Here is a 62448-nt window from a genome sequence, read left to right on the forward strand (position 1 = left end):
AGGTCCACCTACAGGGTTTAACATGACAATCCTTATGAGCTCCTCTTGAGGACATTATCAACCTAGTATCTCTAGGACACAGTTTCCTTCTATAATCAACAACACACACTATAAGTGATACCATTTCCCAACTTATCGGGCTTATTGATTCATCGAACTAAATCTCACCCATTGATAAATTAAAGAAATAAATATCAAATATATGTGCTTGTTATTATATTAGGATTAAGAGCACACACTTCCATAATAACCGAGGTCTTTGTTTCTTTATAAAATCAGTATAAAAGAAACGACCTCAAATGGTCCTACTCAATACACTCTAAGTGTACTAGTGTAATTATACAGTCAAAATAAACTGATACCTAATTACACTACGACCTTCTAATGGTTTGTTCCTTTCCATTTTGGTCGTGAGCTACTGTTTATAATTTATAAGGTACTGATAACATGATCCTCTGTGTGTGACACCACCCACCATGTTATCTACAATATAAATTAATTGAACAACTACATTTATCATAAATGTAGACATTTGACCAATGTGATTCTTATTACTAAATAAATGTTTATACCAAAAGCTAGGCATTTAGTATACACCCTAACACACACAATGTGCTCCTTGCTCTTCTTTGTTCCGGGAATGGTCTCCTTGGGCTTCTCCTTGTCCTTTTTTGCCATTTGGCCCTTTTTCTTGGCCAATTTGGGGCACTTGCTCTTGTAGTGCCCATGTTCCCTACATTCAAAACATATAATATGATTTTTATTATTAATTGAAATGTTTATACCTTTTTGTGTAGGGATGACACTTTCTCCTTTGGATCCGGAGGTAAAAGCTTCCTCTTGATCCGAAGATGATACTCCTCCAATAGATTTGACTTGACTCATGGAGGTGGAAGCTTCTTTATTCTCTTCTTCTTTTGACCCGGATGTGGAGGATCCTTTTTGCTCTTGATCCGGTGTCAATGAAGATTGCTCCTCCTCAATCCTAGAGGTGGAGGCTTCACCTTCTTCTTCATCCTCTTGTGCATGAAACAAGGAATATGCTCCTTCCTTGCTCTTTTGATTGCACTCCTTTGAGGATGAAGCTTCTTGGACTTCCTCTTCTTCGGAAGTTGAGCATCTCTCAACTTCAGAGTCCATCTCTTGATCTTGCTCCAATGAGTCGCCCTCTTTGGATTCCTCTTGATTCGGTACAGTGGAGGGTTCTTCATGGATTGTTGTCAATTTGCTCCAAAGCTCCTTGGCATCGTTGAATTCTCCGATTTGAGCCAAAATGTGGCTAGGCAATAAGTTGACCAAAAGCTTGGTCACTTTATCATTTGCCTCGCTCCTTTGAATTTGCTCCAAGCTCCATTTGCTTTTCTTGAGAAGCTTGCCCTTGGAGTTTGTTGGAGCTTTGAACCCTTCCATTAGAGCAAACCATTGCTCTATCTCCATCATAAGAAAATTTTTGATTATTGATTTCCAAGAATCGAAGCTTGTGGATGTGTATGGTGGAGCCACCCTTGTGTCAAATCCAAGTCCATCTTGGAATTGCATCTTGAAGTTGAGCTTCTTGAAATCTTTGACTTTTGATGAATTTGCTTCAACTTCTTCACCCTCTAGATTTGCTTGTTTTGTTTGCCCCTTCCAGCGATGATTCCGGTGAAGAGCGACCTCGCTCTGATACCACTTGTTGGGACCGAAAAGTAGCTAGAGGGGGTGGTGAATAGCTCATCGCGTGCTAGGTGCTCGTCGTTGCTTGTTTCTTCAAAGATGCGCAGCGGAAATACAAGAAACAAACCACACAACGCTAACAAGGTTGGTTTACTTGGTATCCACCTCACAAGAGGTGACTAGTCCAAGGATCCACACCTACTCACGCACCCTCCACTAATAAAACCCTCCTTTTCGGTAACTACCGAAGGCGGAGAAGCCCTACAAGTTCACACTACAAGAAGAAGAGGAAAGGATACAAAATACAAGCACAAAGCTTACAATGAGTACAAGAAAACCCTAACCCTAGCTTTCTTCCTCTTGCAATAGATCCGCCTCTTGACTTGGAAGAACCTCCAAGAACTTCAAGAACTGGCGTGGAGAGCTCTGTGGAGTCGCTGGTGAAGATCTGAGCTTTGTCATGGAAGCGATAATGAAGGAAATGAATGCCTGCGGCTTAAATTGACGCTAACGGTCGAATCCCGATCGATTGGAATGCTCCCAATCGATCGGGGAGGCTTTGGATCGATCCACGGATCGATCCAGAGCGCGTCTGTGCTCTGGAAAAATGCCTGGATCGATCCACGGATCGATCCAGCTTTTATCGCGCGAAGCAGCAGCGTCCCAATCGATCCACTGATCGATTGGGACCTCTGGATCGATTCACTGATCGATCTAGAGGCTTTCTGTGCGCTGGGAAACTGCCTGAATCAATCCACTGATTAATCCACTGATCGATCCACTGATCGATCCAGCTCTTGGTTTTTACCCAAAACCAAGTCCCAAGCCTCCCAAACCAACATTCGGTCAACCCTAACCTGTTGGTACGTCATGCCTAGCATCTAGTCACTTCCTTGACCTGCTAGGACTCCCTCACCAAGTGTCCGGTCAATCCCTTTGACCCACTTGGACTTTTCTTTGTGCCAAGTATTCGATCAATCCCTTTGACCTACTTGGACTTTTCTTTGTGCCAAGTATCCTGTCAATCCCTTTGACCTACTTGAACTTTTCTTTGTCATGCCTGGATTCACTCACCAGGACTTCCAATCTGTCTAGCTTCACTCACTAGGACTTCTCTTCTGCCTGACTTCACTCACCAGGACTTTCACCTAGCTTCACTCACTAGGATTTCTCCGCTACCTGGCTTCACTCACCAGGACTTTCACCTAGCTTCACTCACTAGGATTTCTCCGCTACCTGGCTTCACTCACCAGGACTTTCACCTAGCTTCACTCACTAGGACTTCTCTTCTGCCTGACTTTACTCACCAGGACTTCTCTTCTGCCTGGCTTCACTCACCAGGACTTTCACCTAGCTTCACTCACTAAGATCTCTCCGCTACCTGGCTTCACTCACCAGGACTTTCACCTAGCTTCACTCACTAAGATTTCTCCGCTACCTGGCTTCACTCACCAGGACTTTCATTTCGCCTAACATCCCAGTTAGGAATTCCCTGTCAAGTATCCGGTCAATCCTTGACCCACTTGACTCTTCTTCAATCAACCTTGTATTGTCAAACATCGAAACCTAAACCAAGACTCAAGCTTGGTCAACCAGGTCAACCTTGACCTGAGAGATGTTGCACCAACAGATGATAGAAAATCCACATCAGGCTATGCATTCTTGCTGAATGGTGGTGCCATCTCCTGGAACAACAAGAAACAAGCTTGTGTAGCTTTATCGACTATGGAAGCTGAATATGTGGCATGTTCAGTTGCTGTGTAAGAAGCAGTCTGGTTGAGAAAGTTCCTGAAGCATCTGAAAATTGCTGAGGATAGTGGGAGTCCAATAACTGTCTACTGTGACAGTCAAGCTGCAATAGTTTTTTCCTTCCTATAATTTGAGGATAGATTATGAGAGACGCTCAAAATGAGCATATGAAATGAACATAATTATCTTTTACTATAATTAATAAAAATATATCTAATGGGCACAGACTTAGTACTCTATAATGTCAGAGCACCACATAGGAGGCACAGGAGTAGACCCAATCATGGTTCAAAATCGACGGTTTGACGGTTTGAAATCGACAGTTTAACGGTTTGAAACCGCCGGTTCGACGGTTCCTGGCAGACTCCCTTAACCTTAACTGCCCGAGACGGTTACGGTTCACGGTTCGCCACAATTCAAAATTATTATATTAAAAAATTTAAATTTTAATATTTATTTTAAAAAAGGGGTTGCACTCATTTAAGTTGTCTAGATATCCTTTTAGGGTAAAGGAAAATCAAAGTTCATGTAGTTCTTTAATATTTTTACCCTTTTACATTTGAAAGTGACATTATTACTCACTTTCATTTCCTGTTCCTATTGTATTCGTTCTTTCGATATCAAAATATTCAATTTTGTCATCTGAAAGTTGCATTCCTTGAATTCTTTTATCGGCTCTGGTCCAATCGTCGAGTAATGATTGAGTTTTCAGTGAGTCTAGAGATAAAATGATTGTTGTTCATCTAATATGTTGTTGCCAGCATTGAACGTTTGCTCCATAGCAATAGTTGACACTGAATAAGCTAAAAAATTTTTTGCTATCACGGAGAGGACGGGAAAGCTTTGAGACTTCTGTGACCACCACTTTAAGATATCAAATTTTCGTTATCTATTTCATTAAAATCAAAAGAAGTCGTAAAATAATTCTCAAGTTTCTATGTGGAACTTAAGAATCTCCGTGGACATTTCGTTCGTGCTTTTAATAAAAGTTGTACTTTTGTAAGTTTTAAATTACTACTACTAGTTTATTGTATTTCAGAAATATTAGTTTGTGTTCTATATTTTACATAATATTAATTATAAATATCATATAAATAAATTCTAATATTATATATAATATTAATGGGATCATAAGAATCTTTAATCGAAATTAAAAAGTTTTCATATATAAAGTTAATATTTTTTTAACTTATAATTTAAATCTAGGATCTAAAGTAAATATAATTAAATAAATTTTAAAATTAAATAATTTTTTTTATTTACTTTTCCTAGCTAATATGTAAGAAGATAAAGATTCATTATTAATATATTCATTTAAAACTAATAATATATTAGAAAAATTTTCTAAAACTAGTTGAGCAGTTGGATAATAAACACTAGAAAATTGTTTAGTTGCATCATTAAATATTTTTAAAATTTTACAAAATACTACTATAAATATTTCATTGTTGTGAAACTAAATATATATTAGTATTAGTATTTTCTAAAAAAATGAACATAATAATTCTTTATATTGAAATGAATCTTGTAATAATTGATATGTTGAATTCCAACATATTGGTACATTACGTGAAAATTTTTTAGGTTTCATTCTATTAGTTTTACGAAACCTACTCCATTATTTCATATAAATGGATGCAACCATAAATAAGAAATTATAATTCTAATTAGTTTAATATAATTTTATAAAATTTTTAATCCATCTTGAACACATAAATTTAAAACATGCCATATACAACGAATATGAACAAATAAATCACTAATAATATGTTGACAAACACATTTTAGATCATCTATACAAGTGCTATTTGAACTAGTATTATCTAATGATATTGAAAATATTTTATGAGTTAATTCATATTTTTCTAAAATTAAACATAATTGTGCGATGTTATGAGTGTTATGTGATTCATCAAAAATTCTATAAGCTAACAATCTTTTTTAGAGGTTCCAAGAGTTATCGATCCAATAGCAAGTCACACTCATATACAAACGTGTTTGTCAATGACTACTCTAAATATCGGAACATAAAAAATCTTTATTATCTAATTTTACTAAATTTCATCAATTAAATTTTTTTATCCTTGTTTTACTAATTTTTTTAATTGTACAAGTAAATCTAGTCCTAGGAATATGTTTAGTACATATATTAAGAGATTTTTTATAAAAATCTTCAAATGTGTATTTAGATCCAAAACTAAAAGAAAGATATTCTACGAAAACAAATTTAGATTCTCTTAATTTATTATCTGAGAATAAAAATAAATCGGAATCAGTACTACTGCTAGTTAAAGAAAATCTAGATAATTATGTTTGAGAACAGTCGAGTTCATATTTCATCGAGTGCTTCGTTTCTACTGATTTAATGTTGGGGTCTTCATGCGGATTCACTATTTCCTTTCTTTTCCAAGTTCGAGATGATATACCTTCACGGCTTCCTTTCATTGTAGTTGAAAATTGAAAATAAAAGTGCGTAGAAATAGAGACGAAAACGTATAGAGAATGTGAAATTGAGATTAAAAGTAGAGAAGATGTGTATGAAAATGATGAAATGAACTCTTTATTTATATAATTTAGATAGTAATAAATATTAAATCATAATAAAAAAGGGTCAAATAATCTTAATTATTGAAAAAATTATCTAAAAAAAATCCCCCAACCCCCCTAACGGCCAATGGGCAAAAAAAATTGGAGTAAATCAGTGGTCTTTTTTACCTTGAAACCTGAATCGGCCTGGTGGATTCCGATTCATCCTAGTGAACCGGATCAACGGACAACCAACCCGTTGACCCAGTTATGATCCCGCAAGTTCCAATTCGTGCCGACGAACTGGATCAACGAGCAATCAATCCATTGACCAGTTACGGACCCGGCCCGAGCCGAGTCTTGACGGGACCGACCTGGGGTGGGGTCTACACAGGAGCACTCTGAATGAATGAAAGCATCATGTACTCGGGCTTCCTTCCTTTCTTTCTTTCTTTCTTTCTTTCTTTCTGTTCACCTGATTAATTCCAGAGGTAATTCTTCGATCGCAAGTTCCTTCCCTTTGATTTGTTGTATTTGTTCTATTTTTTTTTCTCTCAGAATTGCTCAACTGTGGCTCGAATTTTGTAAATTTATTAAAGAGACCCACCTTTTAAAATTCCTAAAATTAAAATTTCTTTGTTTTTATTTACTGTTTCACTCATCTAAATTTTTTAGCTTTTCACAAAATTAAATCAGTCGGGTTTTAATGTTTTTAATGCGATAAAAAAAATAAATCAATATTTAAAATGCAAATTATATATTTTTCAAAATTAATCAAGTAAAATTTAAACATTTGAATTATAAAAAAAGTAAATTATTAAACTATTTTATGCACGACTACCTGTGTAAGAATAAAGATAACTAGTAGGAAGAATTGCGCAAATAGCAATATTAAATTATGTAATCAAATCATCACAATTTAATATTGTTTTAGACTGATAAAGCAAATGTTGACACATAAATGTTACACCATTTCCTTAATCTGCAAACCACATGTTGTGTTGATCAACCCGGTTGACCCTTTGCAGGGTCATTGACCAGGTGCAATCTATGACACAGAGAAGCACCCACAAACAAGAAAACTTCATCGCCAGAAAAAAAAACAAACGACCCACTCACACACTGTGTGACTTATCTTATATTTGAATATAATATTAATTTACTAATCCATATAATATTAATTTACTAATCCAACCTTTAATTAATAGCCATCACATTAATTGTTTTTTTAATCCCACGATCATGGGTTATAATTTTAGTTTTGTAAAATTTTAAATTTATTTAATTAAATACATAGGCTAGTGGCTCCGGCGGTCAGCCGGCGGCGGTGCTCGGGAGGAAGGCCCTTACAAAAATTTGCCGGTGTGAATCATTAAAAAAATAAGCTTCAACAAATGAGCGGATTTAAAGAAGCGTGAAGTATATATTACGCGAACAATAAAACCCTTTTTATTTAGAGGAAAAGAAAGGCAAACCAAGGTGCTGCTATATCACTAACATAGCACAGGTACGATTTGGAGGCTCACAGGTACGCCAACGTGAACATTGCGCCGGCGGCCAGGAGAACGAATTGTGGCAAGTCGGCATCGCCGCCGTCGATCCCTTCTGTGGCGTAACAGGAAAAGACAACGGCGGCTCCGACTTTGAGGAAGAGGAAAATGAGCAGCGCGGCGGTAGTGGCGGCGCCTGCCCCGGCGCGGCCGTCGGCGACGCAGACGCGAACGAACACGGCCGCCACGCCGGCAAGGAAGAGCATGTAGGCGTGGAAGTAATAGTCCAAGCCGCCGGCGCCGTCGAAGAGCACGCCGCAGGAGTCAAACGCGAGGATGAGAGGCACCAACAGCGAAGAGGCGGCACGCGCCCTGCGCGCGGGATCAACGGCCCAAAGATCTAGGAATAAAAGCGCCGCAGCGGTCAGGAAGAGCGCGAAGAGTTCGAAGTAGATTCTCGCCGCGTTCCGGCCGGAGGCGGAGGAGGAGGAGGAGAAGAAGAAATACAAGGCGACGCAAATAGTAAGGAGCAGGAAATTGGCCTTCATGGCTGCAAAGGAGGAACAACAGAGCCCGGAGAGGAAAGGATTGGATCCGAGCTGTGGCGGATCGTGGAGGGGTCAGGGGTATAAGAAGGGGCGGATGACCGCCATGTCCATTTCCGGGAGCTTCTCAGACGCGTAGGAGGAAAATGAGTAGGACTAATGATGTTGACTGTTCTGTCTTTTTGTTAGCTAAATTCTTTTTCTTCTATTTATTTATTTTGCTGCTGCAGATTTTTTCCCCATATTTATAATATTTTGTTCAATTCATTATGAAGAACAAGCGGGCCGGGACCTTCCGCATGTGTTCAATTTCCGCGGTGAGCCATTGATAATCCAAATAGCAGGTCGGAAAATACATGTGGGTCCCATCCCGATATAAATTTGACCCAATTGCAATTGATGAATCATCATGGATGATTAATAGATAACATATGAGAAAAAGGACTAATATAGTCAAATTAGAATAAATACGCTATCATTACCAATTACCAAAATCCACTCAAAGTTTTGAAATTTTCAAAAGGGCATCAGAATTGCTTCTTTTTTTTTTCCAAAACATACACTTAATTTCAAAAATATCCTTTCTATCTTTTAACTTTAAATTAGAGTAAAAAATTATTATTATTATATAAACAGAATCAGATTGGACTCAATTAAGAAAAATAAATAAATAATTTAATTATTTCACTCATAAATTTCATATAATCCTTAAAAACTTTTTTTTTTAAAAAAAAAAGTCATTAAACTCATAATGATCTTCTAAATTTATCTATCTTTTATAAAATTTTAATAACAAAATTTAAAAATACAAAAAAAATAATAAAATCTAACAAGTTGTCTATTCTTCCCTTTCTTTCCCGATTCGTTAGATGTTCTTGTCGGTGGGGTCCGATTAATCAGTCTCCCTCCTAGCATTGTAACCGGTAGAGTCTTTCCGGCTTTGGTGGTCCATTTCGTCAAATTAATCCGCAGAAGGAATTTCTCATTGGTCCAAAATTCTCCATGATGTAATGTCTAGGAGAAATTAGGATTTAGAATTTAGAATTTAGAATTTTAGGATTTATGCCATAAATCATTTGGATTTTACTCATCTAAAATTTTTCAGCTTTACACAAAATTAAATCACTTGGGCTTTAATGTTTGTAATGCGATAAAAAAAACAAATCGATAAAATAATATTTATTAAGAGCGAATATTTCGCACAGGAAAATATTCGACAATTTATCAAAAGGCGTAGAGTAGTTTGGTTTATACCAAAAGACGCAGATTAAGAAATTCAATTCCTAAATTACCCTTCTGGCTACCCGCCAACCACTTTTTTCAATCATCATTTTCCAAGCATCCAAGTCACAAATAAATTTGAAAATTATTTTATGGTTTGGATGCACGCCCTCTCATCGTCTCTCTCTTCATCCCTCTGCGTGGTTTTATAAACACGAAAGAAATATGAATCTCCTGCGCTTGTCATTCCTACTCGTGCTGGTTGGCGGGATTGCAAAAGACCAGGTAGGGTTTTGGGATATTGCCGTAAGAGTTTCAAGAGAAGTCCAAAGGACAACTGCAGTTAAGAACGTCAACTGAGAAAGGCAAACTTCTTGTAAGAGCGAAATTAGTAGAAGAATGCATTTAAAGATTTAGACATGTATGTATAGATTTATTACTGTAAAATAGGGTAGTGATGGTAAAAAAAAATTACAGTATTGTTGCAAATGGTGATGAAAAAAATCTTGGTTATGGGTTCGTTTGGTTGTGTGGGGAATATTTAATCGATTTGCAAGTTGCTCCAGTATGATGCTATATTTGAGCTAGACCTTGCTCATGCATGCTAGGTTAATTATGGTAGGTATTAGGACCTTGGTCATATCAGGCCCACTTTCTGACTTGATCAAAAGTTTTATTTGTTACCATATCTAATACATAATTACACTACGACTAATACAATGGTAGGTACATTCTAATATACTTAGAATGTACTAGTGTAATTTATTAGTCAAGATAAGCTAATACCTAATTACACTACGACTATTCCAATGGTTTGTTTCTTTCCATCTTAGTTGTGAGCAACTGTTTATAATTTATAAAAAACTTATAACATGATCTTCTGTGAGTGACACCACTCACCATGTTATCTACAATATAAATTAATTGAACAACTACACTTAGCAAAAAAAATATAGACATATGACCAATGTGATTCTTTTATTTCAAAATAGATGTTTACAAAAAGCTAGGCTTTTAGTATACACTCTAACCGGCCTAGAGTAGGTCAGGGTGACCGGATGCTTACGGGGAGGTCTCGAGCAGGTCAGAGTGACTAAATGCTCGCGGGGAGAGGGTCTAAGCTCGGAGCGGCTCAAGATTGACCGGATCTAACTTCTTACAGGAGGCCCGGAATAGGTCAGGATGACCGAATGCTTATGGGAAAGGCCCCGAAGCAGGTCAGGGTGATCAGATACTCGCGGGGAGGCCCGGAGCAGGTCAGGATGATTGGATGTTTGCGAGGAGGCCTGAAGTAGGTCAGGGTGACCGGATGCATGCGGGGAGGTCTGGAGCAGGTCGGAGTGACCAGATACTCGCGGGGAGGCGAGGGGAGGCGAGTATGTCAGGATGATCGGATGCTCGCAGGGGAGGCCCGGAGCAGGTCAGAATGATTGGATGCTCGTAGGGAGACCCCGAGCATGTCAGGGTGATCAGATGCTCGCGGGGAGACGAGTAGGTCAGGATAACCGGATGCTCGCAGGAAGGCCCGAAACAAGTCAAGATGATCGAATGCTCGTGGGAAGACCCTGAAGTAGGTCAAGGTGACCGGGTGGGGATGCTTGCGGGGAGACCCAAAGAAGGTCAGGGTGACCATATGCTCGCGGAGAGGGTCAGACCATGAGAGTAATTGTGGTCCTTCGTTTGAGGGGAGGATTATTGGGGTTTAATCAAAGTCCCACATTGAAAAGATCACGGAGTTAAAAGGATGCATGATATCTCCATTAGTATGAAGCCTTTTGGGGAGAGCCCAAGAGTCAAATCATGAGGGTCTAGGCTCAAAGTAGATAATATCATATCATTGTGGAAATATGTGGACATATTTTAGGTACAACACATTTCACAGACTAAATATATTCAAATAATAGAATTAAGAATAAGATTCAGGCAGCCCAGCCTACGCAAACGCGAGCATTTGCATTGATTTCAAGAATAAGATTGGCTGCTGGCGGGGCTGTCGGCAACGCAGACGCGAGCAGGCTACGCTGACGAGGAGGAGCAGGTAGGCGTGGAGGTAATGGTCCAATCTCCGGCGCCGTCGAAGAGCACGCCGCAGGAGTCAAAGGCGAGGATGAGAGGCACCAGCAGCGAAGAGGCGCCACGCGCCCTGCGCACAGGATCAACGGCCCAAAGCTCTAGGAACAAAAGCGGCGCCACAGCGGTCAGGAAGAGCGCGAAGAGTTCGAAGTAGATAGATTCTCGCCGTGTTCCGGCCTGAGGAGAGGAGGAGGAGGAGGAGGAGGAAGGCGAAGCATATGGTAAGAGCAAGAAATGGGCCTGCATGGCTGGAAAGACAGCAAGAATAGAAGGGACAAAAGTTGTTCAAACGAAACCAAGCGAGACATTTGGATGATGAGATTGTTGGTTATCCATCATCAGTCCATTTTATATGAGTAGAAATAGACACACAATTAAAAACCAACCTTTGGGGCATTTGATTGGTTAATTTAATTGGGCCTTTGGTAAAATTGTCATCGTGTACTCGTTTGCTTGCGAATTGATTAAGTACGTATAACGCTTAATATTAAAACGCTTCCGAAAATAGACGGGAAAAAAAAAAGACAGACACCAAAAGCCGTTATTTTTCATACACATCACACTTTTTATTAAGAGGAATATATCGGCCGTGCGATTTCAAGGCTCACCGATACGCAAACGCGAGCATTGTCGCAAGTTGGCATCGCCGTCGAACCCTTCGGTAGGGTAACAGGAAAAAGACAACGGCGGCTCCGAGTTTGAGGAAGAGGAAAACGAGCAGCGATGCCGACTTGCCTGATTAATTCTGAAGGTAGAGTCTTTCTGTTGTTGTATGATTAATTCTGAAGTTATTGTCAGTGTGTTTATTTTGCCCGATCAATTCTGAAGGTATAGTCTTTCGTGTTGATCGTTACAGTCAGTGTGTTGAAGGTATTATCTCTTTTCTTTAAGTTGTATTCTTTGATATTCTCAATTACTTCTCAAGAGTACTCGTGAAATGTTATAGATTAATCTTTTGAATGTTTCGGTGACTATTTGGACATGATAGAAAGTTGTCTTTAATTTTATTAGTAATAAGGGGCATGGCAATATTTAAACTTTCTCCAAACTGAAATTAACTGAATTATAAATTTCAATTGCATTTGATTTAGTTTGAACTAATGATTCCCTGATGCCTACCTTTTTACAGAAATATGTTTCTATTTTTTTACAAAACAACATTAAACTTTCTGCCTTCCCAAAATAAGAGAGATGAAGTATCAACATTTGTATAAAGTAGCAAAAATGAATTCTTATATTTGATTTTTTTTTAAAAAAAAATACCTATTCTAGATACTAAGATTCTCTGGGTGAAAGTCCAGAAAAGGGAGGCTGATAGAGTAATCAAAGATCAGCCCTTCCTGGAAATCTTGGAAAGGGTATAACACCTCCGATGTCGTCGATGCCGGTAGCAAAAAGAATCATTCACTCAAACCCTAAGCTAAACCCACTTTGTTTGACAGTACCAAAACGGCGGAGCTCAAGGTACCATTCATAAGGCTCAAGCGGCAACCCTGCATCTTCGATTCTAAGGGAATAGATGAAATAAGCCAAGATATGCTTTAAACAAAAAGGATAAAATATAGAACAAGTCAACAAGCTGACTACAAGTATGTTCAGAACATGAATAACACTAATTCCAAGCATATCAATCCATTCATAGCTAAAAATGTAAACACAGATCTTTTAACCTATATACGTTTGACGGACAAACATGTTTTAACTTGATTTCTTTCATAATTCTGTTAGGCGTTGGAAGGACATGACGGGGAGAAAGAAATTTAGATGTGCATCCTAGATTTTAAGCAACCTTTTGAATTTCCAAGAGTTCAGTTTATAAGACTAGCAGATAGTGGTAAAATCAAACCCCACGCGCCCAAAAAAAGGAAACTCATGAGCCTTATAGCTTCAATTTAATTATTTGTACCTTTTTACAAGAATGTCTAAACGTTCCTCTCTTTGGCTTCCTCCAATCAGCTCACCAACCTACAAACGAGAATTTTAAAGACTGTAGAACAAGATTGCAGCAGTTGAACTTTCAGAGCTTAAATCAATAACACAAATCAAAAAGAAAGTAGAACTTGAATCATATTGATGGATGCAACAAGACATCAGACGAAATTTCACCCCCGCTATATACAACCAGTCAAACGCCATACCTTGGGCACAAGCACGTCCATAGCTGCTACTTCTTTTGGTCATCATTGAGCCTCATATAAAATGCTTTAATACCTTTGGATAAGTTATATACAATTACAGGTTTCTTGAATATCACCTGTGTCAAACACCTGAATAATCCAAAAGATCATCACCCCCTCAAATCTGAAGCTGCCCTGATACTGTAAGAAAAGCTTGCCGTCCAAAAAAAGTCTCGTGCATTGTCAATCTTTCCATCCTATCTAGATCGTGAAGTTGGATCGGCAGCTTAGTTTGAACTAATGATTCCCTGATGCCTACTTATTTCCAGATGTTTTTGTCTTCACAAAACATCATTGAGCTTTCTGAATTCGCATAGCAGAAACCTGTGTTTTGACAACAAACTGATCCAACTTCTGATAAGAAAGTATGAGCTATGAAGTAGAAACAAAACTAATTCTTATATTTAATTAAAAAAATACCTATTCTAGCTAATAAGATATTTTCTTTAAATAGTTGATGACAGATGGTGATAGTTCAGTAAAGGGAAGCCAATAGAGTGAGCAGCCCTTCCTGGATATCTTGGGAAAGGGATAACGTCTAGGATGTTATCGATGCCGGTGGCAAAAAGAACCATGTGCTCAAACCCACTGTGTTTGACAGTGCCAAAATGGAGGAGCTCAAGGTACCATTCATAAAGCTCAAGTGGCAACCCTGCATCTTCAATTCTAAGAGAATAGATGAAATAAGTGGAGATATGCTTTACACAAAAAGAACAAAATACAAAACAAGTCAACATGCTGACTACAATTTTGTTCATTACTCGAATTCAGAGCATATTAACCCATTCGTAGCTAAAAAGTAAACACAGATCTTCTAACTTGTATACGGTCAATGGCACAAACATATTTTAACTTGGTTTCTTTAATAATTCTGTAAGGCGTTGTAAGGACAGGATGAGGAGAAAGAAATTTGGATGCACATATCATATATTTAAGCAACTGGGCAACTGATAACAACTTCTCAGTTAGAAAATGACAGCACATGAACCTTCCTTCAGAGTGATCAACCACTTCAAGCTTCATAAAGGAGTGCATAATCGACTATCACTTCTCCTGAGAGAAGCCTATTCTGGCCAAAGACATTCACAACCTCAGGCATGCTCCACAGTTAACATATCAAATGCAGAGGGTCACAATGCTCGGGCCAAACAAGGATGAGCACCATTCATCATTATATCCCCAACAAGGACTGAAATTGGCCGCTTGAAAGGAAAAAAAAACCACTCTGACCTTACTATCTAGCACCTATAAAAGGTCAGGTAAAAGATCTACCAAGGCAAATCCATCCTCCCTAGCAACTTGAACTTGTGTTCTTCTGCAATTAATCCCACTCAATTGGAGCCAAGCTGACTAGAAAATCTGATAACCTGAGGGCCACCTCAGGGAACAACTGATGTTGGCTTTTAGAAGGATGAAGGGTACAAGGCTACTCTAGTTTGGGTATTCTCTCCCTTCAAACAAGTGTCACACTAGTTCATCAGCCTGAGCCACTCTCTCATTGGGTCATTGAAGCCAAAAGATCTGAACCTTCTTCACTTTAATTATTTGTACCTTTTTATGAGAATGTCTAAACTTTCCTCTCTTTGGCTTCTTTCAATCATCTCACCAACCTACAAATTGATAGATATTGAAGTAGTGAACAATATAAAAATAAAGAAATTCAAAATCTGATGGATTATTTGATATTGAACATATTTGTGGCATAGCCACAACAATCTTATAAAGACATCATGGATAGTTCTAGAATTACATTAGTTATTGCTTAATTAATTTGATCATCATCTACTAGATTCATGAAACCTCACAATGCATGCATCGGTTTTAATTCTATGCATGCATGTGCATTAATTCTCAAAATTAACTTTTAACAAAGAATTTTAAAGACTGTAGAACAAAATTGCAACTGTTGAATTTTCAGAACTTGAATCAAGAACACAAATTGAGAAGAAAGTAGAACATGAATCACATAGATGGATGCAACAAGACATCATCAGAAAATTTTCAGTCTGGCTATATACAACATCAGTCAAATGCCATACCTTGGGCACAAGCACGTCCATAGCTGCTACTGTCTTTTGGTCATCGTTGAGCCTCATATAAAATGCTTTAATACCTTCTAGATAGTTATATTAAATTACAGGTTTCTTGAATATCACCTCTGTCAAATACCTAAATAATCCAAAAGATAATCACACACTCAGACACTGAAATTTCCAAGATAAATAGATATGCTTCGCAGAAACTTTACTCATACCTTTCATGCTCAGATGCTAGATCAACTCCCCACTCTACCTTGTTCTCAAACTTCCTGTTTGTCACATCGGATAGAAGTTGCACAGCCTTAGTGTATGAGATGCGCTCAAATGGCATAGATGAAACAAGCTTCAAACGTTTTCTATAGCTGTCTTATCATAGTTTTTGACCATAAATGGGAATATCATGGGATTTACGAAAATATAGGCCTCAAGAAATGTTCTGTTTTGTTTAGTAGCCATGAAGAAAGTAAAAAACTAACTATCAGATTCGCATAAAATACTACTGACTTGTACTAGGCTGCATCAATGTCAGTCTCATATTGATAGAATAACAGAATAAGCAATATAGTACCTCTAGATTAGCAAATGCTATCTCTGGCTCAACTATCCAAAACTTAGCCAAATGCCGTGATGTGTGGGAATGTTCTGCTCGAAAAGATAAAAATTGGCCCAAAGGTGTAGGCATTACCGAGGGCACAAACATATGTCTCAACCTGAAACTGCCCCGACACTGTAAAAAAAGCTTGGCGTCCAAAAAAGTCTCGTGCATAGTCAACTTTTCCATCCTTCTGAGGAAGCCCAGGGGCAGTTCTCCAGCTCCTTCCCAATCACTTGTGTTGATTATAGGAGTATGTATGTAACGAAATCCATTTTTCCTGGATAACGTATGGGTTGCATAAGCCAACTCATCTCGAATTCGTGCAATTGCAGATATCTGAAACAAGAGTAAAGAAGAAACTAAAACATTATCAAACGATATCAAAGGAAATAGTTCGGGAGAAAAAATTGGTGCCTTCGGCCGGATACGATGATACCGAAAACATGCAAAAATATGAGTTCGAATCTATGCGGCCAAGTAATGTCCATACTCGAATATAAACTTGAAAGCATATGACGAAGAAAAGACGACGAATTTTTTAGTAGCGTGTTCGTGCGGGTACGGAGGTGCACGAAGTCACAAAGGAACTCAGAGTAAGCCGCGTCTTGGGGATCGGATACTTGGCCGGATCCACAGGGCCGACCTCGAGCACCTTCTCCACCCTGAGCTCGACGCTCTGATTGGCGCCCTCAGGCGTCTTCATGAGCTCACTCTCGACCAGGACGGAGGTGCTGCCGGTGGGAACGAGCTGCGACAGTGGGAACACAGCCGCGTCGACGATCACCCGGAGGTTCGCTAGGCAGGAGCCGTCGTTGAGCTCGAGAAATGCAAAAGAACCCTTTCCCTGCTCTCGCTCCGTCTTGATCCACCCACCCACGACGACCTTCCGGCCGTCGAGCTCGTCGGCGGCGCGGTCACGATCGACTCGATGAAGGTGCGGGCGCGGGAGGGCTCCAAGGCCGGATCGGCAGAGAGAGACCGTCTCCATTGTCGATCGGAGGCGGAGCGACGGCTAGGGTTTCGGGAATGAATTCGCATTAGGAATAAGGACGAATGGGCGAGTTCGAGTGCGCCATTTTTAAGTAAATTAATTATCAAATTTTTAGCTTTCTGTCTAACTGATTGATTGATTTATTTATTTAATCGCAAGATCATCGGTTATAATTTTAATTTTGTATTTTTTAAAAAAAAAGTTGATTAAATACATAGGCTAGTGGCTCCGGCGGTCGGCCGGTGGTGGTGCTCCGGAGGAAGGCAGACCAAATTTTTTTTGCCGGTGTCCAGGATTAAAAAGCTTCAACAAATGAGTGGATTTAAAGAAGGGTCAAATATATAAAACCCTTTTTATCGAGAGGAAGGCGCACACGAAAAGCCGTTATATCACTTACACACCACACTATGAACGGAATATCAATTGTACGATCTCAAGGCTCACAGGTACGCCAACGTGAACAATGCGCCAGCAGCGAGGAGAACGAATTGTCGCAAGTCAGCATCACCGCCGTTGATCCCTTCGGTTGGGTAACAGGAAAAGACAACGGCGGCTCCGAGTTTGAGAAAGAGGAAAACGAGCAGCGCTGCAATGGTAGAGGGAGCGGCGCTAGCGCGGCCGTCGGCGACGCAGACACGAACGAACACGGCGGCCACGCCGGCGAGGAAGAGCAGGTAGGCGTGGAAGTAATAGTCCAAGCCGCCGGCGCCGTCAAAGAGCACGCCGCAGAAGTCAAACGCGAGGATGAGAGGCACCAGTAGCCAAGAGGCGGCCCTCGCCCTGCGCACGGGATCAACGGCCCAAAGCTCTAGGAACAAAAGCGCCACGGTGGTCAGGAAGATCGCGAAGAGTTCGAAATGGATTCTCACCGCGTTCCAATCGTCGTCGTCGGAGTAGAAGTAGAAGGCGACACAAATGGCAAGGAGCAAGAAATTGACCTGCATGATTGCAAAGATGAAGGAAGAAGAGAGTCGAAGGAAGAGAGGAACTTGGAATGAGAGATTATCCGGCGCCATAAGTCCATTTTATAGTAGAATTTCATATTTATTAAATCGTGCAACTTGGCTAAGAATCTCGAATGTTCTTAATTTGCGCTTGGTTAGCATAAAAGGCCCAAACAGGCAACAGACATTTCAGCCATTGCCTATTTGACAAAAGACTAGAAGTGAGTGTTCAAATAGACGCCCTCTGGGGAAGTCAATTCGCTCGATCCTAATCCGCCTTCCCACTCCGGCCACTCCATCCAGTTCGTTGATCTCGCACCACAGATCGGTCTCTCTCTTGGTTACGTTTCTTCTGCTCCCTACCAAGGGGGAAAAGTCAAATCGATCGCAAAAGATGCATCCTCCGCGTACATGGATTTTATTAAGTAAGATGCATCTACCACCCCCAGGGTAACCAACTATCGGGGTCACTATCAAAATTTTTTTATTAATAGTTTTAAACTCATGACGGTATATTTCCAATCAATTCATACCATTCAATAATCGATTAAAAATTTTATCAATCTAATCCATTAATTTCTAATCATTTAATTAATGATTTCTAATTAATTAGAATTTTTCTTAATCGTTTCAATTTATTTTCTAATCGATTAACATATCATGCTACGTGAAACATTATCTTACTCTTTCATACATGAGAATGCATTAAAAAAGAAAAAAACTTAAACTATAGGAGTATTTTAGATAGTATTTAAATAATAATTTATTTATAGAATTTTAAAAGACGCTTTAACTTTTTATGGGTGGATTTTATAGATTATCATACAATCAATAGACTTCCAAATTAATTGTTATAAACGATTGAATAAAATCAATTGATTATTATATAGTATTAATTGATTAATAAATCTAATTCTAGGTTGTTAAGATTGATTAAATAATTATTTATTCGGTTGAAGTTTTTAGTATTTTTTTAATATATCTATCTAATGTGCTACTAAATTGAACTATCATGTCATACCAAAGGAAGACACCTTAGCCTTAAGTAGGTTTATTACATTTTATATTGGTAGATATATACTATACTAAAAGTAATCAACCAAAAAGAATACTACTTTTATATCAAATATATGCTCAAGTTAACTTACAATTATATAATACAATTTTTTTTATTAAGACATATTATGTGGTTAATTAAAGTTATTGTGAACTATGGACTAATATATAACTTATATAAAATATCATATTATTTTTATAATGGATCAATCCAAAGGAAGACATATCGTGTGATCAATTAAAGTTTGAGTTATATCAGAGAGTACCGCCAACAAATTATATTTTAATCCACGGAATAAAATGCAATGTTATATTTGGTATCTCATAAAAAGATTTACATAATTTTATATTATACATATTCTAAACTTTAGTTAAATTGTGAGTTTAAATAAATTTATTTCTTTAATTTTTGTGCAATTGTAACTACTAGTATTAATAACATCTCAATATTAATTAGTTCAAATTTTTTTGAATGAAAAGAATACATGATTGTAGCTTTAGACTGCATAGACTTAGACTATGCATTAAGGAGTGATCGTCCTACACCTGACCAGAAAAAAGATAATTCCAGTTAGTCTCATTGACTATCTCTGGGGTGACCGGCCCGACCCGACGAAAGTTTCCCACCGGCCACCAGGATAAATCGAGAAGCGCGCGCGGTAGCCAACCCAGACACCCAGCATCCTTTGATTGCGCTCCTCATTTGGAGGCAAATTCCTGCAAATACGCCGTAGCTGGGGATCGAACCGTGGGTGTCCGGGAGACAACCTGGATGTCCTACCACGACACCATGCCCCGGGGACAAAACTGTATGGGTAAACTTTTTATAGTGACCGACACCATCACCGAAACGACCCCTTATCAGAAACCCCCGAAGGGATTTTTGGATGAACGGTACCACTTAATTGATAAGAGTCTGCGCAGGGGGTGCTCGAACCTGGCACCTCCGTCAAAGGGTACAACGTCATAACCAGAGCACCCCTGGTTCGATTGTCCCTACACCTGACCAGAGCACAATAGAGAAGAGGATTGAATTTTAGCTATAAGAAAAATCAAATTGCATATGTCTAAGTATCATGAGACTTTCCATATCGGTAGCAAAAAAAGCTTAATAACAGTGGAAAAAGATGTTAGGAGTTTTCTTAACCAACTAGTAGATTAATTCACCTCAAATGAAAATGTCATGACTATCATACTTCTTATAAAGTTGGTAATCATGTGATGTAGTGGTAAAAGAAATGTAAAGGCATACATAATGCAGATGTCCAATATGACGACTAGTTTGAAAGTACTAAAACTCAATTTGTCTGAGAATATGTTGTACATTTTGTCTAGATATCTTTATCTGCACAATTCACTTTTTTTAAATTATCGTATACTACTCAAAAGAAAAAGTGGATATTGAATGAGCGTATTGCTTAATGTATGCAAGAGAAAGGAAGACTAAAGATTGAGACATTTTAGAATGCTCACTTAATATTTGATTCTCAAAGTATGGGTAAGAAGAGTAATAAAGGAAAAGAAAACTAAATTAATTCACGTATTTGATTCTCAAAGTATGGGTAAGAAGAGTAATAAAGGAAAAGAAAACTAAGTTAATTCACGAGTATTGGGAGCTCCTTTTATGTATTTGACATGTTATCGTATTAAAGAATGTCACTTTTATTTACATATAATTGTAAAATAATTGATACACATGTTAAAATATATATATATTTTTTTAAAATAGCAATATATAAAATAATTTGATAAAACATATAACTAACATCTATATTAAAATTTAATTGCGCCTAAAATATAACTTATCATATAATTTATTGTATGTATAATAGATTTAATTGCACCTATGCATCTCACATTAGCATGCTCTCACTTTAAAGATTAGTTGATTCGAATAATTAAATATTTAAATTATAAAAATGATAAAAAAGAAACCTACAACAAAAACTTATTAGTGCTTAAAAAGCAAGGTGGATTCAGACGCTTGATTCATTGAAAGACCTTCAGATCTTTGATATATATGTGTTAAATATCTGTTTTTTTATGACAAAAACTCTTATTGTCTAAATAATAGAAACTAAAAATTTTCATAAAACATCAACAGGTTTCTATATGAAATAGCATACCGAAGCATAGATTGGCATAAAAATGTAGTTTCAAACCCTAAAAGAAGTAATTTTTGAATCTGACAAACTTACACGATTGCAATAATGTGGAGGTTTTCCCCAGGAAAATAAAAAAGGGCAAAATTTGCTCTGAACTAAGCAAAATCTCCGTATCCCTTGGAACTACATGAGCATTAAAAATAACAGAACATGTACTTGAGTCTTGCATATCACTTCACCAATCCACTACAAAACATCTCAAACTTTCTTATGTCAAATTGGTAACTTGCAAATCTGGGGACATCTCAATGGATCTATGTTGGTTTTCGCATGTTTCGGCCAGCACGAATTACTTCATCCACCAGAAGCAATTGGGAAGCAATAACAGGTCTGCAAACAGATTGGAACCAATAACTTAATGGATACTGAAATTAAGAAAGTGTTGTTGAAGTCAACTAATACTTACCCTGAGTTTATGAGCTGACGTTTGACCGAGTAGTTATCAAAGATACCCTCCATCTGTGGATCAACAGGTGTACCGGTATGAAGATTCAAACCGACAATGTTGCCTCTGTCATGCTCACCCTTGAAAACATCACAAGTCAGATTGTGGTTCAAACTTGAATTGTACTGGAATAAAACCAGTGTAGTGTATCACAAGAGGTCTTTACTGTAATAGAAATGATGGCATCTAAGGTATCGTGGCCAGAGTTCTCTGCAAGTGTCTTTGGAACCACGAGAAGGGCATCAGCAAAAGCTTCGACTCCAATTTGTGCACGCTGTGGACAACATTCTGTTAGATGAACATCATGATAGTTGTGTGCCTGACATTTCAGAATAGCTTACCCCTTGAACCGTTTTCTTTATATTGTTGATCAAATGCTGTCTTGCGGCAACCTCAAACGCCCCAGCACCCTGTCAAAATCAAGATAATGAAAATAGCAAAGTATTGGAATTCTTATTTTCTACTCATTTACAGTTGGTTCCGTATTCACCATTTTGAAAATCAATGCAACTGACATCAAAAAGTAATATGCCACACCATTTGTATGACTAGCAATAACATACACAGAAGGATCAAACCCATCATCACATTTCACAGATTAAATATGTTCAAATAATAGAATAAGGATGAGATTCAGGCAGAGGAGTGTAGGTTAAAGAATCTTGTAATAGTTTCAACTTTCCCTAGTTACTGATGATGTTTACATTAAAGTCTTAGGGGGTGCTTGTTTGGGAGGTTTGGAATGGGAATGGAATGAAACATGGTGCTTGGTTTGGGGAAATGATGGTGGGTCCCACGGATTGATTCCTCTAAACATAGGAATGGACCATTACCCATAGGAATGGGTGGTATGGGAATCATTCCCATTTCATTATTATTGATAATCATATCTATTCTCATTCCATTTCCCTTATCCAAACCAAGCACCCCCTTAGTTTTCAGTGCAACTAACTTATTATTAGTCTAGTTTATCTGGGTTCATTTCGTAAATCTCTTTTAAATATAAGACATTTGAATCTTACCAGAACAACAGCTTCATCTTCAATTGTATTCTTGACAGATCTGAGACCATCACGAACAGCATCCTTGATTTGAGCAATGGTATGATCATTTGGTCCTGCAATGAAGATGACAATATCCTTGCCTAATATTACAATTATATACTGTGGACTAATAAAATTGAAATCAAAGTAATTATGCAACCTTTGATCAAGATGGTACAAGAGCGAGGGTTTTTCACATTTTCAACAAAGGTATACTTTTCTTCACCAAGAACATGCTCATAAACAAGCCCAGCCCATCCAAGACAATCAACCGTCAAGTCATCAACAGAATTAACAGCTTCCCCACCACAAGCCAAAACCAGTCTTTGCATATTCCTCCTCTTGGCTCTTCTAAGTGCAATAATCTAAAGATGACCACAAAAAAAAATAAAATAAAATAAAAGTAATGCTCTGTAATGTTTACAAAGTCTGGATAATTAATAGCAATTGACGATGCAAAAACTAGATCATTGTTCTTCATAATGAATTAAGCAAAAAATTATAACTATGGAAAAAAAAAAATCTGCAGCAGCAAAATACACAAATAGAAGAAAAAAATTAGCTAACCAAAAGGTCAAACAGTCAACATCAGTGTACTCATGTTCCTCCTAGTAGAACTTCGAAAATAGAAATTTGTGAAATACATTATAACAAGGTAAATGTTGAATATTTGTCAAAATCCCGCAATTTGCTATATAATCAAAACATTTGGCTAATTGCAGAATATATTGCAACCTTAATCATCTATTCCCACCTCATAATTTTAATATATACTAGTGACTGTGCACACACGCTGCGTGAGCTAAGCCCCTTATATCAGGTGGGCCAATGCAGGTAAAGATTTGGGGAAAAAGAATTGGCCTGTAAAAAATAATTTTAATATTTAAGGATTGCCCTTATTTTTATTTTTTTAGTGAAGTAAGACTCTAATATTTTTATAATTGTATACACCTCTAAGGATTACAAAAAATTGAGGTGGGCCAACTGCGTGGCTCCACCCCTGCTTGCGTGTACAATATAATACATAAACACTTGCGAGTAACATACTCTCTTTTATAAAAAATTAATTTAATTCTTTATATCAGATATTAAACTAATAAGAATAAATACTATACTTAATATTAGCCAATAGACCGTCCATAAATTAGGTAAGGGTGCGTTAGACCCATGCAATAGTGCAATGCTAGGGTGACGCTCGAGAATCCCAGCAACAAGCTACTGTAACTTAGCCAAAAAGCTGAGAAAAGTATGCTTTTGAACAGACTCCTCCTTATAAAAAATTAATTTAATATCATACTTAATCTTAGCCAAAAAGTTGAGAAAAGTATGCTTTTGAACATCACCGACCCAAGGTATTTATAAAATCTTCTATGCTCGTAGTATTGTCAATTCTAAGATATGGGACTAAAGAAAACTCTACATTTCTAATTAATTAATGAGAAAAATTCTTAATAATACGCAATAGTTGAGTCTCGAACTTTAAATCACTGATTGATGCATTTGTGGAAATTACTAATAAATCTTAGAATTATTTTTGGTATAAATAGCAAAAAGGACATTAACGTATTTTCATTTTAGGCTTCACCAAATTTAGTTAGTAAAGGGAAGAGATTCTTAATAAAATAGTAAGATGCAGAAACCCGTAATGCAGTGATTAACCTGATTTCTGTCAGAGTGAAGGTGCAACCTAAACTAGATCATGCAAATAAGCTGTTATAAAATATAATCATCTTCATGAGATAACAAGCATAGCATGTGCAAATATTCAAGACTCAGGTTGCTCAAGAAAAGGAAAATAGAGTTTGCTGGTTCATACTGCATATTTACAATGAATTAAAATGGATGGTAGTAGTTGTTGATAACTTTGTATTGTATGAAGGGCATAAAACAACTCTGATGAATGCAACTAGGAAAGTTGAAAAGTTTCACCCAGATAAAACTTGAAGCGAAAAAAAATAATCATCAATAACTAGAGATGATATGATTTACCCCTGCCCTGGCAAGTAGGTCTAGAGATGGAGGATCAATGCCCTTCTGATTAATCACAAGAAAGTTTTTGTCATTGTCAGAACAGACCTGCATTGGAGAAGGAACTTCAGGAAACAGAAGACATAAGGTAACTGAGATAATTTGACATATTTAGAAAATATTCAATTTGCCTTGTTCTTCAATTCAATGATCTTGTTAACCCGCTCATCAACTTGACGCCGTTCAGCAGCAACCATTTTTTCTCTCTGCTCGGCATTGGAGTAGAAAAAGCCTGCATTTATTTCACTGGAAAGAGAACTCATCAACCACACATATGCAATGACAAGATGAGTTCTTGACTATCAACACTATAATTGTAAATAACAGAATGCCCAACTTGTTGTCGCACAGGTGCATAACATATATCAGAAAGGCATCATTACCACAATGTTTTGATGAACTTTGTACAACACACGAAAGCTGTTAACAAATGATTCAATGAAATTGACTGATAGAATGATCAGAACAAAGTATTAAAACACAACATACTAATCACAACTTGAGTTTCTACAAAGCAACTCACAAAACTATATTCTTTGATTAGACTGTCAAAATTTGTAGATTCTAAGTTCTTCTGAGCAAATAAAACTCAGTTCGCACCCAATAATTTAGAGATGAAGTAATTTTAAAGTTCAATTAGTACAGATTCCTAGTTCTTTTGAGCAATAAAAACTCAGTTTGTACACTCAAAAACTTGGATGTGATGTAATTTTCAGTTTCAAAGTAGCCACGAGAATAAGACAAATGATAACAAATAAAAAATCTACATGTAGCAAAAATGGATTTATCTCATGTACCAGTTCTTATGACTTTCTTTTTCATAAATACTGAATGAAAAACAAACACGTCAAGATTTACCTTTTATCATATTCCAAGGAGACATTGCAAGTCAAGATATAGCAATTTTCTGCCCTCCGCTTCATATCAGGATGTCGAGATCCATGATCAAGGACAAGGCCTTCAACCTTTAAAAGAAGAAAGAATGAGCCAGACAACTAAAGTGAAGCAATTAATTAAAAGCAATCCCTCAGTATAGAGTCGTCAATTCTTGTGTGTCCCTAAGTAGGTAAAACCTTCAACGACCAAGAAATAAATGCAACAGGAGTACCCATGTAAAGATGCTACTTGCCCCTTATAATCTAGCCAAAGAACCAGGGGATCTTGTATATCTTTCTTAACAAGTGTTGTAGCAATATTTGCAGTAATAATTATAAGGAAAGTATCACTCCCATATCCAATATCTCAATTCCAGTTATGGCCACACTTTTTATATTTGCTAATTTGCAAGTTTATTAAAACTCAAAGCCATTTTGTTGAACATATAATTCTTTACCACCAAAAACTGCAAATTCCAAAGAAAAAAAGTCATTTCATGAATTAATGCATCCAAATCCTTAAAAATACAAAGTAAAAGGGTGGACTATGCAATACCACGTTCAATGTCAACAAACAACACAATGTTCTTTAAGATAATGTGCCACAATACATATTGCCCAAGATGCTAGGCACTTACCTAAGTGATTCGAAGTGTGCAAATATAGAACATTCTTAATAAATCTACCATACTATTAATAATATCTAATCTCAGTTAATTAATGCATATTAAAAACTAACAGTTAATAACCTATATCAATATCACCATAAAGCCATGGTTGCCCCAACTATTTTGGGGTTTGCTATATGGCTGTTATACCTCAATTGAATCTATGCAAGGCTATACTACTAGCAATATTCTAAACATTTAAAATTTGTTAAACTCTATCCCTTATACCATTTACCTAACCTATTGCTCACCACTAAACATGTTCATACCATCTCAACCTATTTACTCCTTTTTCTCAACATTTGGAATTGCACCTATTTGCTTTAATAGTACTCACTTTCATTCTATCCCTTTTTAGTAATCTTGCATATCCTTCAGAGGACGCTCACCCTCATAAAATTTAACAATTAATAGTATGAATCTATTACTTGAAAACGTATAGATATATATTGTTAATATATATTAGAAACTTATTTAGAATAGTGGTATCAAACAATTAATATTTATTGATCAATCCATCCAATTCATATTTCCATATACAAAAACCGTCAATCACATAATGAACAACATGTAATATAATAATAACACAATGTGATTGATCCTGTCCGAATGCTGAACCAACGGACGCTGGGCACGTGGCGCTCCCCGGCTGCTGGTGTGGATCTTCGATTGGTTGCACGAAGCTCCGGCGAACCTGCACAGAAATCGGGCCGGGAAGGGGTTCCCGGCGGCGACCCTCCGACGCTCAAGTCAGGCAAGCAAGCAGTGGCAAGTGGCTCTCGAAATATCAGAATGCGTACCTCCGGCGAAGGATGGGGGCCTTTATATAGGGCAGCGGAGAAGCAAGTGCACACACATCGAGGTGTACATGTGTCCGTAGCCCATACCCCAGTAAGGGCTTGTCAGTGAGCTTACCTGACCCATACTGCTACAGTCCCAGCATGTCCTCGATGGGACAGCGGAACCCCCTGTCGCGTGATTTAGAGTATAACCATATCACGAAGCATGTCAGCTGTCAGAAGATGTCCCTTGTCTGTTTCCCCGAACTCCTGCCGAGCACCCGACCAGCCCACGTCTGCCTTCCGTCCGACCGGTCAAATATGATGGTCCACTTGGGAAGTTTTTGGTAATGTGTTTTGTGGCGACCGTTAGCAGTATGTTTCATGCCTTCGGCCGAGCGTGCCGTCCGCTCGGCCCTACGATCTTGCTCAATGAGCGCCGGAACCCCGACTTCCATAGGGGTGCCTTTTGCCATCGGCTAAACACCGGGCGGTCGCCCGGTCGGGTAGACCCCTTTCTCCGGTCGGCCTAGTTGGTCCAACCCTCTTCGATGAACCGCCCGACTCTTTGACTTCCACGTGGCGTTGACCTAGTCCCCTGTTCTTACCGCCGGATCACTTGCCTCCCCTTCAAGTCTAGTCGAAGGAGGCGATTAGTTCGACTGACTGGACTACGAGTCTGGCCGGGCGGCTCCGTCGTGCTAATATCCCCTCGTGGCCGATCGGCCTGCCGCAGAGATGGCCTTGATTCAATGGCATTCGCTGGATCCCCTCGTGTTCTGCGCCAATCTTCGACATTAAAGCGGAGCATGCGTTCGTTAAATGCTTTGAATGGTCGAATGCCACGTGGCGTAATGCCATCATTGTACGGCGACGGTGGCATGATGCTTTGATGTGATCGAAGCGATTCGAAATGGACGGCCCGATGCACGCCTTGATTCCCATGACCTGGATCCGACGGTGGAGGCCGCCCGGCCTCCACCCTATAAATTCTTCGTTTCTTCTCTTTCTCTTATCTGCCTTTGCGATTTCAACCCTTGCCCCCAGCGTTTTAGAGCTCCGACGGTTGCGTTCTCCTGCTTCCGGCGATCTCCGGTGTCTCCCTTCGATCTTCCTTCTTTTTCGTAAGGTTCTCCTCCTGCCTTTCTTGTTTCCGGTGCTTTCTTTACATTTCTTTCTCCCGTTTTTGCTCCCGGATACTGTTCCGGCGATCTCTTCTTGTTTCTGTCTGTCCTCTTTCCTGGCCTCCTTCGCTCGGCCAATGGCTAGTTCCTCGCACCCTGAAGACCAATCCCTCGGCCCATGGTACACCACCATGCAGTCCCGATTCGACCAGCGTGATTTTGATATCCTGACAGACAATTTCGAAATCCCCGAAGATTTTGAACTTCTTTTGGCCGGTCCTTTCGCTCGGCCGCACAGGCCGCCGTGCGGAGCCTTCTGTGTCTTCCGCGACCAATTTACCGCCGGTCTGCGGTTCCCTGTACATCCTTTCATCCTAGATGTTTGTAATTATTTCGATGTGCCGCTCGGCAGTCTAGTACCCAACACCTTTCGTCTCCTTTGCGGTGTTGTTGTTTTGTTCAAGATTCACAACATCCCCCTCCGACCAGAGGTTTGCTTTTATTTCTACTACCCTAAGCAAGCCGAGCCGGGCACCTTCATGTTCCAAGCTCGACCCGGCTTAGTCTTCTTCAACAAGCTATCTACTTCCAATAAACATTGGAAGGATTATTTTTTCTACATCCGTATGCCCGATCGGGCCAACATCCCGACCCAGTGGCAGGTCAGCCTACCCCCCACTCCCGAGTTGAAGAAGTTCAAGACCCGACCGGACTATCTCTACGCTGCAAATATACTAGCCGGTCTGCGACTTGACATCAACAAGCTTCTTCACGAAGGAGTGATGTACATCTTCGGCCTGAGTCCCATACGGACTCCTCTTCCGACCGGCTTCGGTAAGAACTTTGCTTGGGCATTTGCTTTAATTGCTAATTGATTTCTTTTCTTTCCCTTGCAGCGGATATCGTCATGGATTCGGTGATGGCCGGCGTTTTCAAGAGGAAGGCGGTAGCTCTGGACGCCGCGGCGGCCAGAGAAATGGAAGCGTTGGGTATCCAGCCGGTCGGATCCCACGAAGGAGAGAGCGGGACTCAAGCTGAGTCGGCCGCTCCAGCTTCTCAGCAAAACGTGGCCAGCGGAGCCACCCCCCTGGAGAACCAACTGCCCCCGAGGAAGGTTCCGCTCGGGAGGAGGAGCAATCTCTGCAAAAGAGGCACCGAGTGGAGACTCCACTGCGCTCGGCTACCTCCGCGGTCCAACCCTCCGACCGAGCCACCGCAGTCGCTCGAGGCAAGGCGCCAGAGGTCGAAGCCATTTCGTCCGACCGGACGCCTTCTGACTGGGACGAGCCAGCTGCTCCAGTTGAGGCTACTCCAATCAGCACCCTTCCGCCCGCTCGTCACTCAGTCCAGCGCTCGACCATTCATTCCCAGTTTTCTGCGCCGGCTTCTGATCCCCTTCCGACCGCCGGTCGAACGACCCCCGGTCATGGCCGCACGATTCGGGTCACTCTTCATCTCCCGACTGAAGAGCTGCTTCCAGAGGCCGACCGCCCAACCGCGCCCGAGCACACCATCACCTTGAAAGGGCCCCTAGCTGAGATGTGGGCCGATGCTCGGGCACGCACAGCGCTGATCCCCCTCCGAAACTTGGCCAATAGCCACATGCGGGAGGCCACGGGGGTAAGTTCACTCTATTGGAAGTTTTGTATGCATTATTTCCGATCGGCCGATAACAACTCTAATTTTCTTTTGCCAGAGATGGATGGAGGAGATTGCAGTCTCCAACCGCCTAGCCTTAGTGGATGAAGAGCTGCGACAACTGAATGCAGCAGTTGGTCCGTCCGGCCCTCAGGGCCCTTTATATTCCGAGCTGCAAAAGGAGCTGAAGAAAACTCAAAATCTGCTGGCGGCCGAGCAGAAGAAGACAGCCGATCAGGCCCACGCCTTGGCCGAGTCCGAGCGACAAGTCAAGTCGCTCGACACAAAAATAACCTTGGCCACCACTCGGAAAAATACAGCTATCTCCGATCTGGAGAAAAAGAACGTGGAGGCTCGGGGCCTGGAGCTGAAGATAAAGGAGTTGACAGAGCAGCTCGACAGGGAGAAGGCGGGCCGCTCGGCCGACGCGGAAAAGCTTCAGAATCTGAACGAGGCCCTCACTGGCTCCCAGGCGGCTTTCAAAGAATATCAAGATGCCGAGCCGAGTCGAGTCGCTGCCTTGAGACAGGGCTACATCCGCTCGCCCGAATTCTCGGAGAAAATTTGTGAGCGGATGTACACAGTCTTCGACTTGGCTATGACAGCTACCATGACATATTTGAAGTCCAAGGGCCTTCTTCCAGAGTCCACTAATATTCCGGCCGGCGATCAGGTGGCGCTTCTGGATAACATCCCCAAGACCCTCTACGATTATATCGAGTAACTTTTGTAATTCGGCCACTCGGCTAGATATGATCCCTTTTGTACTTAGGCCGCCCGGCCTAAAGTTTTAATTTTAATGCAATGCTTTCCTTGTATTTGCTGTCTTTTTCCCTAACCAAAATGTGTGCTTATCCGCTCGCCCATTATTACTTCTCGTGCTCCCCAAAAGGAATTTTAACAAAGTAATCGTCGTGATCTCCCCGCTCGGCGAAATATACCGTGTTCTTTGATGATAGAGCTCGTTTACCAAATGCCAAGTACTTTTGGATACTGGGCCAATCGGAGCGTAGAGACGATCGAACGGTATCGAAATCGCGTGCTTCGGGACATTGGTCGTACTTTTTATTGCTTTAATCCGCTCGGATCGTTTATAGACGCCGGCTCGTCTCTCGATATTTAACGTCGGAGCTCGACGGTCTTCCGCTCGGACGTTTATAGACGCCGGCTCGTCTCTCGATATTTAACGTCGGAGCTCGACGGTCTTCCGCTCGGACGTTTATAGACGCCGGCTCGTCTCTCGATATTTAACGTCGGAGCTCGACGGTCTTCCGCTCGGACGTTTATAGACGTCGGCTCGTCTCTCGATATTTAACGTCGGAGCTCGACGGCCTTAAAGGCTAATTTTAATGAAGCCGCTCGGCGAACACATTAGTCATCCTTTGATGTATATAAATTTACATTTAGCGCACCTTTCACCCAGCTAGGATAACGTACTCCCGGCCGAACGGCTTGGGGTCTTCTTCGTCGAGCGCTTGGCTCGGATAACATACTCCCGGCCGAACGGCTCGGGGTCTTCTTCGTCGAGCACTTGGCTCGGATAACATACTCCCGGTCGAACGGCTCAGGGTCTTCTTTGTCGAGCGCTGGGCTCAGATACTGTACTCCCGGCCGAACGGCTAGGGGCCTTCATTGTCGAGCCTTTGGCTCGGATACTATACCTCCGGCCGAACGGCTCGGGGCCTTCATTATCGAGCCTTTGGCTCGGATACTATACCTCCGGCCGAACGGCTCGGGGCCTTCGTTATCGAGCCTTTGGCTCCGATGATATACGCCCGGCCGAACAGCACGGGCCTTCTTTCGGAAAATTACGATGAATTCTATGCCCGAAAGAAACTATCTGAAAAACTAACCTGCCGATCAGCATAAGATCTGACTCAATTTCTCAACTCCCGAATACTCGTGGAGTGAGGTGGATACAATGTACTCGTCGAAATTTATCAAGGCCAGGAGGATGGCGAAACTTCCCGGTCGATCCTCCATGGCCGCTCGGCCCCCCAGAGGTGGAGGCGGCCTGCTGCGTTATCCTTTTACTTGAGCCTTCTGCTCCTGTTGCTCCACGAGCCTAGCTACTCTTGCCTCTATCAGAGCGTCGAGTTTCTCCATGGAGAGCATCACCATGTGTGGTCGTCCAGCCTCGTCCATTGCTTCCGTTCGGATGCAGGAGCGTTCCCACAGACGGCGCCAATTTGATCCTGTCCGAATGCTGAACCAACGGACGCTGGGCACGTGGCGCTCCCCGGCTGTTGGTGTGGATCTTCGATTGGTTGCACGAAGCTCCGGCGAACCTGCACAGAAGTCGGGCCGGGAAGGGGTTCCCGACGGCGACCCTCCGACGCTCAAGTCAGGCAAGCAAGCAGTGGCAAGTGGCTCTCGAAATATCAGAATGCGTACCTCCGGCGAAGGATGGGGGCCTTTATATAGGGCAGCGGAGAAGCAAGTGCACACACACCGAGATGTACACGTGTCCGTAGCCCATACCCCAGTAAGGGCTTGTCAGTGAGCTTACCTGACCCATACTGCTACAGTCCCAACATGTCCTCGATGGGACAGCGGAACCCCCTGTCGCGTGATTTGGAGTATAACCATATCACGAAGCATGCCAGCTGTCAGAAGATGTCCCTTGTCTGTTTCCCCGAACTCCTGCCAGGCACCCGACCGGCCCACGTCCGCCTTCCGTCCGACCGGTCAAATATGATGGTCCACTTGGGAAGTTTTTGGTAATGTGTTTTGTGGCGACCGTTAGCAGTATGTTTCATGCCTTCGGCCGAGCGTGCCGTCCGCTCGGCCCTACAATCTTGCTTAATGAGCGCCGGAACCCCGACTTCCATAGGGGTGCCTTTTGCCATCGGCTAAACACCGGGCGGCCGCCCGGTCGGGTAGACCCCTTTCTCCGGTCGGCCTGGTTGGTCCGACCCTCTTCGATGAACCGCCCGGCTCTTTGACTTCCACGTGGCGTTGACCTGGTCCCCTGTTCTTACCGCCGGATCAGTGATAATGTAGAATAAGTGATATTTATAAATAGCATGCATAAAATTAATATCTAAAGTATTTATTTATTATAACAGAAATGTTTAGGATAACATTTGCAATTTACATACTACAATATCAAAAAGCTTAGTTTAATTTTTCAAAATCACAATAATTAAAGATATCATCAAGATAAAATCTTGATCATCAAAGGAACCAAGTCATTTGTTCCTTTTCACTGAATATGTGTTCGCCATTTGTTTCTTTGGTCCTAGCCTGCAATAATGTCTGCTAAGCTCTCCTAGGTGTTCAACACGCCTTAGAATATCATATACGCAATGAATTCCATTTTCTAAAACATCATTTCTTTTAAAACAATGGTAACTTGTCTTGCAATCAATCATTATATTTATTTGGGCAATTAATTTCTAATGTTGACTGAGCTACCCAACAATTTTCATGTAACAAAGCTTTTCTCGGAGAGATAACTAGCTACAATGATCATAACCAGAACAATGTGTAACTCACTAAAGTGTGCAGGATAATTTGAAAACAAAAATTTTGCACCAGAAAGGAGTAAATTTTTTTCCTAAGAAGAGGAGCCTGATGGTTTGTACTGAAGTTAGTGTGATGTTAAGTGGATTTTTTTATATATTCCACAAGAATTTTTTTTCCTTTTCTTTACCAAGCAGTGTATCACCTAGAAGCAAGCACTTGAACAGGAAGCGTCTATCTGGCTAGGTGTTGACGCACTTGAGCCTCACCTCATTTGGGCGCCTATGCAAACAATCTACAGACTTTTAACAACACTAGAGTAACAATCACAAGAAAACATACCAAGCGCGTGTCAACATCGAATTTATGGCGCATATGCATTATCTCGACCATGAAAAGATCAATTGGCTCATCTGGTTTTCGTATGCAGAGTACCTGTTAATGTAAAAAAAATGAATGTTGGTAAATATGACAGTAACTAAGACCGAGATTACAAACATCAAGTGCATGCCATGAAATGTTAGCAAATAAGACTCCAAGAAATGGTACAATGATCAAATTTTCATGAATAAGTGTGTAGCATAGAGCAGAGGTTTTCAGCTTAAGAACCAAGAACGATTTTGATAAACAGATTCCAAATAAAGACAAGAATCAAACAGAAATTCATCCAGGTGATACCGATGCGTTTCAACAAAATGGAGCTGATAATTTTCCTCAATCAATAAAAAAAATCAATTGAGATTTGCAGTCAGTCTGGAGCTTTATCACAATTGAAGTGCTTTATTCACACTTAATCCATAGGCATTAAAGCAGATCAATAAAAAATTGTGCAAATAAAAATAAACTTACTGCATCAACAACAACGTCGGTCAGTTGGTCAGCTAGCGATTCATATAACTACGGCAAAAGAAAATTCAAACAGCATTAAGAGAAACTCATAGAAACAATGACCTTATAAACTATTTTATAAAAAAATATATATATAGTTTACCTTTGTCCTAAGTGTTGTCCTTGCTACCATTTTCAATATCTCCTTGTCAGGTGAGTCACCCATCACGGCAGGTGTCTTAAACTTCTCTAGAAACTCTAGAGTAGCCCGCTTGGCAATTTCAAAACCATCTACCAACACTCTTGGATGCATTCCTGAAAAGATGAAATTTTGATATTATTCAACATTTAAAATAATGAATAAGAGTTTCTATATAATGAGATATAATCTTCGTAAACACTAAAATAAGTAGCTAAAAGGGCATTGCCTATACAGGCAATTGCTCTAACAAACACCAAAACAACTAATTGCTTTAATTTTCACGAGTGTTAAATTTCCAAAATGTTAATAAAATAAATGGTTATCATAAATGTAAAAGTCACATCTTGCTTATTTAACTCCATGGTGAGTTCAACCATAAGAATATTAACAGCTACTGATCCTCTTTTGAATGCCTACTGATTATAATCACACATTACAACCATCTAACTCTTTCAAGTTCAAACTCACTCTTGTTTGGCAACCCTAAAACCACAAGCCATGGAATGAAGAATGTAACATATTGTCAAATCCTTGCATCTGAGTAACTTATACTCCACTATAATGATACAACTAATGTCAAGTTCTACGTGTGATCCCTTTAGACAATGTCACATAATGCATGTGGATAAGTACACAAGTAAAAAAGACTATTATAGTGAAAACTCTAAGACAACAAAAACCAACTATCCATTATTTCATTTGTGGAAAAGTTCTTGGCAAGAGTTATGATTAGTAGGATGTATAGATAGTTTATGGAAAAAATCAACCTTACTAATAATCTTTGAGGATGGAGCCACAGAATTAGAATCTACACTCTATAGTACTACAACTCAGTTTAAGGCAAATCAAGCATGCACTAAAACCTCAAACTAACATTAAGGCATTGATTGCATTGGCCAGGCTAAAAATCTCATGAAGGACAAACAAAAACCAAAAATGGTGAGATCATCAGGGAATGTAATTTAAAAAATCAATCAGGAAATACCTTCACCGATTTTCTGTTCTGACTGCTTCATCAACTCCCCAATGAAGAGAACAGTGGAGGTTGTGCCATCACCACTAGTGTCATCCTGCGCGACTGCAGTCCTTGCGATCATAATCGCTGTAGGGTTTTGGATTTGCTGCAGATCCAACAAAATGCTGAGAAAGACCAAACCATTTATTGGATTTAAAGACTTAAAATCCAGTCCCCTTACCATCTCTTTCAAGAGAGTGTTCCCATCTTTTGTAAGCTTGATGTCCCCAGCCCCTCCGACAAGCCTGCACGTGAAATTAAATACTTGGCGCAGGGAGAGGAGGAGGATGCGCATAATAAAGAATAAAACAGAGAGAAAATTACATTTTGATGGTGCCCTTGGGTCCGAGATTCGTTTTTAGCACATCCTGAAGGCCCTTGGCAGCGTTAATGTTCATGTGGAGTGCCGCCGACTTGTTCAGCACCTCAGCTTGAGGATTCAACACCCGGAGCGACATCTTCCCGAGCTTCCAGCGGGGACGACCTAGCAGATCGCAGCGACGGCGACGAGGTGGAGTAGGGTTTTAAACGTGTACGAAGAAAGTGGGACTGGGAATGGAGTCGATGAGAAGAAGGCCGAGTTATGTGTAATGTGATATAATTATATATCTTACAGTTGGGCCGAGCTTCTCGACTAGGCCCGTTATCGAAGAGCTGTTTGAAAGGGTGAAAGCCTGTTTGGAATTCAAATTTTTTTAAAATTCTTCTAAAGTTTTTTTTTTAAAAAAAAATCACGTGTGTTTCATCAATCAAGTGGAGTTTGTTTGACCGTGTTTATGGTGAAGGAACATTTGACCACGCTTGAGTATGAAATTTTATATACAATTGTCAAAATAAAATAGAATAAAAGAAATTCAATTTATTATTAACCAGTGTATAAATATACAGGAGCCTAAAATCATACAACAGGATGACTTTGAAGGTGACTGGAATGCGCTAATATTGACAAAACCTGAGAAGGGGAATGCTTATTTTCACCAACCAATAATTAGATCGATCAAGTAATGTATCTGTACAGATTCAGGTTTTCCGAGTCTCTCTCTAGATATTCTCTATTTATCAAATCTTCAATACGCTTCTTAATTAGTTTCAAGTCAGGCTGCAAAAATATGAAATGATGAACAAATTAAAATAACTAAAATTATCAAAAACAATAATTTTTGTTAGGTGTATGTTCTTTACCTTGAACACTTTAAGTTGTTCGACACATTCTGTAATCAACTGTTGATGATTCAATACTTTCCGGCTTTTCATAATGCGAATCAGGCAAGCATCAACAACATATTTTCTATCCTTATCCACCACTTCAAGTATTTTCTTTTTTTCATCCACAATTGGAAGGGGTATCTGAGAAGTCAAATAAAAATGAATAATGAAAAAAGTTAAAAACAATAGCCTAACTTCTATGTTGTAAAAAGCATATACCCTGATCCTTCTCATTTTGTTGGTGAATTTTGAATTGAACGCAAAGACGTCATCTGAAGAAATAGAATTTATATTTGGTTCTTTATTCAGAATTTTATACTTCAAGCAACAAAGGGATTGAAGCAATCTGACTACATCATCATCGGCTAAATTAAGTTGAGACATGATCTCTGAGTAGCTTAATCGATCTGAGTCATTAAAGAGCAGAAGAACTGCAGCCTATAAACAACTCAATGTTTTCAGTTAACATACATTTTTATTTTGCATAGATGAAAAAGGATTTAATAAATACCTGATATGTTGTCACAATAAGCTCTATAGTTTGCAATTCGAACTTGGCTGTAATATTGCATGTCCCCAAAGAATATATCCATGTGAGCTTTCTGCTGTTTGTTTTTGTCGGATAGAACTCCTTGAAAGCTTGTATACATTTAGTCTGAAAGCAAAAATTCTTTAGAAATCTAAAAAATACAAAGCATGACCCTTTTGACATATCAAGTTCTTAATTTTTGTAGTAATGCACAAATCATGAATCTAAGAGATTCAACTTTGTTGATTAGAGAAATTTTCAGTTCAACTAGATCTGAACCCCTTCTGGATACCCTTTTGCGGCCACGTAAAATAACTAAATAATTGAAGTTTTATCATCGTCAAGTGTGTAGGCCAATCATTATGTTACCATAAATTCTAATAAAATTTAAACAAAGGTAAAAGTAGAAAATGAATTTGCTAACCATTTCAAAAGGAAGGTGGAAATCAGATGATCTATAAGATGGCCAGAATCCAGTTGTCAAAACAGTAACTGATAAATCTATCCCTGGATTTGTATGTGGATTATATTGAAGATATTCCTTAAAATCAGCTTGTGTTTCTCTAGTGAGGATCATATCAGTTACCTGAAAAATAAACCAAACATGTTTAGTTATTAATTCAAATGCAACGACACTTGAGATGTAGGTATACGAACCATTCCCTCCAACTTTGAGGTAAAATGTGCACCATTTTGCTGCTTTAGTTTTGTTAAGATGCTTCTCTCATGGTCCTCATTAGCACTTTTGTCGAATAACAACCTCCTAGCAAGCTTTTTCCTACAAACATATGTCCACATAAATGACGATAAATAACAGCAAATACAGTGATGAAAATTAATAGACAGTTGAGGTTATTTCACCTATAGAACTCAACAAATAAATCTTTGTCATAGATATAACCAAGCAAATTCACAGCCTGCAAATATAGGAGACTGGTTCAGTTATGTCAAGTCCAAAATGCAGAGGTCAACAGCAAAGTGACAAAGTGAGAAGAACATAATTACACAAACAAGCATGTACCTTTTCAAGTATTTGTTCAATTGCTTCATCACTATATTTCTCACTTCCACCCTTCTTAAGAATATTATCACAATAGTTAACCAGTAACTCAGCAGTCGAGCTACCAGCAACAGTCTTATTGAGAAAAATCTCAAATGCCTCTTTGAGTCCCTAAAGGGCATACAAAGATTTAGCAAGGAAAAAAGACAAATAATATTCAAGTAACACGCCATATTGACATAGCCAAACCTTATGGAAAAGGGTATGATTTTGGAAACAATCATTCACGAGTGGCATGTTCTTGTCATGAAGTTCAATAACTTCCCTAACAAAAGTCTGAAAACAAGCAAGAGTAAGTAAGGTTCACAAGCAACAGCCAATCAAATAGAGAGCAACAATAGTCATACTAAGGTGCTCGAGCTTTACCTGTTCTTGCAAGCCAACAACAACCCTTTTCTCTGCCTGAAAATTTTCCAGTAAAAACAACATAAAGAAAATGTACATCCAAATAAACAAACAAAACAAAGATTAACCAGCACAAATAAGAATGAAGACCAGGAAAGATAATAGCACCTACTTGGGCAAACCAAACATATGAACACAAAATCAAACAATGTTGGCAACAGAAGTACAGGACCAAAAGTATGACTTGTGAAAGGAAAGCTAATGTAACACCTTGATGTGACCAAAGAGTGCTGACAAATAAACAAGGGTATTGTCTAAGAAGATAATTGATAGTTACCTCCTTATTACTTGCAACATCATCTGCTTTTTTAACTAAAGTGGTACCCTGAACAGTCACATGCTGCACAATAATGTTAGTTTAGAAAAATAGTGACAATCAAAACCCAAACTATGTGAGTTAATTTTGTAGTAGAAAATTAATATTGTTGCAACTGCTAATTTCAGAACCTTCTTATAAATTTGAGAGATACGACATAGACTGTCGTCTATCTTTGAAAAAAGCTTGTACATCCGTGAGAGATCATCCACCTGAAGTGTCAATTAAACATAAGGATTTTATAACATGATTAGATGTCATAGGAAAAAATCTCTAATTGATAGCACCAACAAGAAAATTGTACCTTGTGTTCTTGAATTAAGACACAGCAACCAGACTTTTCATTTTCCAAAAGTTGGCTTGAATAAACACATAGAACCTCATGACGCACTTGCTACAAGTAATGAAAATTCAACAAAACATTAAAAAATATGAAACGAACATAATGAAGATTAGTTACATTTCTATTTCCTCAGTATTATCCTTGAGGTGTACAAATGTATCCACGATTTCAAAATTCTCTCCTTTTGAGCTCTAAGGAAAGATCATTTGGGAAGAAATAAATCAGTTCCTGGTGGATCTTCTAAGAAAGCGTACTATACCTCTATCAATTTTGGTTCGCTAGTAACATGCAAATAATGAACGACCCTATCCTTCTCCCTCCTTAAGCACTCCTCAACCTAGTAAAAAAAAATAAGAATGACCAAACATTCAATCGGAGAAATGAATGCTTCATAAAGATATGTATGTGAAGCACCTTTAACATGTAATCTGGGAATGATTCGACGAGAATCCAATTTGAAGCTTTTCTAGAGTAATAGGCTGCTGTTTCTTTAAGCATTTCTTCTTCAAAATCATTTTTATAATAATTCATCTTGCCCATTCCAATTTCAACAAAAATTTCAATAACATTCTTCAACAGACCCCTATCAATTTGTTCACCACAGCGCTCTTGATCAATCTGTTTAGAAGGCAGAGAACGACAAACATTATCTAATACATGTTGAATATGAAAAATGGATTAAAGAAATAGGATCAAGTTACCAAAGAAATGGCAGCATCTTTAACTTTTCCTTTAGTCTTCTTATAAACCTATAACAGAAAAGGGAAAATTGGATCTTAACTATAGCTGTACCATAAACTAAAGATACATGGACAAAAATACTTGAGCAGAGATCTGAATTGCATACTATTGATTAGGGATAACAACGAACAAGGAGGATGGCAATGTACCTGGTCTCGAAAACTTGTAAATGCAACTTCATCAAGTGATGGAAGTGAGTTCCGCTTGATGAAAAAGCGACTAAGGTACGAAAAAAAACGTGAAAGCCATTTGGTCATAACTTTATGATTTGACCATCTTATGACCAGTTCCCTTAACAAAAACTCATCATGCTTGTCCTTCAAAGAGGGCAATACCTGAGCAAAAAAAAGGAAACACTATCAGATTACAAGAATACTTTTTTATTTCCAAGTTATACAAAAGGAAGTATGACCATGTGATTGAAGAAGTTTCATAATTTATATAAACAATAATTTATAGATCTGTAGTTTACACTCCTAATCTATTTTATTTCTAACAAATAGTAAAAGAGGTGCCTCAGCAAAAAATTTGACAGAGCAAATGTTATACCATCTTTGTTAATATTAACGGTCTTTTTTCCTCATATATCTTTTTGGTTACACGACATTCACAATTTATTCTTGCTGTTGAATTTAGCATTTAGTCTAATGTTGTCGCAAGCAGGTATGAGGTACAAGGGGATTTCTTCCATTGCTTATACAATTGATAATTTTGGATTATGTGAATACAAAGTGAACATTTTTTTCTCTTGTGTGAAGACATAATTGTTTTACTATTACCTAGAGTTAACATGAGTTCTAGGAACCACTATGTATACAGAGTTTTATTTTTTTGGGTTAGCTGTATCAAGTCACATTAACCTGTCATTATTAGATGGATAATTACACAAAAAACTGTTGCAGTAATCACTTTGCCACATCTTTCTATATTCGCACATGGTACTTAGTGCTTGTTTTAATCATGGTGAATGCAGATTCTTCCGAAATTAGACATTATTTAAAAGGAAGCAGTCAGGCGAAGGCATATAGTTCACAACTCTTGCTATCATAATTTTTTTCTGATAAATTCGAGCAGCTTATCAATTGGCTGGCCCTATAGCTACTTGACTAAAGATAATAAGAAAAACACAGTCGAGCCTTTCCAAGGACACTTGCAAAATTAATATGGAATCAGAACAAAGGAAACATACCACGGAAGTTATGTACTCCTTGATCACTTCCTTGTACTTTATGTACATTTTTTCCGTGTAATCGTACTGAGAACTTTGGATACACATATTGTGGATTGTTCTGTCTCGCACAAGAGATTGGATTAGCCAAAACAAAGCAGGAGAAACATCAAAAATCACGAAGAAATATTACGTGTAGATCTTCATGTATTCCTCGGATGTGAAAGGTGGTTCGGGAAGCCCTTCCAAGATCCTCTTCATCTTGGTGACGCCTTGCTCGATGACCTCCCACCCTTCGCCGAAAAGGATCGGCTTCGGCTTCTTATTACGCACCGCCCTTTTCCTCTTCATACCTTCTGGATCTAGCGCGGGAACTAAAGAAAAAAAAACCTAGCGAGGGATCGCGACAACCAAAAAACGAAGAGTGGGAACTCTCTCCGTCGACAGGGTTTTATATAGAGAAGTTTGCTGCGTTCCGTTAGGAATTTTAAAACAAGACATTTTCATTTATTTCTTATTTTGGAAAAAAAATTATAGAAACAGATATTTACGCAATACTTTTTTTTTTATGTTCCTTATAAATTTGTATACAAAATCCTTTCGTATTTTAATCATGAAAATAATTTTAGATAGGATATTTTTTTATCTATGCTTATAAGTTTAATTATATAATTTTAATTGTCTTGCTTAGGATTAAAGAAAATAAGTTTGATTAATACAACCGGGTCAAACTTATTAATCATGTCTTTGTTTGGTTATATAAGGAAAATTAGTTATGTTTTGTTTGATTGGTTATATAAGGAAAATCCTATTTATCATAAATTTAAAATACAATTTATATATACTCATAAATCAAATAATAAATTCAGTCATTTATATATCATTATAATATCTATATATTTGGCAACCATCACGAGAGTTTATTATCATTGGAACAGCTGATAAGCGAATAAAAAAAATTTAACGGTTGAGATAATTTGATTTTTTTTATTAATAATTATGATTTAATATCTATTACTCTTCAAATTCTATAAATAGATAGTTTATTTTATTATTTTCATATACATCTTCTCTACTCTTATTTTTAATTACGTAATCTCTACACACTTTCGACTCCAATTATCCGCACCTTCGACTTCCTCTTCTGAGTTCCGATTATAATGGAAGGAGGCCAAGGATAAGAAGGAGGCTGAGGGAAAGGAGGTTCATCATCTCGATCTCGGAGGGGCAAGGAAACAGAGAATCTGAACGGGGGTGGAATCGGCTAGGGACCTATCCCTTAACCATCTTACCCAATCCCCATCCCGTAACCATCTTACCCAATCCCTATCCTGATAAAAATTAGTATCAATTTTTCTCCCAATCCCGTACCCAACAAGTATAGGAACTAGAATGTTGAGGATCTCGAATGTTCAGGATCCCATCAGGTAGGGAAATGATATCCCGAATGTTCAAATATTTTTATTATACAGCAGCATTTTGAGTCGATATTATCATATTCCAGGATCCATATTTCTAGTCTAATTACCACTCAGACTCAATCTTTTAATAGATAATTTACAGAACCAAGAATAGAAGATAAAAGTGAAAATATTAGCTTCAATGTCTTGAACATGATTATTAAAAGATTACTAGAATTTTGATGAAATATTTACACAAACATTTTCTTGTCTTGAGTTCAATCATCATAGTTACAAGAAACTTGAACAGATATAGAAATAAACTACTAGCTGAACAAAGAAAAGTATGAACATTAGCATTGTAATTTTTCTCATAACACATGAAATACATTTTGTAGCTCTTGCAATTAATATTTCACCAAGGGGGCTTCAATCCCACATAATCACCACCAATGTTAATAAATGACTTCATCAAGACTCCATGTTTACAAGAATTTTTCATGCATAAACTAATATAAAACTTAGGATTTCAAGGTAAATGGAAAGATACACATTGATGGAGATAACAACAATCAGTTACTTATTATGAAAATGTCAGTGGATAACTAAGTGGATGTCTTAAAGATTATCATTCACAAAACACCAGTGTTGATGATATTCAAATCCTTCAATATCTAGTAAGCAAGAGTTGTTAGTGCAACGGGAGCCAACAAGATGGGGTGAATTGCCTACAAAATCAAATTAATCTTCTCAAACTTTGGACTTGATTAGACTTGCACAACTAAAATAAATAGAATAATAAAACTGAACAATTAAAAAAGAGACTTAAGAATTATTTAGTTACAAGCTAGGTGGTTGTTAATTCAAGATAAATAGAAGTACATTAAAATTCTCCTTCGTTGAAGGTGGCAAAGTCTCTTACACTCTTTGAAAGATCAGAAAAAGGCTAGGAAGTGAACACACGAGTTGTAGTTCAGTTGTTGATTATTTCCTAGCTCCAAAGGTCTTTTTATAGCTCTTGAAAAACTCTATCTGGGGCTGGAAGGCGTCTCTAAGATGATCCAAAACGCCTTCCATCAGATAAGTTTTATCTATCGAAGATAAATTTCTACTTGGTCAATGGTCACCGGAAGGCACCTTCCATAGGCTGAAAGACGCCTTCACACTGCTCATCGAAGGTGCCTTCCACATGGCAAAATCAGCTCAATAGCTAATCTCTTTGCGTGGGTGATTCTCCGGCTAACCGGAGTTGTGCTCACTCGAACCAACTCGGACCTTCAATGCAATGATAACATAATTATGTAAAGAAGTTTTAATTAAAATATTGCAATACAATGAATTAACTAAGTTGATAAAATTACAAAATTCATATATAGAAAAAAAAAATGTCTTTACTCTCCCTTAACTTGTACATATTTCTCCCTCTTTGATTACATCAAAAAATAAAAAAGATATGAAAAAATAACAAAAAAATTGAGAAATTTACCAGGGGTTTATTAAAAGAACAATTTTCAAAAATTATTTTTTAAAATATTCAAATTTTATTAATTAATCTTCTATTTTGATAAAAATAATTTAAAAATTACTTTTCAATTTTGAAAAATCTTAAAAATTTTTATCGAATTTAAACAAAATAAATTAGACTAGTAGAAAAACTTTAATAGAAATATATTATTTAGCCAAATAAAAATGATTTATTTTAGTAAAGCAACTAATTTACAAAAATAAATCTTTTTAAAAAAAATTGTAATTCAAAAAATTCTACTAATTTTCTTGGATATGTAAAACATATTGTGTAATAGCAAAAAAAAATAAAAGTTTCCAAATTTCTATTCTATTAAATTTTTAATATTAAAAATTATTTTTTCTCAAAATAATTCATAATAATTTAGGTAATATTAAAAAAATTTAAAAATTTTTATTAAGTTAGAGAATGTCATGTGTTTTTATGGAAAAATAAAAGTTTTCAAAAATAATTCTGCATAAGAATTTTAAATCATAAAATATGATTTTTATTTATAATTTCATAAAAACTCAACGAAAAAATTTCAAAAAAAATCGTTAATAGAAATACTGTTGTTCTATAAGTATAAAAATTTTGAATAAGAAATTCAAATAAAAAAATTTACTTGAAAAATATTTTTCTAATTAAAACAATTTCTATCATAATAATTCAAAAATTTTAGAATTTAATCAAAAAAAGATTTTGAAACCAATATAGGTTCCTACTTACTAGATTAATCAAGAATTTTTGGTGGAACATAATTTTTAGAGATTTTTCTAATTTGACCCATATAGTTCCCGATATACTAATTGAGTCATCTATAATTTCTAAAATTTATGTTTCGTAAATCTTTTGAAGTTGAGCATGCACAGTCATTTTTCAAAGATTCTATTTGTTCTTTTAATTTTTATTTTCTATTTTTAAGTTATCATACATATCTAAGGGACATGAATTTGCGAAGTTTAATTTTAATCTAGGATTATCTTTTTCTAATGCTAACATTGTTGGTTGCTACTCGGAAAACCTAGAGGTTCCACTGTACAAAAATTTTGTACAAAGGTCTGAACCTTTTCCTAGCTACCACGTGTTCTTTTAAATTAAATTTTGGATCGTCTGCGGAACTTAACACGTTTGATCCAAAACTTAATCTATTTGTTCTTTTAGGTTTTGACTTAGATCTCCTGCGGAACTTAACACGTTCGACCCAAATCACCTTAAGTTATTAATTCCATTAAATATTAATTTCCATAATTGGTTCCCAGTACTGACGTGGCGAGGCACATGGCCTTCTTGGTTATGGGAGCAACCACCACCGACTAGACAAAACCTTTTATGGAAAACTAATATTTAATTTCCTAAAGTAACTTTAGGTTAACCGAAAAGAACAATCAAATCACAAGGAAAAATAAAACAAAAGAACACATCATCGAAAAACATATTCGAAATACTAGAATCGTAAGCCTCTTATATTTGGTATTATTTCCATAAATAACTAGCATGATGCGGAAAGGAAAAATTACTAGTTATACCTTCTAGAAAGACCTCTTGATCTTCTACCGTATTCCTCTTCTAACCTTGGACGTTGTGTGGGCAACGTTCTTCCGAGATGAGAAACCACCAATCACCTTCTTCTTCCTTGCAAGATTCGGCCATCAAAACATCTTCTAGGATGAAGAGGTTCGGCCACCACCACCATGCTCCAAGGGATGCTAGAAACGAGGCTTGCTTTCTCTCCTTCTTCTCCTTCCTTGATTCGGCCACTAACAAAAGCTCCACCAAGAGATAAGTTTCGGCCAACAAGAGGAGAGGAGAGAAATAGGGCCGGCCACACCACCAAGGAAAAGAGGGAGAAAAATAGAATAGAGTCATTCGCCTTGAAGCCTCCTCTACCCCCTCTTTTATAATCCTTGATCCTGGCAAATAAGGAAAATTTAATAAAAATTTCCTTAATTCTTTTTCCATTGAAAAGGAAAAATTATTTAATTAAAATAATTTTCTTTCTCAATTTTATTTGGCCGGCCACATAAAAGCTACAAACAAGGAGAGTTTTAATTAATTAAAACTTCCTAATTTGTCTCCAGAAATTTATAAAATTTCTCCAATAATTTAATCCCTTCATGATTGGTTTATAAAAAGGAAATTTAATAAATTAAAATCTTTCTTTTAAACATGTGGATAAAAAGAAAGTTATCTCTAAAATTAAAATCTCTTTTAATCTACAAATAAGGAAAGATATTAAATCTTTTCTTAATCTTTTGTAGAAACTAATAAAAGAGAATTTTTAATTTTTAAACTTTCTTTTAAATAATAAACATGATTAATAGGAAAGTTTTTTACCAAAATTAAAATCAACCTTTTAATCTACAAATAAGGAAAGAGATTTAGCTCTTCTCTTAATCTTTTGTAGAATCTTATAAAAGGAAATTTTTAAATTTTTAAACTCTCTTTTAAATCATGTTATCCACATAAGAAAAATTTTAAAAATAAAAAACCTTTTATTTTAATTTGGGCCGGCCACACCAAGCTTGAACCCAAGCTAGGGTCGGCCACCTTGAAGCACCCATGAACCAAACTTTGGCCGACCCTAGCTTGGTCTCCAAGCTAGCATGGCCGGCCCCTATGGGATGGGTAAGAAGGTGGGTATAGGTGGGTATAGTACTCTATAATTAAGAGGCTACGATAGGGACCGAGAGGAGGAATTGGTTTTGGTCTCCCGATAAAATTAAGCATCCCGTGTTCGCCCCGAACACACAACTTAATTTTATCAATAATAATTCATTACACTAGAGAACTATTATTGAACTACCGCACCAATCCCAAATTACATTTTGGGCTCCTTCTTATTATGAGTGTGTTAGTCTCCCTGTATTTAAGATAACAAATGTCCACTAATTAAGTAAGTTACTGACAACTCGCTTAATTAATATCTAGCTCCAAGAGTAGTACCACTCAACTTCATCGTCATATCGGACTAAGTCCACCTGCAGGGTTTAACATGACAATCCTTATGAGCTCCTCTTGGGGACATTCTCAACCTAGATCACTAGGACACAGTTTTCTTCTATAATCAACAACACACACTATAAGTAATATCATTTCCCAACTTATCGGGTTTATTAATTTATCAAACTAAATCTCACCCATTGATAAATTAAAGAAATAAATATCAAATATATGTGCTTGTTATTATATTAGGATTAAGAGCACACACTTTCATAATAACTGAGGTCTTTGTTTCTTTTTAAAGTCAGTATAAAAGGAACGACCTCAAATGGTCCTACTCAATACACTCTAAGTGTACTAGTGTAATTATATAGTTAAGATAAACTAATACCTAATTACACTACGACCTTCCAATGGTTTGTTCCTTTCCATCTTGGTTGTGAGCTACTGTTTATAATTTATAAGGAACCGATAACATGATCTTCTGTATGTGACACCACACACCATGTTATCTACAATATAAATTAATTGAGCAACTACATTTATCATTGATCCGGCGGTAAGAATGGGGGACCCACAGATGGGGTCCCGCCCGAGCGGAACCAGAGATTACCCAGCCAAAGGTTTGGGTGTCCGACGCCAAAGCAGAACCGAAGTCGAGTGGCCGAGCGGAGGTGCCCGCTCGGCCGAGGACAGAATGGCCAAGCGGAGGTGTCCTCTCGGCCGAAATCGTGGCGAGGGAACAGTGGTTAGTCGAGCGGCCTATTCGCTCGGCTCGGGATATGGTATGTCAGCAAAAGCATGATGACTAGACTGTACGCAAGATGGCACTGTTAAAGGCCCCACCATCACGTCACGGAGAGGTTGATACAGTAGCAGTATGGTCTTATGGATGCCCTTCTGACAGGCCCACACCTAGGTATGGTCGAAAGCAGGTGATTGCTTCGATTGGTGTGCCCAGGCTCCTTCGAGAGGTCTATATAAGGCCTCCACTTCTTTAACCGGAGGTACACACACAAGTCTCGCATATTCAGAGCCACATACTTTCTTATTCCTTCGCCTGACTTGAGCGTCGGAGGGCCGTCGCCGGGGAACCCCCTCCGGATCGGTTTTGTTGCAGGTTCGCCGGAGCATTCGAGGATCCAGCAGGGAGCGCCACATCCCCAACGTCCGTTGACTCCTGGTTCGGATAGGATCAATTTGGCGCCGTCTGTGGGAACGCACCTGCATCCGAGCAGAGGCAATGGACGAGGCTGGAAGACTACATACCGTGGTACTCGCGCTCTATTGTGTTTACTTGCCTTATAGACTTATGGTTTCTTCGAGTTTGCTACTGCACCAACATTATTACAATAAATTGTAACAATCTTTGGACAAACCAGAAATCATATCTAAGTCCATCTTGAGGTTATTGAGTCATTCAGCTTTTATGGCTACCTCAGAGGCTTGCTATATACTAAGCTTCTATGGTGGAGTCCAGAAAAACACCTATGCTTATCACTCTTCCATAGTTATGACTTTACCTCCTAAAGTAAACACAAAACCCTGAGGTTGACTTTTTATTGTCCCTATCCGATTGGAAGTCAAAATCCGTGCAACCTACAGGAACCAAATTAACTGCCTTGTAAGCTAGCATATAATCTCCAGTGCCTCTAAGGTACTTTTAATATATGCTTTACTGCAGTCCAATGTCCTTGTCTAAGGTTACTTTGATATCTGCTAATTATGCCCTTGGCAAAATAGATTTCTGATCTCGTGCATAGCATACATTAGGTTGTCTAACTGCCGAAGCATAAAGAACTGCCTACATGTCTTCAATCTTCTTTGATGTCATCGGAGACATCTCTTTAGATAAAGACACTCCATGCTTAAAAGGTAAGAAACCTTTCTAGGAGTTTTGCATGCTAATAAACGAGCAAGGATTTTTCCGATGTATTAAGCTTGGGATAAGTGATATATATATATATTTTTTTCTTGCGATCCCTTATTACTTTGATTTAAAAAATATATACATTCTCTCAAGTCCTTTATATCGAATTATTTGGACAACCATACCCTTACTTCTGACAACATTTTGATATTGTTTCCAACTACCAAAAATGTTATCTACGTATAGTACAAGAAACACCACCACGTTTCCATCACACCTTTTGTATACACAAGACTTATCTGTTTACTCAATAAATCCATAGATCTGAATTACTTTGATAAACTGGATGTTCCAGGACCTTGAAGCTTTGCCTCAGTCCATAGACTGATTGAGCTTGCACACAAGACGCTCTTAGCCCTTTACAATGAACCCTTCTGGTTACTTTATATGGATATTTTCTTCAAGACTTCCATTAAGGAATGCTGTCTTGACATCCACTTGCCAAATAGATAAAAGAATCCGGATAGACTTAAGCATGGCTACCAGTGAAAAAGTTTCCTTTTTCATTTAGCCTTGCTTTTGAAAGTTTCTACCTTCCTGTCTATCCCTCTTTTCCTATTATAGACCTTTTTACACCCAAAGGCTTTTACACAATTTGGTGTTTCTATAAGTTTCCAGATTTTATTAGAATACATATATTCTAATTCTGTTATTCATTATTCTTTGCCAAGATGTTGCATCTTTATCTTGGAGTGCTTCGTCATATGTCCGGAGATCAGGTTCATGTCCTCCAGGGATCGAGTCCAAAAACTCTCCCAAAACATGAATCCTTTTAGGTTGCCTAACAACCCTCCCACTACGACAAGACATATTCTGCAATTGTGTATCATTTGTGATACATGTTGCAGTTTCCTTGTGGTATCTCATCTTGTACAGTTGGTACTAGATTAGACATGTCTTTTATTATTTCCTTAAGAACAAATTTTCTTATGGGCACATGGTTTATTATATAGTCCTTTTCTAAAAATCGGTCATTGATGCTAACAATGACCTTCTGATTTTTAAGACTATAAACCTACTTTCATTTCTCTAGGATAACCCACAAACAAGTGAATTCCTGTCCAACTTATCATTGTCTCTCTTCTGCATATGTGCTGGACTACCTGAATCCGAATATGCTTCGAAATAGGCTTACGCCTATTCAGCAATTCTATATGAGTAGAGAGTTCTGTCTTTGGAAGGTACTATATTCATTTTCGTTTCCAGAGTATATCCTTAAAATGATTTTGGTAATATTCTAAATAACTCATCAATCTACTTATTTCCATAAGAGTCCTATACCTTCCTTTTTCTACACCATTCTGTTGGGGTGTACCAGGTGCAGTTAGTTGGGATTGAATCCCTACTTCTGATAAGTGACTCCTAAATTCTCCCAAGAGGTACTTGCCACTACGATCTTACCACAGTGACTTTTACTTTAACATTTCTCCGCATCAGCCTTGTACTCTTTGAACTAATCAAAGTACTTAGTTTTGCGGTACATTAAGTAAATTTATTTGTATCTTGAATAGTTGTCTATAAAATAGATGAAATATTCAATACTACCTCTTGTCTGGATAGTCATAGGATCACACAAATTAGAATGAACCAATTCCTATATATCTTTAGCTCCAAACCCCTTAGACTTAAAAGCTTCTTGGTTATTTTCCTTCCAAGTAAGACTCGCAGGTTGGAAAGATTTCCACTACTAATGAACCCAAAAGTTCATCAGCTACCAATGAATCCTACTTAAGTTAATATAACCTAGCCTTAGATGTCAAAGATATAATTGGTTCATTTCCGAAGGTTGCTTTCTCTTAAAGTTAGAAGATGTGTTACTAATTTCCATTTGTTGCATCATAGGAATTATTGGATTTATAAATTGCCAACCAACGTACCAGAACAGATAACTTCCCTCTTTTTCTTAATAACAACTTTGTTATTAAAAGAGACAGAATATCAAATTCTTTGAATAGTTTAGAAACTGAAAACTAGTTCTTTCTAAACTTGGTGCGTAAAGACAATTACTCAAAAATCCATGTTTTATTCTTATCAAAAGATAAACATCTCCCACTGCAACAGCTACCATTTTTACAGTAGTGCCCATGTGGACGGTGTTTTTAATTTCCATTTAGTTGACAGGTTTCCTGGAACCCTGCAATGAATTGCGGACATGATTAATGACATCTGTATCTACACTCCAGGTTCTGGTAGATAACACCACTAAACATGTTTCAACTAATGAATTAAATACACCTATATTGTTCTTAATTCTAAGAAGACTGTCTACCTTAATGTCCAAGTTCTATTTCCAATTATTACAATTGGGACTACTAAGTCTTTTCTATAGTATGACTACTAGGGGATTGACAAACATTTTAAATCCTAAGAATCACAAAAATATTTGGTTAAGATCAACTCCTTAAAATCCCCATGAATTTTGTATGCCACGATAGTGTGAACGTATACAAAATCAAAGAGGAGATTTTATCCATTAATTTTATTATCTCGTCAACTTTACTTTATGACAAATAAAATTAATAATTGATCTGTCTTTGATCAAATATTTGGTCAAAACTTTTTGAATTTAAAATAACATTGATTCCTCAAACAATATTATTTAAATTCACCAACACCTCAAACACCGTGAATTTTGCATGCCACGATAGTGTGGACGTATACAAAATTAAACATTTGTAAGAGGAGGAGTTTACCCATTAATTACCTTGTCAATAAATCTTTATGACAAATAAAATTACCTCAAACACCGTGAATTTTGTATGCCACGATAATGTGGACGTATACAAAATCAAACATTCGTAAGAGGGGTTTCTAATTTTATTATCTTGTCAACCTATTTATTTGACAAATTAATAGTTGGTTTTCTTCGGTCACACAAATAATAGCAGTGACTCCGATGGGGAGGATACTATTAGACGTGCCTAAGTGTATACCATTACTTGACACTAAGTCCATTAATAAGATTATGCCCCTTCCGATGGGGAAGATCACACGCTCTTAATTAACTTCTTATAGTCATCCAAAATGGAAGTTTAATCTAGTGATCTGCAAACAAGCTCATCCGATATGGAGGAAGGCACTCAGAGCCAACGCGCAAACTTGTTACATCACTTATAAACCAGTAATGGAGACCGTGGAATTTATTTAAAATAAATCCCTCTCCCACTTAGTTATTTAAAGTGAGGAATTTTGACTATGCTAATCTACCTAACATGCATACTAACAAGCACACACAACACAGCATAAAAAGCAATAAATAGAAAAACTAATTTTCAACTATTATGGCTTTTATCTATTGCTGTCCTCCGTGTGTCGCCAACTCTAGCTGCTGCCATCTTTGGCCACCGCCACCGGGTCTAGTTGTCGTATCCATCTTGCTCCTTGTTCCGCTGTGCCTCTGGTCATCAAAAAGGTTCCACGCCTTGCAAGATTCGATCCGCGACATAAATAGAATTTTACATTTTTCGATCCTATATTCCTCGAAGGAATGTACATGTAAACTAGATCAAAAAATAAAATCTTAATAAAACTAAATACAGCTCCTGCTGTATTTTATAATACAATCATACACACACAATAAATGCCCTTGACATGTCCAAGGGTCCAATCACACACATAATAACTATAAGCCATAATAGTTGGATCCTGCATCCACAAAGTTAGCACATCCTACTATTATCCTGCCTAAATTATGTATGACATGTGCATAATTAAACTAATACCAAATACACAGAGGCAAAACCCTTGCTCTGATACCAATTGTTGGTTGCTACTCGGAAAACCTAGAGGTTCCACTGTACAAAAATTTTGTACAAAGGTCTGAACCTTTTCCTAGCTACCATGTGTTCTTTTAAATTAAATTTTGGATCGCCTGCGGAACTTAACACGTTTGATCCAAAACTTAATCTATTTGTTCTTTTATGTTTTGACTTGGATCTCCTGCGGAACTTAACACGTTCGACCCAAATCACCTTAAGTTATTAATTCCATTAAATATTAATTTCCATAATTGGTTCCCAGTACTGACGTGGCGAGGCACATGACCTTCTTGGTTATGGGAGCAACCACCACCGACTAGACAAAACCTTTTATGGAAAGCTAATATTTAATTTCCTAAAATAACTTTAGGTTAACCGAAAAGAACAATCAAATCACAAGGAAAAATAAAACAAAAGAACACATCATCGAAAAACATATTCGAAATACTAGAATCATAAGCCTCTTGTATTTGGTATTATTTCCATAAATAACTAGCATGATGCGGAAAGGAAAAATTACTAGTTATACCTTCTAGAAAGACCTCTTGATCTTCTACCGTATTCCTCTTCTAACCTCGGACGTTATGTGGGCAACGTTCTTCCGAGATGAGAAACCACCAATCACCTTCTTCTTCCTTGTAAGATTCGGCCATCAAAACATCTTCTAGGATGAAGAGGTTCGGCCACCACCACCATGCTCCAAGGGATGCTAGAAACGAGGCTTGCTTTCTCTCCTTATTCTCCTTCCTTGATTCGGTCACTAACAAAAGCTCCACCAAGAGATAAGTTTCGGCCAACAAGAGGAGAGGAGAGAAATAGGGCCGGCCACACCACCAAGGAAAAGAGGGAGAAAAATAGAATAAAGTCATTCGCCTTGAAGCCTCCTCTACCCCCTCTTTTATAATCCTTGATCCTGGCAAATAAGGAAAATTTAATAAAAATTTCCTTAATTCTTTTTCCATTGAAAAGGAAAAATTATTTAATTAAAATAATTTTCTTTCTCAATTTTATTTGGCCGGCCACATAAAAGCTATAAACAAGGAGAGTTTTAATTAATTAAAACTTCCTAATTTGTCTCCAGAAATTTATAAAATTTCTCTAATAATTTAATCCCTCCATGATTGGTTTATAAAAAGGAAATTTAATAAATTAAAATCTTTCTTTTAAACATGTGGATAAAAAGAAAGTTATCTCTAAAATTAAAATCTCTTTTAATCTACAAATAAGGAAAGATATTAAATCTTTTCTTAATCTGTTATAGAAACTAATAAAAGAAAATTTTTAATTTTTTAACTTTCTTTTAAATAATAGACATGATTAATAGGAAAGTTTTTTACCAAAATTAAAATCAACCTTTTAATCTACAAATAAGGAAAGAGATTTAGCTCTTCTCTTAATCTTTTGTAGAATCTTATAAAAGGAAAGATTTAAATTTTTAAACTCTCTTTTAAATCATGTTATCCACATAAGAAAAATTTTAAAAATAAAAAACCTTTTATTTTAATTTGGGCCGGCCACACCAAGCTTGAACCCAAGCTAGGGTCGGCCACCTTGAAGCACCCATGAACCAAACTTTGGCCGGCCCTAGCTTGGTCTCCAAGCTAGCATGGCCGGCCCCTATGGGATGGGTAAGAAGGTGGGTATAGGTGGGTATAGTACTCTATAATTAAGAGGCTACGATAGGGACCGAGAGGAGGAATTGGTTTTGGTCTCCCGATAAAATTAAGCATCCCGTGTTCGCCCCGAACACATAACTTAATTTTATCAATAATAATTCATTCCACTAGAGAACTATTATTGAACTACCGCACCAATCCCAAATTATATTTTGGGCTCCTTCTTATTATGAGTGTGTTAGTCTCCCTGTATTTAAGATAACAAATGTCCACTAATTAAGTAAGTTACTGACAACTCGCTTAATTAATATCTAGCTCCAAGAGTAGTACCACTCAACTTCATCGTCATGTCGGACTAAGTCCACCTGCAGGGTTTAACATGACAATCCTTATGAGCTCCTCTTGGGGACATTCTCAACCTAGATCACTAGGACACGGTTTCCTTCTATAATCAACAACACACACTATAAGTAATATCATTTCCCAACTTATCGGGTTTATTAATTTATCGAACTAAATCTCACCCATTGATAAATTAAAGAAATAAATATCAAATATATGTGCTTGTTATTATATTAGGATTAAGAGCACACACTTCCATAATAACTGAGGTCTTTGTTCCTTTATAAAGTCAGTATAAAAGGAACGACCTCAAATGGTCCTACTCAATACACTCTAAGTGTACTAGTGTAATTATATAGTTAAGATAAACTAATACCTAATTACACTACGACCTTCCAATGGTTTGTTCCTTTCCATCTTGGTTGTGAGCTACTGTTTATAATTTATAAGGAACCGATAACATGATCTTCTGTATGTGACACCACACACCATGTTATCTACAATATAAATTAATTGAGCAACTACATTTATCATAAATGTAGACATTTGACCAATGTGATTCTTATTTCTAAATAAATGTTTATACCAAAAGCTAGGCTTTTAGTATACACTCTAACAAACATATTCTTAGTAAGCATCTTAATGAATTGAAACGACTGTTCAAGAGTTAAATCACGTACTTCACTTACCTCGTGGTTTGATCCTCCCCCTTCATCGTTGCTTTCCTCTAAAGGTTCTCCCGAAGATTCTCTCCCTTCATCAATGTTCATTTTGAATGAGCTTTCTACATCGTCTTTAGGTCGGTATTTGGCTATTAGCACTATGTCGTTGATCTCCTCGGTCTTGAATTCCTCTGATGACGAAGCGATGTACATTAAATTGTTGGATTCTTCTTTCCTTAATGCTCCGTGGTGTTCCAAGAACTTTTCTCAAAGTTCTTTTGCACAATTATAGCAGTTGATTCTTTCATGTTCCTGCACAGGTAGAACATTAAGTAGATGAAATTCAGCCTTACCATTGGCCATAAATTCGTTTCTTTATTGTTTGCTTCATCAGTACTCCTCCCAAGACTAAAAGCATTCTCACTAGCAACAGTAGATGAAGGGATTGAAAAAATATCCTTGGTAATCTTAGAAAAGACTGGAAATGTCGTTGTATTCCCTTTCCACCATTCCAAAATATCAAAGCTTGAGCTCCATTTCACAAAAGGATCTGAGAAGTACTTGTCCACCTTATTAATTATTTCTGCTTGCTTTTGAGTTGTTCTTACTTGAGACATTTTCATATGGTAGTTTAGTTTAATAGGATCATTCTTATACATTTCCATCAAATCTTTATCTACATCGCCATCATCATGTTAGGACCAAAAGTAGCTAGAGGGGGGGGGGGGGGGGGAATAGCTCGTCGCGTTCGTTCGGTGCTCGGCGTTGCTTGTTCCTTCAAAGATGTGCAGCGGAAATACAAAGAACAATCACACAACGCTAACACGGTTGGTTTACTTGGTATCCACCTCACAAGAGGTGACTAATCCAAGGATCCACACCAACACACACACCCTCCACTAAATAAAACTCTCCTTTATGGTAACTACCAAGGGCAGAGAAGCCCTACAAGACTCAATACAAGAAGAGAGGGAAAGGATACAAGAAATACAAGCTTACAAGCTTACAATGAGTATAAACCCTAACCCTAGCTTCTCTTCTTGGCTTTGATCCGCCTCTTGACTTGGAAAACTTCCAAGATCCTTCAAGAACTGGCGATCTGAGCTTTGTGAGTGCTGTGGAGGAGCTGGCGAGAAATCTGGAGTGAATCGGAGAAGATCTGTCGCAGCCAGCACACGCCTGCAGCTATAAACGACGCCAACGGTCGGATCCCGATCGATTCGAATATTCCAATCGATCGGGAGGCTTTGGATCGATCCACGGATCGATCGAGCGCCTCTGTGCTCTGGAAACGCGCCTGGATCGATCCAGCGCTTATCGCGCAAAGCAGCCGCGTCCCAATCGATCCACTGATCGATTGGAACATCTGGATCGATCCACGGATCGATTCAGAGGCTCTCTGTTCGCTTAGGAGAAGCCTGGATCGATCCACTGATCGATCCAGCTCCTGGATCGATTCACTGATCGATCCAACACTTGATTTTTGCCCAAAACCAAGTTCCAAGCCTCTCAAACCAACATCCGGTCAACCTTGACCTGTTGGTACATCATGCCTAGTATCTGGTCACTCCTTTGACCTGCTAGGACTTCCCACCAAGTGTTTGGTCAATCCCTTTGACCCACTTAGACTTTTCTATTCATGCCAAGTATCTGGTCACTTCCTTGACCTACTTGGACTTCCATCAGATGTCTGGTCAATCCCTTTGACCTATCTGTATTTTCTCATGCCAAGTATCCAGTCAATCCTTTGACCTACTTGGACTTCCCAACACCAGATGTCCGATCATCCTTGATCCATCTGGATTTTCCCTTGCCTGGCTTCACTCACCAGGACTTTCACCTAGCTTCACTCACTAGGGTTTTCCATCTGCCTAGCTTCACTCACTAGGGCTTTCACCTGGCTTCACTCACCAGGACTTTCACCTAGCTTCACTCACTAGGGTTTTCCTTCTGCCTGGCTTCACTCACCAGGACTTTCACCTAGCTTCACTCACTAGGGTTTTCACCTGGTTTCACTCACCAGGACTTTCACCTAGCTTCACTCATTAGGGTTTTCCTTCTGCCTGGCTTCACTCACCAGGACTTCCCTGTCAAGTATCCGGTCAACCTTGACCTACTTGACTCTTCTTCAATCAATTTCTTATTGTCAAACATCTAAACTCAAACCAAGACTCAGCTTGGTCACCCAGGTCAACCTTGACCTGAGGGATGTTGCACCAACAATCTCCCCCTTTTTGATGTTTGACAATACCACAATAACACTTACAATGTCACATGTAAGTTAGGCTAATCCTATAGCCTCAATCTTCATGCCACTAGGTAATGAACATATAAATTAAGCTCTTCATTCTCCCCCTACGAGGGCACACTCCCTCTAGGTAATGAAAGCCTAACTTACACCCATTCATAGGTCCTTTCATTCTCCCCCTATTGGCACACATCAACCCATCTTTGGGCACACATCAACCCATGCCCCAATTTTGGGTACACATCAACAAATCCATTTGTTGACGACTCTCCCCCTGAAGAGTTACTCATCATTGTTCACAACATCACTCGTTGTGATCAACACGATAATGAAGGTCCCATACCCTTCATTTATCCTTAACTTCTCCCTCATTGTAGACAAATACCCAACCTTGAGCATTATCTAACCACTTGAGTTCCCACTTGAAATAATGAGGATATCCACTCCCCATTTCAAGTTCAAAAGCTCATACATGAGCATTTTCTTTAAAGAAGGTTAACCACCTTCCAAGGTTCATGAAAAGTAATTTTTCATGTCTTTAAAGAGTCCCTCCCCCTAAAGACATGGTGGTGACTTCTGTCATTGCACCAACAATGACTTGGAATCCCTAAACCTTTAGGAAACCCAAATTTAGAAGTTTTTGAGGTTCAAATACTCAAAATTTGAAACAAACCTCAACCTAAACTTCAACGAAGTCTTCCTTAACCATTCCATCCTTGTTTTCAACACGAAAGCACCCTTTGTATGTATACAAATGTATTTTAGGGGTTTGGAATGGTTACCTAGACTCAAAGAGGTTCAAAGATGCTGAAATCAAGCCTTCCCAGCCAAAATCAGCAACTTGGATCGATTGGAGTTGGGTTCCAATCGATTGAACCTTTCTGAATCGATCCACTGATCGATTCAGACTACCTGGATCGATCGGCTGATCGATCCAGTGAGCTTCTGCTCGCGGGAGACTTGCCTTCTGAATCGATCCACGGATCGATTCGGGCACTCCAATCGATCCATGGATCGATCGGAGCTCTGATAGTTGCTGAAATTCCATTTCAGTCAACTTCAGAAACCCCTAGAAAATTCTACAAAAATCCAAAAATCATGAAATTTCGTGTAGACATTATTTAGGGCATACTTAATCATGGAAAAATAGCTTTCTATGAAAATACATCATATTTTCAAAGATTGACACAAACTTGAAAACTTGCAAAAACTTTAGTGTTTTTCTTCAAGTTTGTGTCTAACTATTCAATGGTGATTACTATCAAAAGATAGCCTTCACCAAGGTTTTCCAAAAACATTTTAAAACATTTTCAAAACCAATATCCCATCATGTTCCTTGGGCATAATGCACATGACTTGTACATTAGCTTTCCCAATGATGGGAAAACACATAACTATGTGTTTTGATGAACCTAAAACTCAAAAGAATGCACTAAATCAACATCTTGAGTTTTGTTCATCTTCCTAACATCTCACTTGTATCTAATGTACACTAAAACACGGACAAGTCACCTTATAGTCCTTGTGAGATGTGGGATTTTGATTTTTCCCTAATCTAGGGATCATGCATATCTATCTAGGCATTCTAGAGATATTAGACATCCACCTAGGATGTCACTTGTCAATAATTGTTGTTAAATGCCATTCGTCCTTAATTACAAGGAATTAAACTTAATGCATGATTATGTTATGGCATACATCAAAAGAAAATAATTTTCAAAAGAAAATATCCTATTACTACATGATGTATGAATGTCATGACATGGTATTTTTGGAGTTTTCATAATAAAACAATGAATTCAAAAATAGACATGATGTCATGGCATATGATGGGCAAACAATCATGGCAATGTTTAGCATAAATAAAATATACCTAGATTACCTATCTAAATATCCTTAATCACTTAGCTAAACTCAAAATATACCACTTGTTTTAACTTAAAACGATACCACTTGTTTTAATTTAAAACATTAAACCTAGATTGCCCTAACTACTTCAAAGAAATGCCAAAACCTAAATTGACATTTCTTATTTCTCTTGATTTGTTTATGCCACTTAATAATTAAACATATCCTCAAATGTTGGCATATTTCATTTTTCCACAAGAGTAGCACTAAGAAAATACCAAAGTCCCAACTTGGTATTTCTTATATTTTTCTAATTTGTGCCTTTTTAAGATAAAATCAAAATTTCCACCAATAGACACATGTTACTCTTTCAAGAAGTAATCAATAGGTCCATTTCATTTTCAAAGGTTAACTAAAACCTTGAAAATGCTCCTTGAGTGTCAAATTCCTCAAAGTTGGGTTAACTACCCTTCTAATCGGAGTTGACACTCTCTAACCCATCTATGGGGTAGAGAAGATGCTCCTAGGAACCCAACACCTATTGGTGCTCCTTGGATGCTCTAGGTACTCACTAGGGATAACTTCCCTAGATACCTTCCTAGTGACCTTGTTGGGCTTCTTAGAAGCCTTGGTCACACTTTCTAGGTCAACTCTAGGGATAACCTCCCTTGTGACCTTGTTTGTGACTTTCTTAGACTTCTTAGAAGTCTTAGTCACATTTATTGCAAAAATACTCTTAGGGATGACTTCCCTAGTATTTTTGGCTTGACCACTAGACCTAGGGTTTGTTCCATAACTATATGGAACTCTATGGTAAGAGGGCACATCCTTCTTAGCCTTTGGTTTGTATCCCAAACCTCTATGGCCATTGGATGGCTTTTGTACTCCTAAACCTAGGTTATGCTCATTTTGCCCTAATAGGATATTTTCCATCCTTTTTAGGGTCTTTTCTAGCTTGTCAAGTCTTGACCTCAAGACTTGATTTTCTATCATTAAATCCTTAGGTTTTGGTCCATGAGCATTTTTGATCTTGGGCATGTGTCTATTTTCCTTAGTGTTTCCGCCCAAGTGTCTATCTACCTTCCTAACCTTAGGTTGGGTAGTTTTGGCATGTAGGGCCACATGTTTTTCCTTAAAGCCCTCATGCTTTCTATTCTTATGGTAAATTGCATTAAAATGATAAAAGTTAGAACTATCATGCTTTTCACCATAATGTAAGGAGGTAGGCTCAATAAAAGATACCTTCTTCTTTACCTTGGAGGCTCCCCCTTGACTAGTGCCTCCTTGAGCCTTGACCACCTTCTTCCCCTTGGGGCATTGACTTCGGTAATGCCCCTTTTGGTTGCAAGAAAAGCACACAATGTGCTCCTTGCTCCTTTTTATTCCGGGGATGATCTCCTTGGGATTCTCCTTGCCCTTTTGTGCCACTTGACCCTTCTTCTTGGCCAAGTTGGGACACTTGCTCTTGTAGTGCCCATGTTCCCTACATTCAAAGCATATAATATGATTTTTATTATTAATTGAAATATTTATACCTTTGCTTGTAGGGGTGGCAGCTTTTCCTTTGGATCCGGAGGTAGAAGCTTCCTCTTGATCGAACCTTGATTCCCCTCCATTTGATTTTTCTTGACTTGTGGAGGTAGAAGCTTCTTCCTCCCCTTCTTCTCTTGACCCGGATGTAGAAGCTTCTCCTTCTTCTTGATCCGGTGTCACCAAGAATTGCTCCCCCTCAATCCTAGAGGTGGAGGCTTCATCATCTTGAGTATGAAACAAGGAGTATGCTCCCTCCTTGTTCCCTTCGTTGCATTCCCTTGAGGATGAAGCTTCTTGGATTTCTTCTTCTTCAGAGGTTGAGCATCTCTCAACCTCGGAGTCCTCCTCTTGGTCTTGATCCAATGAGTCGCCCTCTTTGGATTCTCCTTGATTTGGTACAGTGGAGGGGATCTCATGCATTCTTGCCAATTTGCTCCAAAGCTCCTTGGCATCATCAAACTCTCCAATTTGTTCCAAGATGTTGCTTGGCAATAAATTGACCAAAAGCTTGGTCACTTTGTCATTGGCCTCACATCTTTGGATTTGGTCTTTGCTCCACTTGCTCCTTTTGAGTACTTTGCCCTTGGAATTTGTGGGAGCTTCAAAACCTTCCATGAGAGCAAACCATTGCTCTATCTCCATCATAAAAAAATTTTCGATTCTTGATTTCCAAGAATTGAAACTCGTAGAAGTGTATGGTGGAGCCACCCTTGTGTCAAATCCAAGCCCATCTTGGAATTGCATCTTGAAGTTGAGCTTGATAAAGTTTTGAACTTGAAGAATTTGCTCCAACTTCTTCACCCTCTAGCTTTTCTTGATATGTTTGCCCCTTCCGACGGTGATTCCGGTGAAGAGAAACCTTGCTCTGATACCACTTGTTAGGACCAAAAGTAGCTAGAGGGGGGGTGAATAGCTCGTCGCGTTCGCTCGGTGCTCGGCGTTGCTTGTTCCTTCAAAGATGTGCAGCGGAAATACAAAGAACAATCACACAACGCTAACACGGTTGGTTTACTTGGTATCCACCTCACAAGAGGTGACTAATCCAAGGATCCACACCAACACACACACCCTCCACTAAATAAAAATCTCCTTTATGGTAACTACCAAGGGCGGAGAAGCCCTACAAGACTCAATACAAGAAGAGAGGGAAAGGATACAAGAAATACAAGCTTACAAGCTTACAATGAGTATAAACCCTAACCCTAGCTTCTCTTCTTGGCTTTGATCCACCTCTTGACTTGGAAAACTTCCAAGATCCTTCAAGAACTGGCGATCTGAGCTTTGTGAGTGCTGTGGAGGAGCTGGCGAGAGATCTGGAGTGAATCGGAGAAGAGATGTTGCAGCCAACGCACGCCTGCAGCTCAAATACGACGCAACGGTCGGATCCCGATCGATTCGAATATTCCCAATCGATCGGGGAGGCTTTGGATCGATCCACGGATCGATCCAAAGCGCCTCTGTGCTAGAAGCGCTGGATCGATCCACGGATCGATCCGGCGCTTATCGCAGCGGCCTCCCAATCGATCCAGCGATCGATTGGAACATCTGAATCGATCCAC

At 38.4% G+C, this 62448-nt stretch overlaps 2 protein-coding genes, 1 non-coding gene and 2 pseudogenes across 3 annotated transcripts; all 5 read right to left on the reverse strand.

Moving 5' to 3' along the window:
• Window positions 1–12380: 12380 nt before the first annotated feature.
• On the reverse strand, window positions 12381–17146 carry LOC122002333 (annotated as a pseudogene).
• Window positions 17147–21213: 4067 nt separating this feature from the next.
• LOC122029695 (T-complex protein 1 subunit zeta 1-like) lies at window positions 21214–35915 on the reverse strand. Its single transcript, XM_042588796.1, has 15 exons — window positions 35662–35915; window positions 35519–35582; window positions 35308–35443; window positions 34284–34435; window positions 34142–34189; window positions 33635–33727; window positions 25602–25708; window positions 24875–24989; window positions 24705–24791; window positions 22876–23080; window positions 22695–22789; window positions 22014–22082; window positions 21839–21946; window positions 21634–21752; window positions 21214–21557 (listed from the first exon to the last, which is right to left on the reverse strand). The coding sequence occupies exons 1-15, from the start codon at window positions 35793–35795 to the stop codon at window positions 21482–21484; spliced, it is 1608 nt and encodes a 535-aa protein (XP_042444730.1). The 5' UTR covers window positions 35796–35915; the 3' UTR covers window positions 21214–21481.
• LOC122039401 lies at window positions 23671–23863 on the reverse strand. Its single transcript, XR_006128223.1, has one exon. It is a non-coding gene; the product is annotated as a U2 spliceosomal RNA (small nuclear RNA).
• Window positions 23865–24043, reverse strand: LOC122039406 (annotated as a pseudogene).
• A 364-nt stretch (window positions 35916–36279) lies between the features above and the next one.
• On the reverse strand, window positions 36280–41525 carry LOC122009603 (cullin-1-like). The gene is made up of 19 exons (XM_042565824.1): window positions 41299–41525; window positions 41127–41226; window positions 40087–40272; window positions 39898–39945; window positions 39611–39814; window positions 39456–39533; window positions 39158–39247; window positions 38985–39065; window positions 38815–38877; window positions 38499–38534; window positions 38322–38408; window positions 38094–38243; window positions 37934–37989; window positions 37730–37850; window positions 37497–37658; window positions 37055–37198; window positions 36763–36981; window positions 36520–36684; window positions 36280–36436 (listed from the first exon to the last, which is right to left on the reverse strand). Exons 1-19 carry the CDS (start codon window positions 41454–41456, stop codon window positions 36335–36337), a joined length of 2250 nt encoding a protein of 749 aa, XP_042421758.1. The 5' UTR covers window positions 41457–41525; the 3' UTR covers window positions 36280–36334.
• Between the last annotated feature and the right edge of the window lie 20923 nt (window positions 41526–62448).

Source organism: Zingiber officinale, chromosome 1A (genome assembly GCF_018446385.1).
Source record: "Zingiber officinale cultivar Zhangliang chromosome 1A, Zo_v1.1, whole genome shotgun sequence".
Lineage (NCBI taxonomy): Eukaryota > Viridiplantae > Streptophyta > Magnoliopsida > Zingiberales > Zingiberaceae > Zingiber > Zingiber officinale.

Excerpts from the sequence above, each read along its gene's own strand:
- LOC122009603 (XM_042565824.1), bottom strand. The coding sequence starts at position 41,456 with ATGAAGAGGAAAAGGGCGGTGCGTAATAAGAAGCCGAAGCCGATCCTT. Across the intron at positions 39,248-39,455 it reads GCGAACCAAAATTGATAGAG|CAAGTGCGTCATGAGGTTCT; the intron begins GTATAGTACGCT and ends CATTACTTGTAG. Across the intron at positions 37,199-37,496 it reads TCCACCTTCCTTTTGAAATG|ACTAAATGTATACAAGCTTT; the intron begins GTTAGCAAATTC and ends TTTTGCTTTCAG.
- LOC122029695 (XM_042588796.1), bottom strand. The coding sequence starts at position 35,795 with ATGTCGCTCCGGGTGTTGAATCCTCAAGCTGAGGTGCTGAACAAGTCG. Across the intron at positions 34,436-35,307 it reads AGAACAGAAAATCGGTGAAG|GAATGCATCCAAGAGTGTTG; the intron begins GTATTTCCTGAT and ends TCATCTTTTCAG. Across the intron at positions 25,709-33,634 it reads TCGATGTTGACACGCGCTTG|GTTGAAGGCCTTGTCCTTGA; the intron begins GTATGTTTTCTT and ends CTTCTTTTAAAG.